Genomic DNA, 72089 nt, shown 5'->3' with positions numbered 1-72089 from the left:
ACAAAATTTCACTAAGATCGGTTTGGCTTGGAAGAATAAAAATGGTTTTACTCTGTGGTTTCAGATGTCTGTTTGGTCATGCAAAAACGAAACAATAGCTAAGTTTCAAATGGTGGGAAATCGCTGGCTGTAGGTCCTTGTCAGTTGGCACCAACAAATATTCACGTTGAAAAATGACCTATTGCACACTTCCCAGGGCATTTTCTTTTTTTCTCCATTACATTGCCTATAACCCTAATCCAGTTCTCTTTATGGCATTAAGGCTATGCCTCGGCCTTGTGTATACCCTCTTGGTCTGTTCCGACGTCTGAAAAACTCAGCCTAGATTAGAATGAATTAAGGATGCTTCCTAGACCCGGATGAATATTTCTGGCCATTTGGCAACTTAAGTCAAAACACAAGTGAAGATAGCAAAAGTAGTGCCCATTTTCTGATGTTTTTGAACATCTCAAATGAACACCATTAGCGTTATTTATACTTTGTTTTCTTTCGATTCTGTTGTGCTATAGGTTTGTAATTTGTAATAAGAGTGTAAGAAAGCAGATGGTGGATTTCCTGAGTGCGTAGTGTTGTACTACTTTTTTGAAGGGCTGTCATTCTCAGAAATGAAAGACTTACCCTAGACCGTACCTTTTCAAACAAATCATTTTCAAGTATATAAATAGCATAATTAATCACAATGGAAGTATAAAATGTTTAATCAGTAGCAGATGGACTGAAACAAAGAGATCTTACGTACAAGACTATTTGAAATTTTCAATGTTGCAGACTTTTAATATGTTTGTAAAGATGGATTTGGGGAACCACATTTTTATTTCAACTCTATTGTTAAAACTTTGTTCCTTTATTTTTTTCCCCAAAAAAGATTAATCAGTCTATCCAGCTGTTGTTTTAGGAAAGCAACTGAGTCACTACCTGGCATGAGGGAAAAGCTGGCTAAAATATACGTTTATAGAAAAGCAGTTGAAATTCTCCAAATTCTTCCTTTTATAGTAACTGATGATAGAATTTCTTCATGTCTTCAAAAAGAAGGAACCTGGGTGAAGCCCTCTGTGGGAAAATGTAGTTGGTATACGAAAGGCACAGATCTTTGATCTTGATTATCATTTTAAATCCCTTAAGTGAGTGCATTTTAAAAAAGAGAAAATTCTGACAGGAAAGGAGTAGGGTCCTCCATTTGGAAATTGGGTCTGGTTTGGACTAAATTCTGCACTAATAAAAGCTGAAACTAATTTCCAGATGGAATAAATTGGTTCCAGGGTTTCTGAAATTTTGGTCAACATGTTGCACAGCTGAAGTTTGATCCTTGCTCAGAACTGTTACCAAAGAGGATGGCGAGGGAGGGGGCAAGTATTCTACGGGGATCAGTTTCCCAAGCGATCACAGGGTTGGGCAGTTAGTGTGGTCCTGCTTACTTCCTCCGTTTGCTTCTTTGTGTCTCAAAGGGCAGTGGTTCAGATCAAGCCTCTGAGATAGATACAGTTTGTCAGGGTTATTCTCCCAGTAAGGGAAAGTCTAACATTTTACATATATGCACCCGCCATGCACTGGGTCACTTTCCGACTCTCCTGAGGTGGGACAATGATGTATGAGGGCTTGAGAATGGACAGGTCCCTGCTTCCTAGATAAAAGATAGAAGATACATTGCTAGACACCTCAGAAAATAGTTTTGAAATATCCTCGAGTAGATGCAGGCAGGACTTCCCTAGAGCTGTGGTCTTCTCCACCCCGTGCCATCATGGTGTGAAGGCTTAGAAGAGCATTTGATGCTCCCTGTCACAACCAGGCCATTAGGGAGAGGGCGCCATAACGTCCTATGGTCAGTATCATGCCTTTTACCTCCCACACAAATAAGCCCCCTAAAGTGAAACCCTGATTAGCAAAATTTAAGTATATTCCTGTTTGGAAAATTCTCAAGATCTAGGTGACCTGAGGATTTTTTAAAAAACATTCTAAATGTTCTTTATAGTCCTCAGTGGTTTTATTTCTGTACTTTTTCTATCAACCTTCTTCTATGGTTTTGGATGGTCAAATCTCTGCCTCTGTTTTCCTTTCCACTCACTGTGAAAAATCCTGAAATCTGAATTTCTTTTCCACAGTTCTACAGAATCCCCTCACCTGGAATATTGCAACATTTTCTCTTTATTTATTATGATGCTTAATAGTTCTGCTCTGGAGGCAGTTTTGGGCATAGGTGGGGGTATGATGGGAAAGATTATATAAAGACCTCTCCCCGGGACTGATGCCACCAGGCACTCCCTGGCACAAATCAGACACCTGAAACTCATCCTGTCTCTCAGCTCTGATGTCACGCTGGCACCCAGGTTCAGAATATTGCCCTCCAGAGTATCACACGGATCTGCTCCTTCTTTTTTTTTTCTTTTTAACATTGCCTTGACCTTATTTCAGGCTTTTATCCTTTCTCATCTGGAGTATCACACTTGTCTCTTGACTGGTCTCCTTGCCTCCATGCTTTCTTTTCTTCATATATCATCCACAAGATGGCCAAATTAATTTTTGGAAAGCACACATCGAAAACCGTTGTGCTTATCATCTACAGCGTCAAGCTCAAATTCCTAGCTAGTAAAGCAAATAAATCATTTCCAATCTCAGTTTCAACCATGTCCCATCCTAGTATATGATCCCCCCTAAAAATTCCTTAGAGTCTCCACCTATAATCACTCTTCACTCTCACACCTCCTCAAGTATTATTTCATCTCACTGCCTTTTGGCCAATCAAGTAGTCCTTCTGTAACAAATCAGATGGATCGTGCTCATTCGTGCCACAGTGACATTTGAGCCACCTAGCAAAATTGTTGCAAATGTGAGTTTGCAGCCCTCTAAACTTTCATTTCTTTATCTAGAAGTTGGGAGGAACTGTGAGGACTAATTGAGGTAGGATAGGTAGGCTTTTTAACACCGTGCCTGAAATAAAATAAACACCCAGAACATTTGTTGCTTTTACCTTGTGTGTAGTTTCATTGATAGGGTTGATTGTACCTTTTGTTTGTTTTATTTTGTTTTTGTTTTGTTAGCGGGTGGGGAGGGTTGGGGATTGCTTGCCTCACCTGTCTCCCCTACAATAGGAGCCCTGCTGTCCGCCGCACGATGAACGCTAAATACGCGTTGTGTGACTATAGAAATTCTCTCTAGGACATACACCACCTCTGAGCAGTCCGTCCTCCAGTGGCTTGCTTGATTCTGCATTCTCCTGATAGACCTGTCATCCATCAAACATGTTTCACTTTAATTTAGTAGATTATGTCCTGCCTTCTGTCTTCTAAATGTGGGCATTTCCAAAATCTTCACTTTTAGCTCTCTCTTTCCTCCAGAGTTGACCTCTTATTTGTCCTTTCTACCTGGTATCTTACCTCTAAGCCCCAAACCATTCCTCAATCACCCAAAGGTTAATATCCTTAAAATACTGGTTCATTTTGTTGATTACTTCATCAAAGGCCATTAATTGACTCCGTGCCTTCCCCATTGCCTACTGAAAAAGTTCCATTTTTTTTTTTTTTTTACACAAGCATTCAGGGTCCTGTCTCCCAGGGTCCCCGCATCCAATTGCTCACAAGGTTTTGCTGATTTAACTGTCATTCAGGTCCCCATCATTTCTTCTGTCCTTCTGTCCACTTTTGACTCCCTCAATCCACTCTCTGTTAGTAGAGTTGTGTTTCTGATCACATGAACACTTAACCTACTGTTCACAGAATGTAAAATCAAACACCATAGCATGACCCTCAAGGTTTGTTACGATCTTAGGACTGTTCATTGCTCCAGCTTCATCTCCAACTACTTCACCCTATTGGAAACAACTGCAGAGACTGTCACTCAGCCAACCTTCTTCTCACTGTTTCTGGGCCTTTGTATTAAGCTGGAGTCTTGTCCTCCTCTCTTTTACCACCTATTTGGCTGGCAAACTCCCTCATATCCTTCTGGTCTTAACTTCCAACAAGAAGCTTTCCTAACCCACCAAACATGAGTTAGCTACCCTCTAGTACTTTCATATTACTATGACTTCAATATCATGTTAGCCAAACACCGTACTTTTCTTGTCTCCTTCATCCTGAAAAGATGGGAAGTTTTGTGAAGTTGGGGATGGTGTGTCTTTGTGTCTTTCTCTTTCTTTCTTTCTTTCGTTTGATTTGTTTTGTTTTAGGAGTTGTGTTCATAGTTCCTAGCTCAGTGCCTAGTGGCAGTCAAGTAAATATTTATTGAATGGATAAATTCCAATCCCTTCAGAATTTGTCTTCATCCATATTTCTTACTATGAGCTATGGTTATATTAGTCTTTTTCTATTCCCCAAGTACGCCTTGCTTCTTCTTGTCTCTATGACTTTGCTTGTTTTAGTCTAAATGTGGAGTCCTTATCTCTTCTCTCATCCTGTCTGGCAACACACTTATGTGTGTTCTAACCAGTAAACCAGGAAATCCTCAAGTTTTTCTTTACCATGGAGTTTTCTCTGAGACTCTTGTGACTATATCCTCCACAAACTTTCCATTTTATTATAATTCACTATCACTTAATCAAATCATGCCTTGCTATGGGTTTTAACATTGCTTTGGATGGGGAAAAGACTTCAGATACAGAATGTTGAATTGATCATACTCTGTATGAATTTCCAATTTACCTCTCAGTGAAATAACAAGGTTCTTAAAGGCAAGAATCAGTTGTTTATTGCTAGCAATCACAGCCCCAAGCACCATATTAGGCACATAGGACACAAGAAATATTTTTATATGCATAAAATTATTCAATTTTGAATCTATCATTAAAATGTACTACATAATAGGGAAAAATAGATAAAATAAACAGATATGATTGAAACCTTGCCAGTTGATAACAAAATACTTGATTTAGGTTTGAACTAATGGCCAAGTTGTGGTTGAGACCAAATGACATATGAGTCTAGATCCTAAAGTGAAAAATTTGCACTTTAAAGAGGGCATTAACCTCTTTGAAACCACTGGCACCAGGGCCAAGAATTTGCTACACAGGGTTATAACATACTGAGTTGTATACAAGAAATCTTAAATAATTGATATTCCTCAATGCGGTTTATTTAAACCAAACAAGTAAATTATTCACCTGAAGGATATAGAATGATTCACTTCTTTCTTGCTCCCTCCTCCCTCCATCTTCCACAAACACTGATGAATGATTACGTTGGACAAAGAGGTAAGTGCATGTCTATATTTATGCCCAGTGGCTTCTTGCAGACAGAGTTGTATTTCTGTGCCATGAATAAAAATAGTAAGAGTAATTTGGAGAAATGAATTATTTGCCATTGGTGATGTTTTCCAATGTATGTATGACTTCTTCCATTTGCAATTGTCATTAATAAAGGAACGTGTTCTAAGTTTAGTAAGAGTGATTCTGTAGAAAAGACAATAGTCTAAAGGAGAGTGTGAGTTCTTCACTCAGCACCTCCCAATTGTGCTCAAATAAGATGGTAAATTTTTATCTTGAAATGAAATTTTATATACATATCCATATTATTTGATGTCTACATACAGATACATACAAACATGGTACAACTTGCCTCTCATGTTTAACAAATATGATGTACTGCCTATGTTCTCCCTTCATTACAGAACCTTATGTCTCTCTCTGCTCAGAGATTACTGCTTAGTATATACATCTCGAGTGGTCTCTATATAAACAGTCAAATTAGTGAGAGCACTCACCCCAACTCATTAACTTTAGCTGCATTACTGGACAAAGCCATACTATGAACTGGAGACTGTCATGTTAGCGTTCTAAATAATGATGATAAACTTGTCATGTTGTTTGTTATAACGGGTAATGATATCACTGTACATGAGGCTGAGTTAGTGGAATTACATCTATTAATTCTATTTACATGAGTATTTTGATTTTTGACAGTGAAGGTAAGAGTGACAATATTAATACAAACATGTTGTTTTATTATTTGTTATTCTGCTTGGAAGTAAATTTTATTTGTATTTCTCTTTACCCACTGATGAAGCTCTTACACTCAGTATCTTCTCTGATTTAAAGACAGAAAAACAAACACACAAACTGACATAAGACAAAAATATTCTGAAGTCACCTAAGTTATTAAATGTACTGGAGCAATAAGCCTTATGACTTCAGTTACTCCCACGAATGTATCTCTCTTCATCGCAATTGTCCTCAATTTTGTGATTAAAACTCACATCATGGGTCCAATTTGTGAAATCAATATATAATGACAATAGATTGTGTCATGGCACTAAATCAGCAGCAATGCTAGACTTCTTCAGGATCTGAAACCAAGTTTTGAAGAAAAGAAATGAACACACTGAGAAGGCAGCATATAGGGTTTCCATCGCAGATACAGAGGTCAGAAATCACGTGATTTCTTCTTTCAGCCAACTCTGGAGTAGGACAAGAAAGAGCAGAGGGGTGTATTTGTAAAAGTCTCTGTAACAGCACACACACCATGCAAGCAGGAAAAAAGACCCAGCCAGGAAAACTTCATCCTGGGAGAGGTAGTAGAGCACTGAGGTTAAGGGCGCAAGCCCTAGAACCACTTTGCCTGGCCTTCTAATCTTACCTCTATAACCTAGTAACTGCTGATCTTGAGTGAGTTCTTTAATATCATTTACATCTCAGTTGCATTTATAAAATGGGTAAGAGTAGATGACATAGAATTCTAGTGACGTTTGAATGAGTAAATACTTTATCTCATAGAACATAACTCATTCTGTTAACCAGATAAACTATACCCAATAAGCTGTGACTTCCTAGAGATTGTTAGACATATCCCAGGTTTAGAGATATTAAATGTAATAGACAATGAGAAATGATAAAAAAATTATGGCCCATATGAACTTCTGGAGCAGTGTCTGCCATATTGCATATTGTTTATTAGATGGTAGCTGTTATTATTTGTAACGCTCAAGTAATAAGCATACTGAGAATCATCATCAAGATGCATCTATATTGCTTCCCTTTTTCAGCTTCTGGAGAAGGAGCAGTTGTGTTCTTCCATAAACCAGGTCACTGGAAAGGTAAATGTTTCATCTTGCAATATTCGCTGACAGTGTGATTTATGGAGAACTCAAAGGAATGCTGGTTGAATAGGGTCACACCTCCCAAAGCCATGAAAACTGAGGATAGAGACTTCCCTGGTGGACAAAGGAACTCTCAGTCAAAGTTAAGATGAAGCCCTACACTTCTTCCTAGGAACTCCAAAATATTCTCAGGGCTTTTATCTAAAAAATCCATGATAGATAATACAAAGATCGTTAACATCTCCACAAGAATAATAGTTTAGAAATAAACGGTAAAAATAGCCAAGCAGTTATGAGTCTATATCTATATCTATATCTATATCTATACCTATATCTATCTATCTTTTTCCTCAGCCATATAGTCTCAGACTAAAACTTGGATGACTAACAAAAAATAAATAAGCACCTGATACAATAGGTTCCTAAGTCCTTTTCATAAGTAGGATGCAATCAATGTTGTCTAGTGAATGAATGAATGAAAAATAAATGAATGAGGCAGTAAGCTCCAGTGGAATGGCCGAAAGAGAGATGTCACATTTCAGCCCAAGTGCTGGCTTTGTCATCTCACCCAGAGCTAAGGCCATAAGACTTTTTGGACAGGAAAGCATCATGTCTACCAGAGTAAGTCAGGAAAAAAGGGCTCAGCTAAGTCACCGAAAGGTAAAGTGAAGAGCGTCTACTAAAATGGAGAGGTTTGTTTCCCTGACTCATGGCAGCAAGGTCAGGCATTTCCTTTGCTAATAGCCAGTGAACCAATGGACGGCACGCCATTAATGGGTGTCTTAAGTTATAGGAAGGAATCAGGTTTCCCAAATGAATGTTCTTTCAATGCGCTAAAAGGAAATGATAGGCAACCCAGAACTGGAAGAGCTTTTCCATTAAATAGCTTCCTTTACATCTTGCAATGGACATCAAGGGTTTAGTTAAAAAGAAAATAAAGGATGACTAAACTAAAGGAAAAGAAAGCAGCATCTTCTTGGTGACTGGCAGCCTGTTCCCAACTCTGGAAACAAGAAAAGTCCAAAGTCCAAAAAATTGAAACCAAGTGTACTACAGTAAGATAGGAAATGGCAAGTGAGAAATGATAGGATCTACTTGTATAAGGTCAGTTATATAAGCTCTTGTATCTGTGGCTAAAAATTTACCAAGATTTGTCTACAGGAAAAAGGCAAGAATTTGGTTTCTTGGGCTTCTACATGCTTAGTATTGTCCTAATGCAGCTAGACAAGAAGGGTAAAGCTGTAGAAACTCCCCGGGGTTAGAAAGGGATTTCTGACCTTCACGTAGGATTTCTCGGTTGACTAGATATGTGATACTATTGTGGGATTTTCTCTCAACCCTTAAGTACCTGTCCCTACAGTAGGCACAATGAAACTCATGAGAGCTGTAACTGGGACACAAAGTCCAATTTGTCATCCTATTTAATCACAACAGGGTTCTCATTGTGGAGAATCAAGTCATGATCCCTTTGTCAATTCCCTTCACCGACAGAAAGTGAAAAATATCTTTGAGGAAGCTATTTATTGCACTATAGGCTAATGGTACTTGTCCTTCTTTGATAAAGAAACTACTTGCTTTCTGGGGTCATTGTTTCATCTTTCTCCATGTCCTGTACGACTGATGCAAGTATAGTGATACTGACTTCAAAGGGAGCTTAATAGTGCATGGAGAAAGGCAGGAAACATGGTGGGAATATTTAAGAGAGGACTTCACAAGGTCAAGTTTCCTTTCTGCAATTTCCTTATGCATATCGCTAACCGGTCTGTCTTTCTATTTTGGGAACCAACGGATGTTTGGTCCCTTTCTTATCCACATCCCTCATTAAATTCATTAAAACGTTTCGTTTGAATTCTACATACAACACAATTAATACACGGGCTCTGCTAGCCTGTGAATGCAATTCTATTTCCTTGCTTGAAAGCTCTTTCACCAGTGCTCTGTGGATGAAATCAGAATTTTGATACAGACTTATAGCATCTTCCTCAGATGTAAATACATTTACTAAGATAATGAAAGCCAGAAACTAAAATGTTGCTTTTCTTGATAGAGCATCAATTCAGTGCCACTTACATGTGTCTTTGAGTCCTCTCCTCTCCCCCTTGATTTACTAATACGATCTTGTCGATGATGGTGGAGTGAATGGATTTAAGCCCTTCTTTTCCCTTGTGCCTTAGTGTAAAGTGCTTCTCCCAAAACATGTTCCATTTATATAAAATGAGTATGCATGCATCCACAATCTCTACCTATGCCAAAGGGTTTTCTTTATTATAATGAGATGCATCTTTCTGGATTTTCTGCACAATCAGACTATAATTAAGCCCAGGAAGATACAGGTAAGTGCATGAGATGCATGTTTAATTAAAAGAGAGAATGCTGGTTAAGTATCAATTTGTATGACATTCGGTTTACAAGGAGCATTCCGAAAGCTACTCTTTCTCATATATTTCCTTTGATATGTATGTATGTGTTTACACACATGTATGTTTTCACACTGAAATCATATTCTCATTTCATATGCGGGAGTTGCTGCCACATGTACTGCCCCCATCCAAGAAAATGTTGATTTATATTAAAAATCCCTATGAAAAGGAAAATGCTTGCCTAAATTCATGTAGGGCAAATAAAAAAGCAGCCAGGACCCAGCAGGCTCAGTCAACGTATAGCTTGCATATGGAAACAATGACATGATTGTTTACTCACTGCTTTAATGATATTCACTTTCTCCTAATGGCAACGTGGAAAATGTGAGTGCCAGATGCTGCGCCCAGAGCGGAGAAGAGAGAACAGGGGAAGGTCTAGAGTAAGGAATTTATCCTGACACCAGAATGTAGTGTAACTCTTCAGTTTATTAAACGCTATGTGTTGTGTGTGTGTTTTTTTTTAAGAAAAAAATACTTTGATGTCTGCAGCTTAAATTTCCATATTTTTATAACAGTTCAGCAACAAATTTACATATTTCCTGGAATCTGCAGATATAAAAGCGGTAAAACACTCTAGGCATTATTAGACAGTAGATTATAACCCATTACTATTGTTTCAATTAGCAATGTAAAAGTGACCTGCAGTGTTCGGATGACCCACTAATGGATTTAAACGCTTTCAAATATTAATGCAGGTTTTCTAAAGATGAATCCCAAACCCATTATTCCTGGAACAACTATGAGCTGAAAAGCTGGCAATGATCGTGCATTATGTGGAAAGGCTCATGGTTAATTAAATGAATACCTAGCATTACACTATTCACTTTAGTGCTACAAAATTATTTCTCATTGATTTTTACATTCTGAGTCTGTGATTCAATTTACTTCTGCAATTTGTGTTGCCGTGTCAATAAAAGGGAACTGCTTGAAGATAGGAGCATTAGAGACTGATAAATACATTAAGATCCAATGAAAACGGCAGTTTTCCTATTGTTTTCCTCCACTGAAATATCATTTGTAGCAGCACTCTGTTATGTATTATTAATACAATTTTTGTTTGCTTCCATCTGCTCTCTTCCCCCCTTTTCTATTCAGGAACTGGAATATTAGTGATTGCTTGAGGGTGAGTAGCTAATTTCTCAGTAACAAGTTCTCTCACTATCGAGAACAAAAGCACCATCAACACAAATCTGTTATTTCATGTTAAATGAACTAGAAGGCCAGATTCTTCATCAAAGACAGTGTGGGGAGTTGCTGTGTGTGCATTTTCATTTCAAGGAGTAAATGACACTTCTGTTTGTTAAACCACGCAAGCTAAAAACTAACAAGTAGTTCGAACCCCGTCACCCAATTTATGTGGGATGAATACAATGTAATGTATTTATGAAGTGTGCTTTTTTTTCCCCCAAAAAACTTTATTGCCTGTTTTGTGATAGAATCTACATGTCTTTTTGTGAATCGCCTGGACTCAGTTCTGTTAAAGTCTAAAGTTGTAAGCTGAACTTTGCTTTAACACTCTTCGGTACTCCAAGATGTTGCAAACTTCAGTTTCATTGTTCTTGGTGTCTAAAAAATCTTAGAGGTGAAATCTTTGATCTCTTTCCACCAGTTTAGACTCCTAACCTAGAGGTGTTCTCTATGTACTGTAAATTTAACCTTGCATGGGAAAAGTAGGTTGACCAGTCAGATGTAATCGTTAATAGTATCTACCCAGGATCATCTCACTGAAGTTTATTGTGCCTAAAATGTCTCCATGAGAATGATCAGTACACCTCGTCCCATTGTATGTGTGAATTTATCTGCCCACTACATTAGACTCAGTGGAAAATCAAATCTCCACACAAGTGGTATGCCCAGCCCTGAAGCAGTCACCTTCCACTGTCTATGCTGCTTACAAAACCTATCCTCAAGCCATTACTTTTCATTTTGAGCTGAGTTGCTAACTTGAGTTTGAGTATTGATTTAATATAAAATGTACAACATAGAAAATCTTATATTGGAAATCATTCTGCAAAGAGTTTTAAAAAAAGATCACTTATAGACATAAGAAAGTTAACAAAGGGAGAACACAAATGACCAGTAAATACATCAAAATTTCAACTTCCCTAATAATCGATGAGTGTGGATTTAAAATAACTAGCTCTTTTTGCCTATCATTGTCAAAGAAGAAAGAATAATATTGTATATTATTGGCGAGGGAAAATGAAGCTCTGCATACACCTTGTGACATGTATAATGATACATTTTTTCTAAAGGTGTTTTAAGCATATGTATTTTTACATTTGGAGAGTATTGCATACCCTTTCACTCTGGAACTCTCTCTTTTGGAATTTAATCTCAGGAAATAATTACGAATGTGTGCGAAGATTTAACTATATACTATTCATCTAGACCTTATGGTGTCATTTATGAGAGAAAAAAATTGAATGCATCCTAAATGTCTAAAATGAGGAATTAGCTAATAAATTATGGTGCATTAGTTCAATTGAATATTATTCAATAATTTAAAATGATATACAACAATATTTAATGATATGGAAAGATATTTACAATATACTGTTGACTGAATAAAACACAACACACAAACACACATACACTCGTAAGTGACCAAACTGTGTATAACGGATATGGTATTTAAAAAGTTATGTTATATACTTTCTTTAATAAGTTCAAAGATATTCCAAAGGATTCAAATTATTGGTTAAAATAATTTTTTTCTTATAAAAAAGTAACTCATGTTCATTGTAGAGTAACTTAAACAAAACAAAAATAACACACTATTCATCTATATATCCACATTAGCTACATAGAGGAAAAGGTACACAGGTTAAGACAGACAACAAAATGTCAACTGAGATTCTTTTTTAGCTATATTGTGAGTTATTTTTTTCTTGCATTTTAAAAATATTTCTACAAATAATGTGGATATTGTTTTTATTAGTTAAAAATATGATTGAGGATTCTCTTTCAGTTATTCTGCACCGAAACCAAGTGGAAAGAAGCCCTTGTAACTTTTATGGAAAGAAAGAGAAAGTCATTAGAAACAGCTATGACTGAGGAAAAATAAGATCCAGATTAGAATCCTAGGTCTCTGAATTAATAACCCTGGGACCCTGGCAACTCACTGAACTTCTCCAAGCTTCGGTTTCCTCTAAATATACTCATATGCCCCAAAGCAGCAATGGTCAAACAAGAAAAGAAAATGCTTGCCTCGTTGCCTCTGAATATTGAGATGTAGTGATTTCTGAGAGGGTTGCCAATGAGCTAAAATACCACGGATCCCTGACTCCCATTCTAGTTCACTGCTCCATTCACTCTGCAGTCTCGTGCACACTCAAGGCCAATCCGAATTTTACGTTGTGACATTTGCTCCAAAGGATCTTCTGTTGTTAAAATGATATACATCTTTTCAGAAGAGAACAGAACAGTAAGTGTTAAAGCAATATCTGTAACACTCTGCCCTCAGTAATAAGTAAAAGTCATCCTTACTGTTGGGGCCTTTGTGGGAGCTCCAACAGCATACCTCCTGTGCTGGGTTTTCCTTATTCTCTGGACGTAGTAGCCTCTGGGTCTGGACGTAGTAGCCTCTTGTCAAATGAATACCCACAACGCACCCAGAGGAGAGTTTCAAAATCTGAGTACTGCATTTTTACTGAAGACTTACCTCCATGGCAGCCGAATTGAAATAAAGTAATTAGAAAAGGATTATATAACCCTTTGATAATTACATAGCTGCTAAATAAAAATCATGTGATATTAGAAAGGATCAGTTCCTACTCTTAGAAGCTGGGGTTATCACATTTGGTAACCAGGGAACTAGCTCCGTCCTTTGTCCAAGGCCCTAACTTCCTCCTTGCCGCCCAAAGCAGAACTGCATGACTGGTTCCTGGATAGTGTTGCTTAGGTAATCTGTGGATGTTTTGCTGATTGGCAAAGAGGGCCAAGCACAGGCTATGCACAAGACGTTTTTTCTTTGGTAACTGAGCAAGGGGATTAAGAAGGAAAAAAAAAGATTTCTTTATAATAGAACTTTTCAGGATCCAGGCCACTATGTAATCACCGTCAGTGATTGTGGGCTCTAAGGATACATATATTCTTAAAAGCTGGTTTGAATTTATGCTAACTCTCAGCTCGACATATTTGTAGGAGCAGAAAATCTAGAGTCTCCCCTCAGTTTGCTTGTCTTCAAAATGGGACTATTCACAATATATTAATCATAAGGTTGTTATGAAGGTGACATGTGTTAGTATATGGGGAATGCTTGAAACAGTGAAGGCAGGGGCGCCTGGGTGGCTCAGTGGTTAAAGCCTCTGCCTTCGGCTCAGGTCATGATCTCAGGGTCCTGGGATCGAGTCCCGCATCGGGCTCTCTGCTCAGCAGGGAGCCTGCCTCCTCCTCCTGTCTCTCTCTGCCTGCCTTTCTGTCTACTTGTGATCTGTCAAATAAAAAAAAAAAAAAAAAGAAAGAAACAGTGAAGGCAGAGTAAGTTTTAAAGTACTAGTTCCTAGACTATTCCTGCTACTCTCCTACACCTCTAGAGATTGGAGTAATGTTTCAAGAGATCTTGTCTGAAGTAAGACAAAGCAAGTGGGAGTCTCTGCAAACTCCATGATGAAGTAGGAACATGGCTCAGACGACAAAAACCAGGAAGATATTTGACTGAAACTCCTTTGTAAGTTCCTTCCTTCCTTCCTCCCTCAATGGGCACACACATAGTTATAAATATTAAGAAGGCATTGTTTTATAGGGGAAAGATACCTTACAGGGTCGCTGGTTTGGTTACCTTAGTTGACTCTTCCCTCAGAGATGTAGAATGCATGGCCAAGTGTTGCTCAGCCACATGGCAGGTTGTCTCTCTTCCTCATGCTGCGTGGCCCGGACTCACCGCCCATATTTATTTTTTTCTTAATGGCCTAAAATCAACTATCTTTAAGTTAAAACCATCACACACACACACACACACACACACACACAAAACCAACAAAAAAATTGTTACACTCTTAAGTCTTGAGGCATTGGAAGAGACACATTTCTTACAATACTGTATTTTACAAATTACCTTATGTATTATACTACACACACACACACACACACACACACATGCACACTCTCCCCCTCCTAATTATTAGCCAATATGCTGCCAGATCTGGGGCTTCCAGATATATTTTTATAGAAAATTCAAGATTCCCATGCGTAACTGCTTTTTCAGTCATGTGCTGCAGAGGAATGGCTGGAATAATAATGGAGCCTGCTGGGCTGATATTCCGGGCATGGCTGCCTGCATGGTGGTTGTGTTATCCCCAGGTTCTAGGAAGTGCTGATGTATGATCTTATTGTCTGCTGTAATATAAAGGGAACACTTGATTACAGCGTGTCACTCCCCTTCCTCTTGAAGCTAAAAAGCATATAGAGTTAAATGGACCTGGGGCTAAGGTATGTAGTTTCTGAAGCTAGAGAAAGGAGCGTTGCTGTCAGTAGGTAGCATGTTACTCTATCCTGACAGTTCACGACTGTGTCACCAATTGCCACCTTCGACAAGTTAACTCAGCAGGGAATGTGGTGCTTTTTGCATCTGGCCAAAATTCACATGACATTAATTTTGTTTTGTTTTTGCCAAGACTATCTTTACTTGCACCATTACCTTGATTAATGCACAAGCAGATAATAACATATAAACATTGAAATAACTGCAGCATAACTATCTAGGGGAAACTAGCTAAACAAAAATAGAGTGGGAAGAAAAAAGAGCATTTTGTGATGAAATAGACAAGAGCACATTTTAAACATGCATTTCCTTCTAAATGTTTTCACAAATTTGATAATTATATTCATTTTATTTAAAGTTAGCTAAGATTAACTTATACCAAGAGAAAGAATGTATCCTCTGTACCATACTATACAAGCTATAAAATCTAATTAGATAGTGGGAATTCAATAGAAATTATTATAGCCATAACGAATTAGGACACAATAAATAGTATAGATTTTAGAAATTTATTGTCTAAGGTAGATAGTGCATCCATTATTAAGCTATGCAGAAGTCGTCTGGAGAAATATTTATTCAGAAGTGAACTAAATGAGGATGCCAAAGATTATTAAGGTCACCATAAAGACATTAAACCACCAGAGGAGAGGAGAAGGATTCTGGGAGCAGACTCTATGGAACGCTTAGTGTCAGAAATCCTCAAAGAACAGAATACACTGCATCACAAAATATTTTTTGAATAGTTATAGAAATAGATTTATTTTTCAAAAGCAACAGGAAACACATTTTACATAACATAATCAGAACAGAAAAACTGCATTTTGTGCAAAGCTTAACATGAATTCATTTTCTTTGTTATGGCTTAACTCGCCCCAGCCTCTTACCTCTAATCATAACAGACTCCTTCTGGTTTAATTATGTTTCCAGTTCTAAAGATGAGTTAACCACTTACACAGGGAATTTGACTCTCATTGATCAGGGGAGAAACAAAAAGTCTATGTCTTGATTAACCATTTAAATGACCATCACTTTAGCTTCCTACAATGGTTCTCTTTGGGACAGGGGAGTAAACACCCACCTTATAGTCAGGAAGCCAGAGGACCTCTCAGATTCTGTAAAACAACTGCAATTGCAAAGAGTGTTGTAAATTAGTTTTTCATTAAATGCACAGTACAGAGCCTGAGATCTGAAACAGGAGAGGACTTGCCCTCCACTGAAGGAAACTGTACCTTTACAGACCAAATGGTAAAGAACATTTCTAGAATGAGCAGGAGAGTTTAACCTGAAACTTGACTGTGTATTCGTATTCATCCCTCTAAAAAATATCAATTCCTCAGCTTACCCTTGCATTTTTAATTGCAAAGCCAATGAAATCACAGAAAAACAAACATGAGATTAGATCTGAAAGTATGTAACTTCCTTTGGCAATCAAATAACCTAACTATTGAAAATATAGCATCTTTTTTATGTATAGACCAAGCATATGTTTTAGCGTTCTGAAATACCTGTTCACTATGGACACACATTTTATCATTTTTATGGAAAATAACTGAAAGGCTAAACTTCCATTTAGTCCAAATAGGGTTCTGGGCAGGAGCTACTGAATCTCACATTGTGTTTTGTGACACTTTCCCGCTATTCTGAAGCTATGGGAAAACAGATTTGGTACTCAATATGTTTGTCTTTCTTAGATTCTCAAGATATTAAACTAAGAGCCAGGATATTTAGGTATGAAAGAGCTAGCCATTGAACAATCATTCTTCAGAACTGTAAATTTTGGTGTGAGCTTGAATGAACTGTACAGATTTAACAAATGTCTGTTCTCCACTGTAAGATTTTCTGGACGCTATGTTAAGTTTTCAAGTTCCTAATGTTCAGTGAGAAAAATTTAACTTCCTATAATCCATAATATGGCATCCTCTTAATATATCCAAAATAATTTGTCTATCTTTCAAATGAAAAAGGCAGGGAAATAGCTTAAAAACAGGGAAGGAAAACTGAAGAATAGCAGAGTGTTCTTAAAGGAATCATTTGATATTTAAAAATAAAATTGTGCAAAGGCTATGGAAATCTTAAGTCCACAGTCATATATATATATATATATATATATATATATATATATATAGATTACACGAAGATTCTGTGAGCTGAAATTCACTGTTGATAAGAAAAACAAAAAGTGTTTGACTCTCCTGGACCTTAACTTCCTTGGAGCTTAGTATATCCATCTGATGTAATAAATTCATACTTTTCTATGTTAAATTCGTTCATACAATAGGAGCTTATAAGAAAGAATATAGACTAAAGAGTAAGTTGCATAATGAGATTTAATCTATGTAAAATATGTCCCAGAAGAAATGTCCTTTACTTTGATCATATCCCTTGAAACAAGATTCCCTGCTGGAAACCACAATAAAATGAGAGCTTGGGAAAAAAACTCCTCTGGCAAGCTAGCTTGCTTTTTAAAACAAAAGTTCACCAAGCCCACCAAGCCCATGATCCTGGGGTGGGCTTAATTAATGTCAATGAAATCTCAAAGGTTCCCTGAGGCTTAAAGGGGAAATAAATCTCAATGGGTTCTCCATGCCTTCCTCTCCGAGATACTCAGATTGAACACACACACACACACACACACACACACACACACACACACACACGTGCACATGTGTACATATGCATACACATCACAGGCACAAACACACGCAGTAGGCATCTGATTCATTAGGAAATGCTCTTTTCAAAATTGTATTTATTCCAGAGTAGATTCACATATCATTTTATCGTCATTTTCAACATGGCTCCAGAATGTCAACAGCTGTATTGTTACCTTATGATCAGAATGATTTAGCATATTTCTCTAAATGGACTCGGCAACATTTCTGTCTTGCTTTGGATTCTATTATTGACTCATGTTTATATTGAATCCACACGGCTGCCCTGTCAACCTTATCTGAAAAGACATATCCGAGTTGAATCTCTAGTTATTTTTCATTAAAATTTTACTCCATGTTAAATAGCCCCTCACTGAATTGAAAAAGTTTGGTTTTCTCCAAACGTGCACACTTCATTTCCTCTTACTCAGAGCTAATGACGTTCTGAGCCTCATTGCAAATCCTTCTAGAAGAAAGAAAGAAATACAAAGGCGAACAAAATGTTTAATTTTCTCTTATATTGGTTATGTATGCAAAGACTTCTCATGAGCCCATTCACAGATCACAGAAAACCAACTTGTCCTGAAAGAGGAATGAGAAGGTTAGAGACCCGTTTTCATTAGTACCTGAATGTATGGTTAATGCTGATTCACTGGCTTGGTAGTTACAATTCCACCTTATAAAGAGTATGTGTGATTTTTAGTGTGAAACACACACACACACACACACACACACACATACATGCCCACAAAAGTTCCAGAGCCACTAAGCTGCTGTAACACCCAGGGAAACAATCATACTCACTCCCGGTCCACACACTGAAAAGTGATTATTTTTATGAAAATTCTCTTCCAGTTGTTCTTCTCCTATCTTTCCAATTATGTCAGTCACATCATTTCGAGCCTCTGAGTCACTTGATAAGTTTTGTTATGCAGACTTCAATTTTCTGAAGATCTCAGAAGTATACAAGTGGTCTTAACAAATATGGTGTGACTGCCGTGTGGTTTTGTGTTGCCTTTGTAGTTTCTAAGACACTCTAACATTATTTAATTAGCTAAAATTTCTCCTCTCTTGAGAAATGGAAACTCAATGAAATGTCAACAATGCTGTCAGTCTGCTTCAGGCTAAACTCATTACACAAAAACTAAAGGTAAAAATAGTCCAAGGCAGAATTCTTTGTCATAATTTTGAGGCCCACACCTTATGCCAATGAAATCCATATGTGATTCTGTAAAAATGCTAAACTGGGAAGAGTAGCTAATAAATTATCTCAACAGAGGCAATAATTGATCACTCCTTGCATAGAAATTTATCTAATTAGCCAAATAACATATCAAGTTCTGTTGGGGAATATCTGAGTACCACATGTATTGTTCGATGAACCTCTGCTTTTCAGCTCTGAAGGCTGAAAAATGCTCTTAGCTGCTCTTTACTACTAAAATGAATTTTTTATCCCCGAAGGAAAAAAAAAATCGTCTTTTTAAGACAAGTACAGCCAAGACCTGAACAAAAGTGCCTCAATTTATCTGAATTATCATGGAGGGTTTGGGATCCATCGACACATGACTGAAGATAATAAAAATTTGGCATTTTCTATTGTTTGAAGGTTTTTAAAGGCTAGATTTCTTCATTTATTTAAATAGATGATAGGAAAGAGCAAAGTACAAAAACAAGTGCTATATACTGAAGGTATGTGAATTACCTCTGTCCCAAGGATAATGCAAATTAGAAGTACGTAAAGCTTTGTCTGCACCTGGGATCTTTAATGAGGATAAAGAAAAATCAGACAGAGATTCTCCTGGGGAAAGAGAGGATCGTTATTTGAATAACCTGCAGTGAATTCTAATCAATGCGACGTGACTTTGAAAATGAATGTGGTCTTTCAACCCGCTGTACTTGAGCTGTAATATTAATCATAACTTCATGGTACAGTAAAGCCTATGACAAATGCTTGTTCAGTAGACTCAGAAAAAGACTGGCTTGGATGTGCCTAGGAATATGGAACCATGGAAATACAAAGGCTCTTCTTTTTTCCTCCTTGTTAGCCCATTTATTGGCTGGTGTATTTTGTTATCTTTCTTTAATTATCTCAAAAGAGGTGGATGCAAATTGCATGGCATAACTGTAATTGTTTTCTTTCTTCTTCTTTTTTTTTTTTTTCCAAAGGTGACATTTTATGTGTACTTATTTCCTGAAACAGTTTTAGGAGTGTTATTTAACGTTACATTATACCAGGAGACTGGTTTCGCCAATCTGCTAAGGATGCATTAAACAGCACAGCAAACCTCTGCAACACAGGAGGGGATTTTAGCTCTGCCTCAACGGAGCCCTGTGTTCTTTACAAGTGTACCCTGGACCTGAAGAAGGCTAAGCATATACAGAGCAGATTCCCTGGGATGCTAGGTAGAAAAGTGATGCTGACTTAAATAATAATTAAAAAAAAAATCAGCTATCAAGTGTTTTCGACCTCAAAGAAAATGCAATTAGCTTTTGACAAGTTGACATTAAAAGGCTTATATCAGAGGAACATAATGTGTTAAAGCTAAATGTTCAAGAATCACATGAGGGAGGAAGGAGATGATAAAATAAACAACTTAAAATAATTTAAATCATCTCTTGTCAGAAAGTAATTCCAGGAAAGAAGAGGTCTGGCATATTTGTATTGGTCTCACGGAAATAATGTTTACTAATCAGAGCTGCCATTTTGGTTATTGTTTCAGCTAAAATGCTCTGACATGAATGGCAAAGGCTGTGACTCAGGCCCGCTGTCCAGCATATACCATTGCTGCGTGATGAGGCAAAACAGAAGTTAATTCTTCAAATGTGTATATTGCCAGGAGAGTGGTTTCTAGGTATCAGGTAAGAAGTGAAAGGGCATGTTAGGTGGTACTCACAAATCTGAGGGTGGCCAAAGTGGACAGATTCTCTCCAAACTTACTCTTGTTTTGCTCTTCCAGTGGGCTAAGAAATTAGATGCTGTATGAGATAGATACGATTTTTATTCCCATTCTAGAGATGAGAATCCAGGGTCTGAAGGATGTTGAATCATTTTCTCAACTTAATCAAAGTTTTATGTGGCAGAGCCAAAAATGAAATCTATACTCCTAATATTAACACTTTGTGCTTTTTAAAAGCAACATTATTGAGTTGTAATTTACGTGCCACAAAACCCATTCATTTTTAAGTGTACATACAATTCAGTGATTATTAGTAAATTTATTGAGTTTCTCAACCATCAGCATAATCTGGTTTTAGAATATATTCATCTCCCCAGTAAGATCCTATTTACAGTTAATCTCTGTTCCTTCCCTCAGCCTTAGGCTACCATTAATTTATTTCTGTCTCTATAGGTTTGTCTTTTCTGGACATTTCATATAAATGGAATCATACAATATGAGGTCTTTTGTGTCTGGCTTCTTTCACTTAGCATAATATTTTGAGGTTCATCTATGTTGTTACCTCATGTTTTTTATAATGCATTTGTCTACTCTTTACTCTGCTCACTGATCCTGCTCTATTTTGAGCTGTTTCTATTTTGATCTCACTCCGGAAGAGAAGCAAAGAGAAGCACTGCAGCATAGGGGAAAGAGCACTAGCACTGAGAGGAAGATCTGGATTGGGGGCCCATGACCAAGGCAATCTGTTCTCTCAATGACTCCACCTGTAAAATCGTGCTTATTTGGAAGATCAAAGGAGATAAAGTCCATAAGAGTGCTTATAAAACCATATAAAATGGAAATGTGTTGTTATTATTGTGTTTATTAGAGCATCACGTAGTAATGACTCAAGTTTTCAAGATGCTATAACCTCTCTATACTCCAAGAATTCTGGATCTGGGATGAGAAAGTTTGATTCATATAATCTCAACAGTGATAAGGAAATCTAAGATTTTTCAGTTCAACTCAAGTTTAAATGTTTATGCCTCTAATGGTAAGCCTTAGTTATGCAAAACTTATAAACCATTCCTAAATTCTGTTTAGCCTATTAAAGCGGCCACCACTCCCAAATTGTGGAAACTGCATAATAATCACCTGTGTTATCCTTTAAACATGGAGATTCCTGGATTTACTAGAATTGGAGCTTAAAATTTTTCATTAAAAACAAACAAACAAAAACCTCCTGAGGGGTACCTGGATAGCTCATTCAGTTAACTGTTTGATTCTTGGTTTCCGCTCAGGTCATCTCATGAGTAGTCATGAGTAGATCAAGTGCTGCATGACCTCCACACAGCAGGGAGTCTGCTTGAAGATTCTCTCCCTCTGCCCCTTCCTCACTCATTCACACTCTCTCTTTCTTGCTATCTCTCTCAAATAAATAAATAATCTTTAAAAAAAATCTCTTGAAGATGGTTAATTTATATCCTAACATTTCAGAACCAAACTTGAGTGAAAACTGTTCTTAGATATGTTACCCAGAGCATCATCAAAATAATATTAGACCATTCTAGAATCATGTCACAAATTTTCATTGTTTGGAGGTTGCCAATAACCATTTTCCCTTCTTTCTTCTAGTACTCTTGTCCCAGCATTTTAACTGTACATGGTTGCCTAGCCTTCCTTACAAGAAGGTGTGGGTGTGTAACTCATTTCTGGTCAATGAGATGGGAACAAAAGTGATGGATGCTATTTCTGGGTCAAGTCCTTAAAAGAAAGGGATTTTTTTGCCATTTCTCTCTTCCTCCTTCTCACTAACCAGTCTATGGACAGGGTAGTGGTGAGCCATCTGTGACCACGTGGCAAAGGGCAGCACTAGTGAATGGGAAAGCAGCAAATGAGAAGGAGTTCAGATATCAAATAATCTCACCAACTGCTTACCAGCTCAGATTCTTGTTAGAGATATCAACTATTATTTTGTTTGGATTATTGTTATTTTTGTTCTTTGCTAAATAACTAAACTAATATCTTAATACATCTGCTAAAAGACATTGATTATTCAGGAAAGTCAGGCTAATTGCTTTATAATTTCTCAATTCCTCAGGCTGTTTCTTTTCTTAACACATTCACTTCACATAGTTTAACATACGGGTCTCTCTGCTCTTCTGCACAATAAAGTGTTCCATTGGAGAGCCTGAAGATTTGGTCCGAGGAACACTCTAACATGAGAGCCTGTGGAGGAGATGTCCTAGAGAATCTAGTTTGTATGTTGGGGTTTACATATGGTCTTACATTTTTAGGCTGGGTAAGTTTGAGATCACTGGCGACCAGGTGACTAGGCTCAGTAATCTTTGGTTTCTCCTGAGAACCTGACACCTAGTAAGCACTCAAAACTATCTGCTGATTTACTCTCAGCAAAAGACTCCTGTGCAGCACAAGTGCTGATATACTGAAGTTTGTAGGCTTTTCCATGGGTAATGCACAGTGATGCTGTGGCTATTTCTTTGAAGGGAGACAAGAGAGTGTGCAATACTAGGCAAGTGGAGTTGGCAATTGCTGGGTTCCTTTCGGCTCTACACATCATGGCTCTCTCTCCCTTTCCTAAAACTCATTGCTGATTCTCCACTACCTTAAGGATAAACAACACAAAATTTTCAGATCCTCCCTAAATGCGACTCAGATCGCTCTCTTTTCAGCTTTCTTTCTCTGCACTTGCCCCAAATTCTCCCTGAATTCTCCTGACCTTACATTCTGCCCCACCTGTTCCTTCTGCTTGGGGACATATCTACCTATCAAATTCCCATCCACTCTGCATGAGTGAATGCCCTTCAGTGTTATGTGAATACACAAATCCCCTGATGGCAGGGGACGTAAACAGCCCTGACAGCTCCTGGCTGTCATTTTAATGGATTTTGAATGATGGTCTCTCACTGAAGAGACTTCATGCAGCACAGCTTCAAGTTAGGAGCCAGAGCATGGAAGATGCCTGCTGACCAAGAAAGGGTCATCCCTACATTCTGGCTTCCAATGTCTGCTCCATGTGGACTAGATCAGCTGATTCCATAGCATAGCCCTTTCCTGAAGGTTGCTTCCATTTGGGAAGTCCTATGCACACACCATCACCAAAACACCTAAATCAACTCATCACTACTGCCTCGTCTGGATACCACCTGTGCCTCCCCCATCACTACTCTCTTAATGTGAGCCTCCATCAGCTCCTATCTGAACTCATGTGAACTATGGCAGCAAGCTCCCCCACTATTTCTCTATTGCCATTCAAATCCTCTCCCCCCACCTCCATTAATTCTACACAAAGGAATCACAATGATTTAAAATCCACCAATGACACTGATCCCATGGCACTGATCATGAATCTAATAGCATCTCTAATAATCTAGCTTCTGCCAGTCGCTCGGACTTCATCGTGTTCTATCCTCCCTGCCCACTCTACTCTAGCCATACTGGCTTGTTCCCCAACATCCCAAGTTCTCCCTGTTTCATGGCCTTTGCATTTGCAGTATCTTCTGCTGGGAACATGTCACCCTGTCAGCTTTGCCTGGCTGATCCCTTCTCATAAAACAGGTCTCAACTCCAAAGTTTGCCCTTAGAGAGAACTTCCCTGGCCCCCACCAGCTAAAGCTCTTCTCTCTCCCCATATCAAACCACTGTCTTCAGAGAATTTCACATTATTTGATGTTGTTTTAACTGAGCACATCATTAGATATAATTAAATTGTTGTTACATGAATGAATTTAGCACAGGGATTAAGAACTCAACCAGAGGCCAGTTTTCCTAAGCAAGTCTTGGCCCTGACATTTGACATTCATAAGTCTGTAGGCAAATTACTTATCCTCCTTGTGACAGTTTCCTCAGTTTCCCTATCTATACAATGAGGATACTCAGTGGCACCTACTTTATAACGTTAAGATTAGATAAATGAATACGTGCACTAGAGAGGAACAGTGCTTTTGTGGAACATCATGTGCACTCAGAAAAGTCAGTTCCCCATTTAAAGAACTACATTTACATTTCTCACCATGATTAAAGCTGAAAAGCATTATAGAAACTACACAGGTTTAAGAAATGTTTAAGGTTTTAGGGGGAACCAGAACTCTCCGTAATCATTTGATGCCAAATTTCAGGTCCTTGAATTGTTAAGGCAAGTTGTTGTTTGGGGGTCTAATTTTTTTCATTATTAATTCACTTATTCACCAATGAAATTTCACAGAATTATTATATGTAATGTCCTGTGTTAGGTTCTAAACTGAATGCTTTGCCCATAACCTTGAGAACATATGTAAACAAGCATTAGCAGTACGAGGAACATCAAAACCTATGTATTCAGAATCCCGGGAGCCCTGAGGGGGCAACATAGAGAAAAAACCTACCCCAGGTCTTCTTGGGGAAGGGATGGGTGGCCAGAAGATGCCTGTGGTCCTTGCAAGGCAGGCTCTAGCCTTGTGCTATTTGATATTTTGTGAGCACCTGTGGACTCCCCATCATGGGTGAGAACACCATGCAGAAAACATGCAGTCCCTCCTTGAGAGCATAACTGGGAAAGAATGCAGAGTCATTTGCTCTACCCAGCAGCATGTGAATAAATATGCCACACATATGTATTTACACAAATGCAGAATTATAGGCTTGCTCCAGAGGGGGGAAAGAGAAGAGTGTTGAAACCTGATGGCATATCAAGCATTTCCTGAGGGATGTTGTCTGTCAGTCTGTTTGTGCTGGCTGATTGAAAATCACATGTGGCTCTCAGATGTAGAAAAGGAAAAGTATTTGCATATAAAAATGGGAACATTTTTAGTATAATGTTTGATATAAGCCATTTGAGCAATTATACAGTATTTCTGGACAAATCTTTGGGCATAAGTCTCTGGAAAAGCTTCAGAAAACCATCTTTTTGGTTTCCTCTTTTTTTCTCAGGCCCCCGTTCTTTTCAGGAAGGGGGTTTGTTCTAGCTGAGACCTTCAACCTACCCCCACCCCTGGCCCCATTTTTCTATTGCATGGAGATGATAAAGTGCAAAATTTGTTTTCACTCTGTTTTCCCTTTAATCAATACCAAATCTTACTACAGGAAAGGTGAATAGAAACCAAAATTCTGATAAGATACATGCCATGAATAAAAAGTTCTGAAGTTGAGTTCTTAAATGGAGAGGAGGAGAGGTCTATGAGAAGAAGTGGAAGGTGAGAAACAGATTAGGGGTTTATCCAAATCTGCCCTAAATAAAAAAAAAAATAAAATAAATAAAGTTTATTTATGCAGAAATGCTATAGCTCTTTAGCTAAGTATATTAGTTTTAGAGTTCACTAGGTCTGGATAGGAAGGCTGCCCGTGCTTCTTACTCATTGTTTTACCTTGCTGGCAGAGCCTGCAAGTGCTTCTCAATATCCATCTTCTCCTCTTCTTGGCCACATTGTCAGACTGCATTTCCCAGCCTCCTTTGCATGATGTGCAGTCACATGATTAGATTTTGGCCAATGATCACCTCCACCTAGTCCATTGCCAAACTAAACTGGAATGTTACATGAGATGAAAAGGAAGTTTTCATGGATGAGGCAGCAGAGCCTTTGAGGTTGTTATAGCAGCCTGTCTACTCTTACACATTTTAATAAGATTCCTAAGCTCTGCTTTATTTCATCAGTAAAGTGGGGTTAACATACTTACCTTATGAGGTTGTCATGAGGTCTCTCAGGGGGTACATTTTTTCTTCTTCCATTTATTTTCCTCTCCTTTCATGTTATATTTTTCCTTCTCACAGCCAAAAATACTTCTAGTTCTCTTTCTCTGATGTACACTCTGCTTGCTAGTTGGGCAAAAATTGTAGGAAAACTAAAACAGTTCAGTAAATGAGCCATTCCTAAGAAGGAGTGACAAACTGCTATCTGTTCTTCAGTCCATGTAAGAAATAGTCTGGGGATCCGTAGGGCTGGTCTCTGAGCAGAGTCACATTAAACAAAAACACAAAGAGGACTCTAAAAGCTTTGAAGGTTCATAAAGATTATGACAAATTTGCTCAAAGGGCATAACACAGGAATCTTACACAAAAATGTTGCACAGTTTCTGAGAAATACTTTTTAGACATCAGACTCTCCAATATCACAGTCATGATAACCACTAAAAATATCTCCCCTGCTCTCATATGCTTGTTTTCCTTGTCACCTGAGTCATTAATGCCTTTGCTCTTTCCTCCCCTTCATTGTTGCCTCCTGGCTGGAGGAAAGGATGACATGTCTGGCCCTACCCAGTGGCCAGACTCCTTTCCATGAATGAGCCTTAGGTCCTGTGTCTTACTTCACGTAGGAAGGTACACCTGGGAGGTGTGGATTTGATTTCCTCCAACAGCTTATCTTGTTAATCTGTCTTATGGAACATTTTCAGTAAATAAAATTCTCCATCTTGTTTTATGATTTGATCTAATGACTCATATGGTGTGAGAAGGGAAAAATCAGAATGGGAGTTTTTCGTACATTTATTCTGACAATAAGCTCACATGAACAGGTCTCCGCAGTCCAAGTAAAGCCAAGAATTCATTCCAGAGGAAGGAAGCATGAATGAAGCTGGCCTGAGAGCCCCAGATGAAGTATGCTAATCCTTGGCCTCTCAGAAGGGGTGGGCAGGGCTGGCCAGATGGATAGGCAGAGTACAGTCCAGATATGCTCTGATTTATTCACCCAGGGAGAGGCCCCTCTTCTTACTAACGACTCTTACTTCTGGTTTCCCATTACCTGAAAACAGCTACATTTCTAATATATAGGGTTAAGATACTGTGAAATGTTATTCTTATCTCTGAGATGCAAATATAGTAATCATTGATACTATTTCAGACTAACCTTCAACCATATTTATTCAGCCATTGAGGGATTGGGACCCAAGGTGATTAACCTTAGTTGAAAACAGGATGATCCAAAAACATGGGGTCCCATGGAGCAGACAGTCAGAAACAACACAACTGCCTGTGATTTTTCATTCAACTGAACTTGTGGGGTTTAAGAATTGTGAAGGGTCTGAGATTCTGCCATATTTGCAAACTATCACGAGACTCATGACTCCTGAGTCAGGGACAAAGGACTTTATGACTGATGCACAGCAGGCAGCCTAAGCATCACGCTTGCATGGGATCCCCTTGCCCCCTAGGTCCCATGGGGAAATGTGCATGCCATGGGTTTGAGTTCTATCTGAGGAACCCTGACCTTAGGAAATTCTAATCTTCTCTCATGGTTTGTAAGCAAACTTGTCCAAACTTGGCCCCAGAGGGAGATACTATCTTTATTATACTGGACAGTAAACAAACATGTCCTCTTATCTGCTGAGAGTTACTAGATCATCTTTAAGAGTGTTCACTCTCTAGACATTCTTGAAAAAGACTGTTTAGAACAAAAGGTGGTCAGTGTCTCTGCTCTCCAGATGTGTGGAATTGTGAGTTCCATGGAGAATTCTTTCCCAACAATGGTAGGAGTGTGTACAGGAAGCAAGGCGTATTGAGAGCAGGTGAATCTACCTGGATCCAATTGAGGTCCACCATTATTATTTAGTAGCTTTCAGGAAGCTGCTTAAACTCTCTGGAGTTCTGTTTCCTCATCTGTGAAATAGATTTGACATATCTCTATCACATAGAGATACTATTAGAGTGTAATAAGATAGTAAATGATAACTATGATTATATAAGTATATTGTACAGGTAATGTATAATAGTATATTAATTTTACAATATAATGCTATATACTATGTTATTTTGAACTTCTTATTAACGCAGATTGTATTTTTCTTTTGGCTGACAAATCTAGTTAACTTTGAATTGATAATTACCTTGTTTATACTGAGCAACATAAATAGCCCTGGACAAGAAGACAGGGTATCTGGGCTCCACGTATACCACGTATACCATAAACCAGCTGTGTAGCTTTAGTAAGTCATTGAAACTAATTAGTCAAAGGAGGATATTGGACATGAACTCAAGGATAGCAAAAAGACTGTCTCAGAGCCAGGCCTGAGCATTGGGTAGTGAATTCTTGGTGTAGCATTAAGAATAATTTTGAGCCCATATGTAGGCTGAGCAGGGAAGTATGCCCACAATGAGGTAGCCATATTTTCAAGGTGCAGAGTTGAGTGGGGCTGGGGTGCAATGAGCTGAAGGGGGTAGAAATGTGATAGCACCCTTGCCATTGCTTTGCATTTAACAGTTGGTAAGTTAATACCTGTTCATTCATTAATTGATGAATTGAGTAATAAGATTTCTGGAATTCTAGGGCAAGGATGAAAAATGTGGAGGATATGAATTGATGGTCAGGGAGGGGGCTGGCAAAGAACCACTTTATGATTTCACTTTGGAATGAGGAGAGACCTACTTTTAGTTAGGCCACAACCTCTAAGCCAGGTTAAGTACTTCTGGAAATCCCCATCTGTTATCGCGCTGTATGTGGAGCCCAGGCAGCCTTTTTTCAAATGACCTGGTGTGTTGTTGCTGCCTCTGGTTTCTCCTGGGCTCCAAATTACTGCTCTGAAGCAGCTGCTCAAACACTTTAATGGCCACAATTAAACCGTCCCAGAGGCTGACCTTTAGACATGGCAGTGGTTAATTGAGCCGAGTGCCCTGGGGTCTGCCATCTTTGGCAAAGCCTTGCAAGTCCGGTGTGGCTTGATCTTTTGTTTGGTTGCCCCACACATGTTCTAAGGGAAAATCTTCCTTTTAGTCGCACTAGTAGAAATGGCAAAAACCTGGGGATGAGACAAGACTGCAGAAGGAATTCCCATGTCTTTGTAAGAAAAAGATCTTGTGAATGGCAAGTTTGAAGGTCTCTAAAATTGTCTGGATTTATTAAACCCTTTAACAGAGCCAAGCTTTGCTGGGGAAAGGGAAACAATTAATGATTAAAATATAATGTTTTTATCTGTTTCTCAATTAGCATTAAATGGATGACCAATACATAGCAGGGATTGCCTCAGACAAGGGGAGACGGCCTTGGAAAATGGGCTAAAACATAGGCTCATAAGATCAGAGACTGGGACAACTGGCTGGCTCAGTTGGTAGAACATGTGACTCTTGACCTCAGGGTCATGAGTTCTAGCCCCATGTTGAGTGTAGAGCCTATTAAAAAGGAAGGCAGGGCATGGACACCTGGGTGGCTCAGTCAGTTAAGTGTCTGACTTGATCTTGATCTCAGCTCAGGTCTTGATCTCAGGGCTGTGAGATTTTAAAAAGAAAGAAAGAAAGAAAGAAAGAAAGAAAGAAAGAAAGAAAGAAAGAAAGAAAGAAAGAAAGAAAGAAAGAAAGAGTAAAAGAGTGGAGATTGCTTTTGTTTGGTTCAAAACATCCCCCCAATGCCTGGAATGCTGCCTAGTACATAACAGATGTTCATGTAATGATTTTTGAGCAAATGAAAGGACAAAAACTCTGCTTTCATTGAGTTTACAACCTAGTAAGTACACAAACAAGATGTTTATCATTTGTGATGAGTTTATACAGGAAAGAAATGTTGTGATATGGAAAGAAGGAAAGAAAATGGGCCAGGGAGATGATGAGTACTTTGGTTGGAGAGATTTAGAAGGGTGTCTCACAGGACAAGGAGACATCTGTGAGAAGACTGTGGGGGTGGGGACGAAACTTCCAAGCAGACAAGCAGCAACAGGCAAAGGCCCCAGGGAGAGAAATTCCTGGGTGTTGAAGAAACAGAAGGGAGACTGTGAGGAGAGGCTGCTGGTGAGGTGGGAGGAATAAAAAGTTAAATCTGAGTGGTATAAGGGAGCCCAGGTATACAGTTTCCCAGTCATGTTAGGAGAATATTGGTTATATTCAATGTTTTATTTTCCTAGGGCTGTGAACAAATTACACCAAACTGGATAACAAACAAACAAACAAAAATCAGAAATCTATTCTGTCATCGTTCTAGAGGCTAAAAGTCTGAGATCAAGGTGTTGGCAGAGTTGGTTCCTACTGGAAGCTCTGAAGGAAAAATCCATCTCATGCTTCTCTTCTGGTTTCTGGTGGCTGTTGGCAGTCCTCCATGTTTCTCGGTTTGTACGTACATACATCATTCTCATCTTTGCCTCTGTCTTCACAAAATATTCTCTGTGTTTCTTCTCTTCTCCCTATGTCTTCTCTTCTTATAGGACACTCATCAGTGGATTTGTGGCCCATTCAGATAATCTAGGGTGATCTCATCTCAAGATCTTTAACATAGTTACATTTGCAAAGGAACTCCCTCCAAATAAGTTCACAGGCACAGTTTCCCAGTGGATGTATTTGGTAGAGGGGCACCATTCAATTCATGATACTTTATTTGCAAAGAAAATCCAGTGGGAGGTACTACGCAGAGGAGTGATAAAAGATTTGTACTTTTCTGGATGGGGAGTGGACTAGAAAAGAGCAACGCTGGAAGATCTCAGCAGTGAAAGATGGGTATCTGGAGATGATCTCATCCATGTAGAAGCAGGAGTACATAGAAAGTCTGAGTTAGGAGCAGGGCCAAGGTATTAGTGTAGTGTCAAGGAAATGTGAAAGCAGTTTCTGGACTAAAATAAGGGCAGTGGCACCTAGGTAGCGTTTCAATCCCAGGCCCAAGCTCACACAGATTTCAGGTCTTTGGCTGGAAGTCAGCCAGGCATTTTCCTTTCTGTACTCTTCATTGCCCCACTCTTGGCCCCTACAGGCCTCCTTTTCCTCTGAGCAAGGTTGCACCAGGCACTCAGAGTTGCTGCTTTTATGCTCTAAACTTCTTACTGCTTTGCTCCTTCCTACATAGAACTTACATAAATCTCAATGCTCAACTCCAAAAGGCCTCAAAACTCTAGCTTATTTGCGCTGTGTTGCTATTTAGGGTCTCTAGAATGCATTGCCTGTCTGTGATGATCTGAGGTTGTAATAGGCGGGAGAAAAGACCCCTCTTCTCTTTTTTTTCTAACTAAAAGGTAAATCTTGGCCAGGACTTCTTCCTTTGCTTCTATGGAAGCATTTCTAATAGCATGCATAGATAACTTCCTTTAGAAGAGGGGGGAGGGGCAAACTCAATAAGTAGATAGTATGCACCGACATTTGCCCTCCACAATTTGCAAGCCTTTTGCAAAGGCATGGAAGCAAAGGTAAGATTTATAACTGGGAACTAGATGTGAAGTTGAAATATTTTCTTTTGGAAGTGTAAAGTGCAAAAGTGATAGCGTAAGGCTATTGAGAATTCTATTTGTTATTCTACCTGTCTCACTAATGAAAGAAAAAGCAACTTTTCATGGAGAAGTTAGAGTTTGAGTGCTCTGGAGAATTATGGACCTTTCCTAAAATTACAAGTTTCCCTGTTTGCAGATTCCCTGTATTGCACAGGGGATCCTCAGATGATGGGTGTTTCTGCTTTAAGCCTTTTCAGTTGCAAGTGACAAAAATAAGCCAACTCAAATTCGACCATCCAAATAGGAAATTTAACAAGTGATGTAATTGTAAAGCTGAAGTAGAACAAGACCCCAGGCGCTTAAATGTCTTGTCTGGAATCCAATTTCTTTCTGTTAGTTTCACTCTCTGCTGACATCAGACTTAGAGACCTCTCACTTCACAGTGGCAACAAGAACACCAGACCTCCAGCTTCACAGTCAGCAATATTATTGCTTCTGATTAGTTCATTCTCAAACCATTACTTCTGTCTAGAGGAAGGCAGAATTGATTGGCTAGGCTTGAGTCACATGGCCTCCCCTGGAACTGTGAGTGAAGTCAGCACCATAGAAACCAAATAGTCTGAGTGGGGAAGGAGTGAATTCTCAGAAGGAAATCAGGGCAATGTTACCAAAAAAAAAAGGAAATGTACCTGGTGAAACAAAATAGCAACAACAGCAGCAAGCAAATGTCCCTTCACAAACCATGTCACCTTGGGCAAATTGTTCAGTCCTTGTTCCCGTTTCCTTATTTTCAAAGTGGGGATAATGATATGAGTACTTTCTTCATAGAATGATTGAGAAGATTGAGTTGGTCCATGTGATGCACATAAAACAGTGCCTTGTCACATCTGTCCTAGCCTTATTATTTATTTATTTCCTTGTAGTGGGAACATTATCCCTGCTGAGCTTTATAAAGACAGAAGTCAAGCTGTTTTACTGAGTAGGTCTGAGCCAGAAAGACACAGTGAAATCATACCCAAGCACACAGAACTAGAGAACAAGTAGAAATCTCAGAAGGGAGATAAAACATATCCTAAGTCCTACCACTTATCCCTATCTCCATAGCTGCCTCTTTGTCCAAACCACATAATCACGCAATGGACTTCTGAAGCCTCCCCTTTTCTGATTTCCTGGCCCTGCTCTTGACCTCTCATGGCCCAATCCTCACACTACTGCCCAAATAATCTTTCTAGGGCATAAATCTCTAGCTTAGTATCTTTATTTCCCCAATAGAAATTAGAGTAAATGAACCTCAACTCTTAATTGGCTTGGTTTTGTCCTTTTCTACCTCTACAATACTGTTTCCCATGGTCCTTGACTTTACAGCCTCTTGGTCTTCTGTGTCTCACACATGGAAAGCTCATTCTCATCTCTTTTGAGAACATTCTTCCCTTAGATTGCTTCCTTATCACCATCCAGATCTCAATTTGAAGACCAACTCCACCAAGATGCCTTTCTTGATTAAACCAGACAAAGTACTTTTCCTCCTCTACCTCAGTAATTTTTTATATTGTTTTACCTACACTATATCTCTTAATAATTAAACTAGTCTTATTTATTTTTTGATTCCTTCTAGGTTTTTTTTTTTTTTTTTTTTAGTAATGAGATAGTGAAGAATTATCTAAGACAGAGATGTAGAGAATGAGCTTAGTATTTGGGGCTACTTTTCTCCTGAGGACATTTTCTCATCCTGAGATGTCAGCTGAGAGTTTGAGAAGGTGAACAAAAGCTCTGCCAGTCTGTGAGACATAGGAACAGAGTGAAGCTTCTTGTCTTGTGTCAGGCCCTAAAAACTGCACAGTGGGAATAAGTGTGAAGTGGAAGAGACAGCAGTTCAGCTTTAAGTCACCTCTGTTACTAAGATTGAATTGAGGAAATTGCATGTGCCTGCAAGTGCTCTGTAGACAAAATGTAATTCCAATCATGAAAGATGATATCATCCTAGGCCTCAAATTATTCCTACAGATAGTTATTTGAATGTAATTTCTATCATCAGTAAAAAGTAACCAGGGACATTAAGTGACATGATAACAGGAATGAAAACCAATAAAGAAAAACAGACAACAGGAAAAGATTCATAAGAGCTCTAGATACCCAAGTATCAGACACAAACTTTAAAATAACTTTTACTATGTTCAAAAAAATAAGAAAAGTTTAAAATTTTCAACAGAGAATGGGAAACTTGTTTTCTTTTTTTAATAAAAAGAAACATATGGACATTCTAGAACTCAAAAGTAAAGAATTCAAGAGATGGATTTAACAGCAGATTCCACAAGAGGGAGAATTAGTGGACTAGAAGACATGGCAGAAGGAAATGGAGGAAAAAATGAATGGAAACTATAGTAACAAAGGTAAGAGTCACAGAGAATTCATTGAGTAGATGTAACATATTGCAGTTGAAGCCCCTGAAAGACAGGAAAGATAATGGGCCCTCATGTCTCATCTCAATTACTGGGTTTCTCTGCTTTCAGGTTGGTTTCTCCTTGCATCTATAACACTGCTGGTGTATAGTTTTTAAAACAATACTCTAGTACTTAAGAAAATGGCATTGGTTTTATAGTTTGTCTTCACCACTAATTAATTCAATGGCTTTGGTCAGGTTGTTTAATTTCTTTATGCTTCAATTTATCTTCTGTAAGTAGTTATAATTACTCTAACTCCCTCGATTACTTTAAAAATTATATGACTATATTTATCTATTTGTATAGCTATCCACATATCTATTTAGATAGAAAAATACAGATATATTATATTTGGCTTAATATAACTGTTCAAGAAATTACAATTGTTGGCTGTTATTCGTATTTAAACAACTGCTTTTATTCAATTTATAGACCATAACAAGATCTTATATGCCCAGATTCTTCATATATATTTTATATTTTCCTGGAAAATGTTTTATTGCTTCATCTTCACTCAAATTTTACATTAATCAGGGTTCTTTTCTCTAAACTTTTCCTTATATCAGTGATTCACAATCTTGTCTATAATCAAGCTCACCTATGGAGTTTCATAAAAATACAAGTGTCAGGGTTCTGCCTAGAAATTCTGATTTAGAATGCCTAGATATTCACCTTTTAGACACAAAAGATTTCCCAGATGTGTCTGGATAAGTAACCAGAATTAATAAGCTCTATTATGTTCTACACAGTTTCTTTGTGTGGTCTCATCTATGTTTGTTTACCTCCAATACTAACAGACACCCTTGTGTTTATAGCCTTGGTTTTTCTCCATGCTCTTTCCCCTGAGTTCCATATTCACACACACAGCAGCCTCTACTTGGATGCCCAAAGAATGCTTTCACTTTATGTGTCATTGTCCCTCTGTCTAATCTCCTTTTCCTAAATTTCCAGTGTTGGTGAAGGACACCATAATCCACCCAATAAGTTAAAAGCTTAGACTTGAATGTTGTTCACAAGGTAATGACATTTATATATTACAATGACCTCAAAGGAGGAAATGGAAAAATTCACCTATAATCCCATCTGTTTTATGTTTTGTTCACATTGCTATATCCTTTTTTTTCAATTGAGGAATTAGAGTGTGTCTATGCTCTCTTTCTAAAATAAGTCAATTCATTGCTTTTGAAAATGCCAGATTGCTAGGGCAAGTACATATAAAATGTATATGTGATAAATGAGCCACTAAAATTAATTTGAAAGTGATGGATTATTCAATAACTGATGTTGGAGTGAATGGCTAAGCGTTTGGAAAAAAAAATCAGATTTCCCTGTTATACTCTATACTGTAATATATTTCAGAAAAATTAAATATATAAAGTAGACAAAAATTCTAAAAGTTAAATACAATTGTTCTGGGCTGGAAAAATATTTAAAATGATATTAAACTTAGGAATATTAAGGTAAAGAACTGGTAGATTTGACCACATAAGAATTAAAATACAAAGCTTTTGCTTGACAAAAATCACTCAACAATAAATGACAAACTGGTAAACACTCAAGATATATTACTATGCCCATAAAGGTAAAAAAAGCTCATATAAGAAAAACATATATATCATATAGAAAAATATAAATAAAATATAAATATAAAATATAATATCATAGAGAAAAATATAAGGAGCTGAATATGCAGATACATAAAACTAATCAAATAAATTAAATGTTAAAAACAAAATGTTTACTAATCAAATTAGCACAGAGAAAAAAACAGGACAATATCCTGTATATGAGCAAATGTTCACTGTAATCTGATGTATATGCAAACTTGCACAATCTCTCTCAAAGATAAGTTGGTGTTATACATCAAAATTTTAAACACACTAATATTTGATTATGCAATTCTATTTATACAAATTCAACTAGAAGTAACTGGCTAAGTGAACAAGAATACAGGCACAAGAATATTTATAAAATTTCATTTTAATATCAAAAATAGGAATAAATGTACTTTGATAAAGGATTGGTGAAATACTAAACAATATGTAAGCAGTAATAACAATTTCATAGGCATGGAAAAATATTTATCATAGAAGAAAGAAGCAAATAGTGGTGGCTTAATTCCTGTTCAGAAAATAACTATGATGCAGTTCATAATGTTCCCACTGATTTCCTTTGCATAGTGGTGTTATGTGAGGGTTTTACTGAATTGCATTACTTGCCTAAGTTTTTTTGTGTTTAGTCCAATGAACATATATTACCTTATTATTAGGAGATACAAGAAATCTGAAACACCTCAGTGGCTCAGTGGTTTAGGAATCTGCCTTTGGCTGAGGTCATGATCTCAGAGTCTTGGGATCGAGCCCCACATCAGGCTCCTGCTCAGCAAGGAGCCAGCTTCTTCCTCTGCTTGTACTCAATCTCTTTCTTTCAAATAAATAAACAAAGTCTAAAAATAAAAAAGAAAATACAATAAATCTATTTATTAGGAAAAAATAATAAAAAAGGGGAGAGTTGGTGACTCCTGGAATCTGGATCTTTTTGTTCTTGTTATAATGTTGGTAATAGTAGCTAAAAGTTTAGAACATGTTCTATCATTGTTCTATCAGATTGCCCTAACCACATGAAGTTAGATAGGATGTAAAAATGAAAGCATAGTTAAGTTTGAAAGATCCACTTAATTTTTATGCTTGCTTTCTAGAACAAAAGCAAGGTAAATGGAAGGTGAGTTGATATATATTGATTATATAATAAGTGATAGGCATTGGACATGCCTAAATAATCATTCAGTGTTTGGATTATGGTCACATTTAGGAAATGTGCATAACCTGTTACCCAAACAAAAGGAATGAACTCTTTGGGCATTTTCTCCTGAAATCCAGAAATGATTTTCAGTAACTACCAACTGGAGTCAAAAAAGAATCTCTGCAATTGATTTTTTTCAAGGCTTATTATCACACTTATCTAAAGATGGCATGTGTTTAAATTGGTAATTAAGGCATACCTAATGCACTGTGGGGCAGGAGGATGACATCTGGGAACATGGGCAGGTGGAATGCCTGAGAAAACCATTGTTCTTCCAATCCAGGCCGAGGACTTACACAAGGTGTGTGTCAATTTCCTTAGGAGAACCCGAGTCCTTTAGTTGTGTTTTAATCTAACCTGTTCACTTGACACATTTATTTTAATTGGTATTACTTTGCAAATTGCTAAAAAAAAATATGAAAATACTAGTGATTGTCTCATTAATATTCAAGGGCCTCCTGTGAGGGAAGTAAAACTCAACAGCTGGCTTCTTCCCACCTAGGCTCACAAGAGAAATGTCTAAGTATGCCTCACAAGTTATTCATAGTTATACGGAAGACTCAAATACAAAATTAGTATAATGCTTTTTTACTTGAGTTGTATCATTCACAGCAGATTGTGTAGAGCCAAGTAAAAAGTTGACAGAAATATTTCTTGACCACAACTTGCCTCTTCTTTGGAACCAGCCCATCAGTTGTGGATTTATTTGGGGGCAGTGGTTACCTGATCCTTTGAACACTGGGAGCCATCAAATCAAGACATTTTGACCTAAAACCAAAGTAAAAACTTCTTTGAGTCTTTTTTCTGTGTCTGTAAGTTGAGGATGATGATCATACATACCTCACACTGCTCTAATGAGGACTAAGTGAAAGAAATGATTGGGAAATGTAAATCACACCAAAAATGTAATTTCATTTTCTTCAGGAATCCTGACAGAGTTGTAAAAGAGGAGGCAAACACAAGCCTGGCAACAGGGACTCTCAAACAGCATTGCTGGGACTAGAAGTTGGTATAAAATGTCAAAAGGTGTTTTGGCAGGGCATTTCCAAGCCACACTTCCTTCCTTCCAACAGTTCACTTCTTGGAATCTATGCCACAGAAATCTGACCTGATTAGGTAAGGAAAGATGTACAGCATGTTTATTGCAGCATTTTTTTAAAGTAAAAAAATCTGAGACCATTTAAACACCCATCATGAAGAAAATGGTTAAATATACTAGAGTAAAACCAAGATATAGCATTCTGTACAGACCTGAGGGAAAACCCTGTGCATATCTAGACACTGATGTACTGACTTGGTAGGTTGTTCAGGATGTATCATTAAAAGAAAAAGGCTGGTTACAAAATAAAGCCTAGAGGATGACACCATTTCTGTGGAGAGAGAGAAAGAGAGAGGAAGGACGGGAAGAAGGAAGGAAGCATCTGTGTATGTGGCCTGTGGCTAACAAGCCACAATATTACCAATAGCACCTGGTGAGCTGGTGTTGGAAGACAGCTTTCTACAATCATTATACATAATCCTAGAAGTGATTGTGTATGTGTTTTTTTTTTTAAGATGTTATTTATTTATTTGGGAGAGAGAGAGCATGAGTGGGTGGAAGGGCAGAGGGAAAGGGAGAAGCAGGCTCCCCCCTGAACAGGTAGCCCCATGTGTGGCTTGATCCCAGGACCCTGAGATCAGGATCTGAGCTGAAGGCAGACACTTAACTAACTAAGGCAATCAGGCGCTCCAGGTTTTGTTTTTGTTCTTTAAGGAACATTTACTATCTTGGTAATAAAGGCATAAAAAATAGTAAGGGAAAAATAAGATAATTATATGAAAACCCTGGTCATTCGGTAATCATTTCTGTTTCACTTTTCCCCCTCTTACCACCTATTTTGAAAACTTTTTTTCCTCCTCCTCTCTCTCTCTCTCTCTTTCCTTCTCATGTTTATTTTTTCACACGAATTCAGAGCCAGGTTTTGTTTTGACCCTTTTTCAATTCTTCCCTTTTGGCCTGCTGAGAAGAACCAAGGTCCTCAATAAGGCATTCAAGGCCATCCCCACTTTAGATGATTAAGGTATAAATGATGGTATAGGAATGATTTCAGAGAAATCATGAACAAGGACAGGAAAATGATACCATTGTTTGTAGGTATTCTGTTAACTGTACAGTGCATGCTCTTTTTATATTCCTGGTATCTTACCATTGGTATAATTTGGTAAAACTCCATGCGATCTGTGATAGTGCCTGACTAAATGTCACATCCCCCCTACACAAGGCACTTTCTCTTATGCTATAAGCTATAGAAGGAATTGCCATCCATATCACTCTTTCTTGTTCATTCCACTATTTTAGCCCATGTAGTAAATTATCATTAGGAGATTACATAGCTGCCTCATCAAAATCAAGGCATTTGATAATTGTGAACCAATGTTAAGCTCTGTTTGATTCACATGCCATTGTGATACATGACAACCTAGAATGGCGGCAACACATTAGGATCATGAACCTGGGCCACACTATGCTGGAGAGTCTGGATAAACAGTAGGGAATAAGATGTCTGCTCTTTTGTAGTATTGCAATCCAATATGCTCATTTTCTTTCTTTTGGAGAACATATCCTGGTTTTTCCTTTGGAGGACATAAACCTACTTTCAGACTACATGTTTAGACAAATCTTTCTCCATAGTTGAATCTGGAAGGGAGTAGGCATTGAAGTACTCTTGGCCGACTGGGGCTTTGTCTTGCTCTAAATGTAGTGACAGTCAAAGATGGGCATGGATTCAAACCAAGAAAATCAGTGCTAAACCTGGGATTGTAATGGACAGACAGGAAAGCTCTTTTTGTCTTTTCACTGGATTTGAAATTGGGGGTATTGAAGTCTGAAGCTGCCAGTGGGCCACTAGGTGAAATCTGAACACGAAGCCAATATGAAGGAAAGAAGAGTGGCCAGAAAGAGACAGCCTGCCCTCTGGGAGGGGTGTGAGCCCCTGGAGCAGCATCACACCTGAAGCTAATAATGCGTCGGGGTTTTCCATTAGGCATTCAATAATGTTCTTATTGCTTAAGCAAGTTTGATATTTTTGTGAATGTATGATTTGAATCACATTAGATTGTTATAAGTAGTAGATTGTGCCATTACTTTAAGTATCTGGCAAGGAATTAAAATTAGGTATAATTTTCAGAAATTCACAAAAACCTGGGGAAGTTGCCACAAATAATTAAAGACATCTTGAAAGAGTTTTAATTCTTAACTAAAAAGCATTTTAAAAAAATCCTTTATTTAAATTCAACTTAGTTAACACATACTGTATTATTAGTTTCGAGGGTAGAATCTAGTGATTCATCAGTTGCATGTGGTACCCAGTGCTCATAACATCAAGTCCTCCCCTTAATGCCCATCACCCAGTTACCCCATCCCCCCACCTGCCTCCTCTCCAGCAACTCTCAGTTTATTTCCTAGAGTTTAGTGTCCCTGATGGTTTGCCTCTCTATTTTCATCTTAATTTATTTGAAAAGCATTTAAAAATATGTGTAAATATGTATTGTCTCCTGTATGCAGAAGATGTGTCAAATGTCTTCCAATGGAGAAAGGCTCAGACATCCCCTTATGATCCAGTCAAAGAAACATCCCTTTGCTTTTTACTGTGACCGTAATAACCTTCGGTATAAGTAGGTAATGATTGTATATTTCCTGATAATCTTTACTCCAGTGTCACAAGAAAGTGGTCCCACAAACAAGACTAACAATTAGGGATCTGTCCAGTTTGCAGAGTTGGGGTGCTGGCTTTTTCTGGCCACAGAAAGAATGTATCACTCACTCATGCTGGAGATTTATTTCTGCTTTACACATGGTGAATGTTTAATACTTTCATCAAAGTAATCACCATCATTACAATCAATATGAGATGATGCTCAGTCAAGGTGTTGAATGCCATCATTGCCTTTTTAGAACTTATACTCTGTGCTTAAAAAGCTATAATAAATATTGAGGATAATTTCAGTAAGCTCCAGTAATGTAGATGGGCTAATTTCTGTAGAAGGGTGTAGTTAAAACATACATCATATTAATAAAGAAATATTTAACTGTGTTCCACCTTTGTGATTATGATTTATGAGGCGATTTTCAGAATATAAGAGAGAAGACAATTTCAGAGGGAGGACAATTACAATATCACAGTCCTCTAAGGAGAGATGATTTTGAAAAGGATTTGAAAAAAGGGATGGAAGCTAATAAGAATAGAATTTTAGTAATCTAGGCATAAGATGGCTGGAGGTCAATTCAGTATATCCACCAAATATTTAGGTAGTGCCCAAAGCCACAGTTTGTTTAAATTATTTGACAAAATGTGTGCCCACTTAGAAGTCTCTAGTGAATAATTTAATACCATGGTCATTTCTGTGTATCTTACAAAATATTGCTTTCTTAAAAAATCATTTTCTCTTGTTGTTGTTTCTCTAATTTCAAATTTGGAAGAACTAAGCTGGCAACATTGTATTAACATACTTACAGGATGAAATATGTAGATGTAGTGTAATTTTTGCAGATTGTAGAATCGGAGAATATTGATTGAACAGGAGGAAAGCCTGATATTTGAAGCCTTCGTCATGAAACTATTTAAAAAATGTATTTCCTGATTGTTTTTTCATTAAAATATTAAAGTTATTTCATTAAAAGTATTTTAGTAGGGGTGTCTGGGTGGCTCAGTCGGTTAACCATCAACGGTGATTTTGGCTCAGGGCATGATCTCGGGGTTATGAGATCAAGCTCCGCATGGGGGTTAAGATTCGCTCTCTCCCTCTGCTCCTCCCCCACTCCCGCTCACACTCACTCTCTCAAAAATAAATAAATAAATAAATAAAATATTTTAATATTTTATGTAAAGTACAGATGTATGTAGAGTTTTGAAAACAGATCTTAAAAAGGAGGTGAAATCAAAGACGATTGAAGGGATAGGAGTGAACGTGTGTGTGCATATTGCTGGTTGTCAGGCACATTACTAGCCATTTTAACTTTTAGGTCTTACAGTTAAGTAGGTATAAACACCCCCATCCTAACACTCTGTTGCTGCAGATGATAAACTGTTTACCCAATGGCCTTTAATAGTAAAAGAATCAGGAATCAACCGATAGTCTCTCTAAAGCAAAGCTCACTTTCTAATTCTTTTTCCTAATATTTCTAATATCCTAGTCTTTCTATTTTCCTATCTTCTGTTGTGTTACAATGTGCACTTCCAGGTCCTTGTTGCTAATATGACCATTTCCAATTCTGCTGGTTCCTTCTCGTGTTCTTCAAGGAACACCCCACAGAGCCGAGCCCTACTTCTTCATAATCCCCCATTGCAGTAGTCCTTTGAGACAGTGCCCATTGCAATGTCTTATCTTACATCTTGGTCACTCTGATACGAAAAATGAAGCATATTTCAGAAATAGTGATAGTGGTAATACTAACCAAACTAGAGAAATCTTTAGAGTCCTTACCATGTGTCAGTCACTGGGCTATGTGCTTTACCTTAGTTATCTCATTTAATACTCAAAAAAAATCACACAAGTTCATTGCTACTTTGACCCACTTTTAATGATGAGGAAAGAGAATTTAAGTCAATTCCTTAGACTGACCCCCTAAATGGTTGCAGAGTAAGGCGATGTCTGGTGATGTTGGGACACAAAGGCCAACGATTGTTCCCACGTATTTTGTCTCATTGGAGGACCCGTCTCTCTCTGTAATAATAGAGTTGCCTTTGCCATGTGGACATTTAGGAGGTTTTATTTAGTTTCACTTGTTTCCTGACTCACAAGAAACAAAACTTGAACCAAAGATTCCACACCGTTCAGTTCTTAGCATTTTTCAGTCTGAAAAGCACAATTAAATCATTGTGCTTCTAGTCTCTGAAATATTGGGTATTTGAAAGATGTCCAGTTCTTGAAGGTTACTTTCCAGTTATCATTGTGAAACAGTTGTGTCACCTTAGCAATTATTATTAAAAAGATACGCACTTTGATGATATTTCAGTTTGATTTGTGAACGATTGGCATTTGAAAATGTAATAGATATTCCAAAGAATGACTTGATTTTAAAATACCTCATTGAAAAGAAAACACATTTGAACTACCAAGGGAAATTTGGCACGTGTGAGTTGTTAGCTGGTAAAAATAGGTGTCTAATTCTGGAGGAATCCATTATTAAGTGTTTCATAGTGAGAAGATAGAAATACAACATCCCACCCCCCTTTGTGTCTGATACTTTCAGGGGCTCATAATGCTAATTTCGATGTAGAAAGTTAGTATTCAACAATAAGCAACAGAAGCTACTTTTTCTTCTCGTCTTACTCTCAGGATTTAATTCTCCACACTGCCATCCACAAAAATATGCGCGCGCGCGCGCGCGCGCGCGCGCACACACACACACACACACACACACAGTAATAAAGAGCGGTTGGAAGAAATGCAGTGTGCGTTTGCAGGTCTAGATGGACCCGCCTAACGGAAGACAACGTTCCCGAAGCAAATGGTCTTGCATGCATATATATTCTTTTTAAGATACAGGCAATTAAAAGTTTTAGAACTTTACATATGCTGTGTAAAATTTTAAACCCCCTCCTTCCACAGGAGAACACTGGAAAAGTCCCAAGATTTTCTTTCAAGAAACATCATATTAATATTCTCGTGTATTTGAGATTTAACATTTCATATTCTTTCCTCTGCACCTTTTATTGTTCCTATTTACAGTGCACCTGAAACACATTGTGTAATTGGCAGAGAGCCCAGCTTTTCCATTTAGGAACAGTTTGATGATTTCACTTTTTCTTCTTCTTCTTTTTTTTTTTTTCAAACAGCAGGTGCTCTACATTGTAAACAATGCCAGTCGCCATAATATTATTAGCTTTTGAATTTTTATTACGTTCTTGCCTCCCCACATATTTTAAACTTCAGTGCAAGGAATTTTTGGCACCAACTCAGAAAGCTTCTTATTTCATGAGGAAGATAGATTCCAGCGAATAGAGTGCTTCATTGTCATTTATAATTAGAAAGTGTAAGATTTACCTAATCATAAAATCACCCAATATTTTCAGGTTTGTTTCTAATTTTCTAGGCAATACATTCACATCTGTCCCATGCAGAATGCTAATTCCCTTTCCGTTGCATTTAGTTTCTCAAATGTTTAACCCTTTCTTTACCCGTTATTTAACTATAATTCTTGTTTGGCTTCTCTTTCCTGGGAAGGCTGTGCCGAAAAGCCTTTTTTTTTTCTTAAACACTTCTAAAATGGCCACACCTCATCAGAATCAATGCATTCAATTGAGTTGTTTTAACAATCAATGTGTATCACTGCGTGATCGATTTAGCTTTCAGCAGTCAGCATGAAACAAGGAGATGGCTGAAGTGATACAATTGACCATGTTCGTTGCCAAGTGTAATTTATCATATTCCCAGCAACGTGACCAAACATCCAGCAGGGAAACAGTACTTTTGCACATAGCAAGTGCTCAGTAAGTATTTGCTAAACAAACAAACAAATAACCCATTGTCCTCAGAAGTTAAAATGTTATTACCTACAATACACATATTTATGAACAGTTTATGAAAAAACTGGGTTTAAAAATCAGTTCAAAGCACTCTTGGAAATACTGAATTAAGCAGTTAAAAATGAATTAGCTGGTTAGTTGACACATTGCAAAAACTGCTGTGTGTAGACTGATAGGAAAAAAAAAAAGAGAGATTATTTCCAGCTCCAAATCTGGATATTTGTTTCATTTTCTGAGATGAATTTTAAGATAACACTTAGCATAAATAATATTTAGAATTTTTCTTCACAGGTTGTGAGGAACTTTCCATTAGCGAACCAAGAGGGAAAAAAAAATCAAGTGATTTTATTTCTACAGCTATGCTCTTTCCTGCTAAACCGCATTTAGAGCAACATTTTTTCCAGATCACTTCAATAAGTGAAAGCCCAACAGAGAACAGATGCAATATAAGAGCAATAAAGGAAGAAAAAAATTAAAAATCCTTTGTTCTCCCTGCAGTACATCCGTAAATCTATTAGCATTATTTTCCTTTCTTCTCTCTCTCTTTCTCCCTTTTTTTTTTTTTTTGTTTTTGCATCCCAAGCCAGATCTCAAGTTCTCTGAAGCAACCCTTAATCAAGCTCCCCAAAGGCCTACGACTGCATGCAGCAATTTCTCCCCTGCTCTCAGCACAGATGTTTCAAGCACATTCCATTACACCTACATGCCATTACAGCTAATGGCTTATTCTGATGAAGAAAGCTGCTTTCTGCTCAGTGCAGCAAAGGGGAAAATTTCCTCCTGTACAGTTCAATCCCTGCAACAATGAAATGTGGGGGCAGGTGGTACAACAGAACTCTCTAATGTTAATTACATACTGTATTACCCCCAAATTTGGCTGGTCATTAATTATGCTAATTTACCTTCCTGAAAATTAGCACCATCAATGTGAACATTTGAGCAGATTATAGCAAAATGTAGTCTATCATAGTTGCTTGTAAACCTGAACCTTCTGAGCCATCCAAAGAAAAGATGACTGGTCTTGGAGATAGCTAACTTAGAAGAAATGGTTTATGGCTACACTGGGTAGACCTCCTACTTAATTTCCTGATTTTTCAGGGATAGAACATGAAAACAAAGCCATTTCTGGAAGTCCTGACTAGAAATGCATTTTATTAATTTTTTAAAATTGTAAGTCTCTAAATACAGAAAAAATAAGAATAAAACCTAAAATAACAAAGAAGATAAGCTAGTGTACTTTGCCCTGAAAAAAAAAAAATCGTAGTTATTATTTTGGACCAGAAAGAGTGGAGAGAAAGGGGAAAATAAAACTTCACTGGCAGTGTCTGAAGTTTTCATTCTATGAAGCGTAGGGATTTTCTTCTATATGTTTTTCATAGTCTTGATAAAAAGAGATGAACATTGTCTTCAACAGCTACTGCAGTTATGGTTGTATTTTTTTTAAATTTATTACTCTATAAAAAATTAAAATGTCTCCCCTTCCAGCTAAAGCTCAGATTTTACCATATTGATCATAGTTTAATAAAGTGTATGAATAAGGTTAAGCTCGTTTTCCCATATGAATTAAATAAGTACAATTTCATTTTGGCCTGTGGAAATTGATTGGATTTCAGAAGTAAATAGAATATCTTCTGTATGGAGTGAACAGTCTCCTTTTCCTCTTCAAGGCTGCTGTTTCCTTCTATCCATCTCCAAGAAGCCATCATCATATTAACATAGATGACAATCTGGCAAGGAGGTGCTGATCAAAGATAAATTTCACACTCGCACTTCGCATTTTCTAATTACACCATCTGTGTCAGACTCTTCCGTGGCAGTTCTGCCCAATCTGTCAAATGCTGCGTGCCTATGGGAATGCAGAGGAGCTGAGAAAATCTTCTCGTCTCCCCCCACCCTCCCAGCCGATCCATCACCCCCAATCGGAGCCGGGCAGATATATTAGTCTAATTGGGGACTGGGATGAAGGTTCCAGGTTGAATGGGAGATGAGGTGTTTGGGGGAATGCAAGACATGAGATTGCAATTTGAATCATATTATAGGGCCTGCCCTAGCTTGTCTTGGAGCAGGCTGAGAAGAAACCATGCATGCGATATCAGGATGGGAGGGTGAAGACAAGGGAACAGTTTTTAAAAGAATCATGAATGAGAAAGTGTCTCCTTTCATTTCTCTCTGTTTCTTTCAGACACATTATGGATAAATGATTGTGAACAGACACGGAGGCGAAGCTCTCAGCCTTTTATTATAATGTTATAAAACACAAGTATAAGGAGTTAAACACAATGACCCAGTCGATATGGCCAGATCTAATCTAATCAAGGCCAAGCAAATAAATCCAACAGCTTTTCCTCAATAACACAAATTAGTTCTTGTGGAATGTATACGATAGTCACAAATGGACACAATCTTCTAAAACCAGGAGACACTGACGGCTGTTAGCAACTTTAATATAAAGGGTTCTCACCCAAATATGTATTCAATGTTAAGAGCCACTTTAATTCCTTTTTTTTTTAATTTAGGGTGACAAAGTCCATGAAATACCAAAGAAAAATGAAATGATTGCCCTTTCCAAAGAAAGCCATGGCATAGCTAACTATTTCTAGTTATTGATTTCTCTCTGCCACATGTCACTGCCTTGAAGTCATGTTGGAAGCTATGCCAAGGTAAGTGAATTAATGGAAGAACTCATTTTTAATTCTTCAAGGGTGTCCTCTGCTGTGTGTTTATCCAAAAATGGTACTGCTAGAAACCACAGAGGATCCATACTTTTTTTTTTAAGGTAAAAAATTCCTGTGTTAACTTCCATTGCCCCTAAAGATTTGGATTCAATTTTTATCCTATCCATTCTCCAATGAGAAAGTATACAGTGAAATGGAAACAGGAAAATGATGAGCTAGAAAATTTGCCTGTAGACCCAGTTCTGTTCATTACTTCCCTGGTTCTCTGTTTTCCATAAACTTTATCCTTCTCGTTTCATGTTTGTAGGGTATGCATGTGAAAGCGCTCAAAAGATCATAAAACATCCCCCAAACAATGTCCTATTGTTTACTCATTTATATATTTAATGACTTGTTTCAAATCCAGTGATAGTTCAAGTCTCTCTTCAATTACAGTTGATTGGAGAGATCTTTTCCCAAATTTACTATCCCAATGTCCAGATGTAGAAGTGGGACTTGTGTGCTCATTTTGTCCTAGAAGAAATCAATGCTTGCAGGAAAAAGACCATGTCTTATCATTCTCTGTCTTGCACGATCACAAGTTGTTTATTAAATAGCACTGGTATTTAATATTCATCAAGAGAGGAAAAGTGCGATTTCAGTCATTGAGTAAACGGGGCTGACAGTGCTGACATGATTGCATTTGTAGGGAAGGAAACCTCCTCAACAACCTGTCACTTTTGCATTTCCTGGCTTCTGAAAATCATGATTTTGCCATCAAATATTTTTGCAAACTTTGAAGTTTTTTTAGATTCTAGAATTTATCCTTCTAAAATGATGAGCAAGGTGACCTTAACGTGGCTAATTCCTGAATGATTTCATTGTGAAGGCGTAAGTAGATGAAGTTTAAGCTTCTGCTTACAGAGACTATCTTCTCCAACCATGGTAATAAATCTGTGAGAATACTCATCTTATGAGTGTTTATAGTTTTCTGATTTATTAAGATGTGTTATCATTAGCTGCTTCTTTAGATAGATAGATATCAGTAATATACCTTGAGAATTCAGAGAAAATCTAAGAGCATTACAAATGATCAAGTTAAAGCCCAGAGACTGCACATGCTAAGGAAATATTAAAGAAATCTATGTTTTTTTTTTTTTATTGAAAAGTAGAAAGATGAGGAGAAAATTAGAAACAGTATTTATTTCATGAGGAGTTAATGTCCATGGTTAATAGGAAAGTTTCCTTCATTTCAAACATTTGATTGCCCTAAAGATTGGGCATATAAGAGGGATCCACTTAGTAAATGTTGTCATCGAATTACTTAATCAATCCACTTGCTAATTCAGTTATGAAGGATTCTGGATGTTAGCAAAGGCAGATGAATTTTTGTTTTCAATTATTGCCAGGCAACAGTGTTCAATGCCTAAAACCTGCCTCAAGTTTTCTTATTCTCATGAATTCCTAGACAACTAGAAATTAAATGTTTGCATTACCTGTGCATTCTTTGGGAAAGTAAATGACCACTCCCAGTATTATTTGCAGAATTGTACATTTCTGGAGTATTAACTTTTCTCTGTTCTGCTTGAAGGATATTGGTAAATACACATGGTCTGTCTTATGATAATTTTCAAATTTAAAACTGAATTATTGTACCTGATGCTTTTCTTTCCTAAACTTATACAACAATTTTCTCTCCTGATATATATTTGCTAAATCTTCAACAGCTCTAAGAAATCTACAATATAGTTTCACATTCGGAAATACTCATGTATTAAATAACGATCTTTGGAGAACTCACTATGGCATTTTATCTTCCAAACATGCAATGATTTACATCTTTTCTATGTAAAATTAAGAAAATAGTTGATATTTCAAAAGAGGTAAAATTAATGTAAAATTAAGAAAGAAGTGAGTATTTCAAAAGAGCAAAAGGATGTAGAGACGTGGGGAAGTCTAGAACAGCTTTTTAACCATTTACAGTCACTTCCAGAACTTGGTTTGTACCCCAACCCCCACTTCTATGTCATGTTTCCATTAAGCACTGAGAACTAAAAATAAAGTAATTATGTCACAGCAATGTAATCCAATCCCAGGAATCATGCATTCTTATTTCAGTAATGCTTCTATGTATAAATATTTCAAGAATAAAGATTATTTTTGTGCTCTCTGGCTCACTAAAACTCAACAACTCAAAGTATAATATTTACAAAAAAAAAAGTAACATTTTGGGCCAGTATTCACAGAGCTGTCTCCTAGATAAGGCATTAGGATGGGAAACCTCAAGCTTCACCTCCATTATCCTGGAAACTAAATGGAGAAAAGCTCTACTGCCAATTCTGTCTCATCTTGATCACTGTCCAATCCCACCCCAGGAAGCTCTGTTTCACACCCCTTTTAGAGCACGCTTGGAGGGGCACCCAAAGATTTGGAAGTAGACTCAAAGCTTATCTCAACTCTCCAGACATCGGCAGTGTGAAAAATGGGACTTTTTAAAATAACGTTTCCTGTTCTTCCTGCTTCTGGTCAAGCCAAAAATTCCATGGGGACCGTTGTTCTCATGGAATTTTGGCACCTCTTCTTCAAGGCACAGCCAGAATCTGGACGTGCAGAGGGATGTAGAAATTGAAACCGATTGAAAAGTCTCAAATCAGGACCACAAAAAACGTTAGGGGAAGCACATCTAAGAGGGCTGGAGTCCACAAGAACACTGAATATATGAGTGTAGTTTCCCTAATGACATAGTTGAAGGCCATCCAAACTCCCATGATTCATTCTCAACATGGGTCTTAAAGTCAGCGTATATGAGATGTCCACATAGACTCACAACTAGTGACTTCTCATTCAGTCCAATCTCTAGTGGGATGATGGGGGGAGGAATTTAAGATACTCTCCACAATTAAATATTTTGCTTATTTACAGGGAACAAATTGATTGGAAGACAGAAAGAATAGTAAATGTGTGTGGGGGGGGAAGGGCCTATTTTTTTTTTAAGAAATGATACTGGGATTGGAAAAAAATAAAATTTTTCTATAGAGACAGCATTTTTTGGAGCTGCTCACTAGTAAGCTGATTTAAGCATGCAAATATAATCTTAGACATTGAGAAAATAAAGTAAGTGAAATGTACACCTACCATACTAATAGTTACCTGAAGGATGCAAGGGCAGATTAATAAAACTTTTCCTTTTTATTTTTTGAGGTACTTCACACATTTCCCTCATTACAGAAATTTTTGTTTAAAAATTCTATTGTATTAACAGCCATTGGCTTATAAACCAATCAGTTTATGAAAGCATTGGTTAAGAGTATTACAGGAAACATATTTTTTTAATAGCCCTTTTTATAAAGACTGCGTTTGGTTTTGAGTCAGGTTAAGTTTCCTTCGTTGAGGTGAATATGCCGCTGGAGTATTTGGCTCCAGGGCATGGTGCTTCAGCAAACCAAAGTGTGAGCGAATATTCCCAATGCCAACATGAACACGGTGTGGGCTGCCGAAGGTTGAAGCCACCTTCCAGGCATTCAACCCAAATAAAAACTGTGTCATCCTGTCATAAAATAATAATAATAATAATTTCAAAGTCTTGGTTTTGATGGGAAAAGGGACTTAAAGGGACTCGAATTATTGTGAAAAAAATTTCAAAGCTTTAATTCACATAAATATGTATACTTCTTATCAGATGCAATTTTTACATGGACAATAAACTCTCTACATTAAAAAAAATTGGGTTGCAAGTGTTTGGAATGAAACTATTATCTGAATGCTAGGTCTTCTATAATTGTGCTTAGAATATTTTAAAAATATTTTATTTATTTATTTATTTTACAGAGAAAGAGAGAGACACTGAGAGATCACAAGTAGGCGGAGAGGCAGGCAGAGAGAGAAGAGGAAGCAGGCTCCCCACTGAGCAGAGAGCCCGATGCGGAGCTCGATCCCAGGACCCTGAGATCATGACCCGAGCCGAAGGCAGAGGCTTTAACCCACTGAGCCACTCAGGTGTCCCATGCTTAGAATATTTTTAAAGTTCATTAATAAATAGGTGTTTTTCCCCTCTGAATATTCAAAACCCAGAATGTCCACACTGGACTTTATGCATGTCAAGATAAGAGTTCCACATGACAGTGTAGAGAGAAGGTAAAGAACAGAGCAGCTACTGCACAACCTTTTAGGACGAGATCACGACCAGCTTGTCTGAGACCGAGCAGGAAGGATGCTCTTTGTATTATGTAGCTAACATGTTTCTCACACTCGGGTGTCAGACCCACAAATAAGTCCTCTAAAAGTTCAAGAAGCAAATTTCGAATCATTCCTTTACCACTTACTGGTAACACAAGGCATCAAGAAGAAGAGAGAAAGGCACGGTTTTGGAGTGAGCCACCATGGGTATAAATCATGTTTCTTCCCTCATTAGCTGTGTAACCCTCAGAGAAGTTACTAAGCATCTCTCTGAGCTTAAGATCTTCATCAGTGAAGTAGATGTAATAGGTCTATGCCCTAGATTTGCAAGAAATTAAGTCAGAGATTATATCCCCCCACACACATACATCCGTGTGTGTAAAAGCATACAGGCATACTTAATTCTCTCCTGGATGTGCTAATTCATCAATAAATGCTGGTTAAGATGCTTCTCTCTTCCCTTCTGCTGGGATATGAGCCACACTGTCCTATCCCAGCCAGCATTAATGTAAAACAGAAAGGACTTTACAGTAGGAATGAAGTGTATTCACTGGGACTCAATCGTGAGAAAAGCAGCTTTCTCACTTGTAAGGGTGAGGTCCTCTTAGGTCCTCATTCTTGTTGGTTGTGGTGGAAATGGGTGGTAAGTGTAGGGAATGCTTGTTCTTGTTTGATGTGGGACAATGATGAAATGGGCAGTTAAGAGTACAGCCATTTTGGGTAAGTTTTGGTAAATTTTTAGTCAAATTATTTATAGTGTATTCCCTGTTAGGGCTGTTTTCCTCTTAAATGGTCTCTCTTTCCCAATTTAAGAATGACGCCTGGTTATGATCAGGTTTTGTAACTTACCATGACTAGGGACATGGTCCCTGTTCCACTCCTGTCTCCTGCATACTTTATGGTGTCTATTCTTTCCTGATAAACCCAGAGCACCCTTGACCTGGTGGTGGGAGACACCACACACAATGTGATTCACAGAAAATGGGTAAAACTTCAGTTTACTATTGAATAATTATATTCCCAGTTTAGTGCTCTCATTCTGATATTCACCAGCAGTGAAAGACAAATCCAGGAGAATGGGGCAGCTGTTCCTCTGTATACAAGAGCATTACAACCACAGATGTCAGAGTATCTGAAGAGTTTCTCCCTGAGTTCTCTGTGCACAGATCTATCTTCTCTTGAAAAATCCTGAGAGCTATAGGCTTTCTCAAAAAACTGCCGTTGTGGGCAGTAGATTTGGAAGTATGTATCATGTGCCAAGGTAGAAGTCTTCTTTTCTTAGACTGCTTCTCTATCATGGCATTTGTGTAGGTCCCTGGATTGTCAAGAGGTGTGAGAGACATCAAGCATAATTCTCTTCACTGAAGGACAATTTTTAAAAAGATTTAAAAAAAATTTTTATTTTATAGACAGAGATCACAAGTAGGCAGAGAGGCAGGCAGAGAGAGAGAGAGAGGAGGAAGCAGGCTCCCTGCTAAGCAGAGAGCCCGATGCAGGGCTCGATCTCAGTACCCCGGGATCATGACCTGAGCCGAAGGCAGAGGCTCTAACCCACTGAGCCACCCACGTGACCCTGAAGGACTTCTTTAACCAGCATAGTAAACAGGGCATCAGTCTACCATCTGGGAGAACCATGGAGCTGTCTTCTGACTAGGTAGTCACATGCATTCTGGCTCAGAGTTCACGATCAGGATTTTTTGCCTCAACGCTTTGTCTTAAGACAGCCTCATACCTTCCCATAGTAGCCAAGAGCTAACAGAGTAACCCGAGGTCAAGCCACACGCCAGCTTGCTCATCAGAACCATTCATGAGTCTCCTTGCTTGTCTTGGATGGTTGCTCGTTTCCATCCCGTCACTATGTATACCAATATATTCACATCTATCTCTCATATCCTAGACTATGTTTTTGTTTTCCATTGCCTTAACTGTTTGACCTTATTTATAAACTTTTGTTAAGACTCCTCTCTGTGGCTCTTTTTATAGCAGGTTAGAGTACCTTGGCCAGTTCATCTGCTTCAGCGGGACCTTGGGTCTCTCCTCCCAGCTCTGTCTGCTGCCTGACCCCCAGGGTAAGGGAGGGTGTGTGTCTCAACCCCAGGAATTTAGGGGATAAAATGGTATCGGTTAACTTCTGATCTTTTTTGAAATATGTTGCAAAATAGGAGAAACAGTAATGTTCTCCCAAACTTGGTGATTTTTGTCTATTGCACATTGTATTAGTTTGTGTTGTTTTGAATTACATTTAGGTTATATCTTCAGGGAGCAATTGGTATAGCCAAGTATGGAAAGGAAAGTGAAATTAAAATAAAAACTGAAAAAAAAAAAAAACACCGAAGGCAAAAGGAAGTTAGTTGAGATATAAGTACAACAGGTGCTCAGAATTAGAGAAGGAGCAAGGAATTGGACTTCGCTCTCTCGCGGGCATGGCTGGACAGGACTAACATTTCTGGAGCAGCTTCTGTGTGGCGGGTGCTTCTCTATGGTGCCTCAGTTAATCCTCTGGCAACCCTGAGCAGGCTGACTTTATCCCAAAGGAAACTGAGGCTCAGAGAGATTAAGTCATTCATCACATAGCAAGGGAATGCCAGAGCAGGGTTTCAAATCTACCAGTTAGAACATAGCTACTCCTGCCCCTGGGCTACCCCTTTCCCAGGCTTGTACCCTGGGAAGGAGAGAATCAGAGAGAGAATCCTTGATCGTCCACATCAAGGTCCGTTGCTGTTCAAGTAACTTTCCCATCCTTTCAGATGGATGATTAAGCCCACTTGCTTTATTTTCACCTGGAATATGTTTCCTTTCATGAAGGGGCAAAAAAGTCTGCCCTGGAGTATTTATTAAGTGTCCACATCTGCATAACACGTTGCTACCAAAAGGAACAATAAAAGGCAAGTGAAAATGACAAAGGCGCTGCCCTCCGGAACTCTACAATCAAGAACAGATGGGTGACAGGTCTGAAAAGGGGGACCCAGCCCTCAAAGTCAGTGCTCAGCCAGCAGGGCATGCATGGAGGCCCAGCACCAAGGTGATCCCGCTGTGGGATGGGCCTCAGCTGAATCCCAGGGTCTCCCTCAGGAACCAACTGGCTGAACTTGTGTCAGTGGGAGGGAGTGAGGGTGGGGGATGGGGTGGGCTCATTCCAACAGGAACCACATTCCAACAGAGGATCTTCCCAGCCTTCAGGCTGACCCGTCTCCTGACTCATCCACTATCACGAGTTACCTTCAATCAGTTTGAAGCAAGGCCTTTCCTGAGCTGTCATAGTAGTGAGGCCCTCGGCTCCTCTGAGTATTTTGTTCAGCTCTTAACACCACTCACTGCATGTGTGTGCCTTTGAGGGGGTCGGGAGGAAGGCTTCCAGCTGTACAGCCCATCTCAGTGCATGCAGCAAGGGAAAAGTGACTCAGACATTTATTTCAAAATGACGGTCATTTTTACAGTTTCACAGTAAAATGAAATCGAGAGCGGAGGAGTGTTCAGATGCTTTTCCGCCATCCTGAAGAAAAAGACGTTTCTTCATATTCCAAAGCCTGGGCGGTCTGTAAACTAGTATAAATTGTTGACTTGGCTTCTTTCTGTTCAGTTTATTAAATAATAACATTCTATATAAGGAAAGAAAGTTGTGTAATATGTAAGGCTATGCATGGAGTGGATAAAATATGTTTATACTATGTCTGAAGGTCAAGAAAGTAAAGGGAGAGGGAGGGAACTTGATGGAAAGACTTCTATTGTAAATGCATTAAAATCTGAATTAATGGTGGTATTATCCTAGCAATGACATCACACAATGACTGTAAAACTAAAGAACGAGAATGGTTATTTTCAGAAAATTTGAATGCTTTTCTTACGCACAAGCTTGCAGACTCGTATGGCATACGTCTATATGGTATTCTTTTTTTTTTTTTAAAGATTTTATTTATTTATTTGACAGGCAAAGATCACAAGTAGGCAAAGATCACAAGCAGGCACAGAGAGAGAGAGGAGGAAGCAGGCTCCCTGCTGAGCAGAGAGCCCGATGTGGGGCTCGATCCCAGGACCCTGGGACCATGACCTGAGCCAAAGGCAGAGGCTTTAACCCACTGAGCCACCCAGGCGCCCCTCTATATGATATTCTTATACAATTGCCACTCTAATGGAAATTTCAGTTCCATGTAGACCTAGGAATTTAAAGTATTATTTTCTGTCTTCTCAGAAGATTTTCCTTTTCAGAGATGCATTATTCATTTATAGTTTATTACTCATAGAGAAAAGTATTAATAGGGAAACTGTACCTACCCTGCTTCGATATCAAACTCTACTAAGAAAATCTACTCAGAGCCCAGCTGGTCTAAAAAAATCTATCACATTTTTTTTTCTTTCTTTCTTTCCTTTTTTTTTTTTTTTTTTGGTGGATATCATCCTGGGTATTGTAAATCGTGTATGTGTACTATATAATTATATTGTCCATGGATTTATGCAACTCTGTTGCATATTTCATTACTTTTTCTTGGTCTACTTATTAAAACTACATTTTACATGTCTAATAATGCAATTCAAATTGTACCAAATATGAAACATTGACATGAAGCATAGGGAAATGATGCCTGAGCAATTTAACCTGATTCGCTGAAGGACAGGAGAATTACCTTTATTGTAATGAGCTATGGAGGGTGGTTCAGGCTGCTTTTTCGCATTCGTGATTCTGCTACCCACCTTTCTCTCGAAATCTAAAGCCCCTGTCAGCTCACACGGAAAACTTGGATGCGTTTCATACCATCATGCTCTCATCCAAGGGGAGGCGGTGGTGAAAGGAAGGAGGGGGGAGGCTTGTTGGTTTACAGGAAATCCGAACACCCATGGGATGCTTTTCAGAATCCAAACAGAGTCCAACACATAAACATTCCACGTAATTTGTTGTTTCCATACATCATTTGCCTCTTAAAAAAAAAAAAAGACTGAAAAAGAATTTTTTAATGTGTGACTACAGTGACAGAGAGTGGGTGCCAACAGCTCTCTGGATGGCTTTTTATCTCATTCCCTTAGTGAAAACAGTTAACTAGGCACTGGTGAGAGATTCTGTAACTGCACAACACAAAGCTGGTGCCAACGCCAAGTGTGGCATGCCAGATGTGTGAGTACATTCTGGAGCGCAGCATCAGCAGCTCCAATGGCTCGCCATAGCCATTAATCTAGAGACCTCTGGGAGTTCCGGGTAGCGCTGTAAAACCCGGCCCTGCCAAGGCTGCATCAGATAAAGCCATCAATGCATTGTAAAAAAGACACAAAACCTATTTCATGGGCCGCACTGATCAAGCAATTACAATCATTGACTACATTAAGCAAAGAAACAGCGGGGTACCCTATAAAATTGACTGCCAACTTGAATAATCAATAGACTCCATGTAGAGTAAATTAAATAACTGAAAAACTATTTGGAAAAGCTGAAGTTAAAAAGCCAATCAGTAATCCCTCATCCATGGCAAAACAATCCTGCTTCTGAAGATCCTTTAGTTTTGCTTTAATTCGTATCTCTGGGCACTCCTGAGATGGAGAGCTTCGGTGGGGGGTGTGGCGGGGGATGGGATGGGGATTCTTCCACTTCTTTTATCCTTCTCTTTCATAACTGTACATTTAATTTGAATGTTATTTATAATCAATCGATGGACTCTTCCTGTCATCTGTAGCTGAATGCACAACCAGAGCAGGAAGGGTTTTGATTGAAAGTCAACTTTCTGATGAGAGGCGTTAAGGTTTGACACGGTTCATGGTTTAACCCGGGGCTTACAATAACAAGAAGGGGTTTTTTGATGTTGCTCTTCCATATTTGAATAATTTGGAATTTGGGGGTGTCCGATTACTAAATTTCGTAGAAAATAAAGCCATAAATGCAAGAGACAGAGCTACGTAAAAGCTTCTTGAAGGTCTTTGCAAGGACACCTGGACACCACATCAGAGTTTTTTAAAACATAGAGCAGTCCTGATGTAATTCCACGTTTCCCTCTCCATGAGCTATTTTTATTCTTTTTTGCTCCACCGAGAAGTGACAAAACATGTTCAGAAAAATTAACATTAGTTTATATTTTATGTTACCTATGCCTTAAAAAGTTTGCATTCTCTTGCAAAAAAAAATTATGTATTCATTCACGCACACACGTTTGTTTGTTTTGTTTCACGTTAGGAAAAAAACATATCATCTATGAACAATTTCTCTATTGTCTTCATAGAAAATGTAGGAGAAAAAACTGATGGGAATGTGAAGACGATTTTTTCCTCATAAACAAACAAACAAACAAACAAAACAAACCATTTTTTGTGAGTTTCCTTTATTAAAATATAATGCTAATAATTCCTGACCTCAGAAGCCTGGTTAGCTGGTAACAGTGTATATCTGGGTGTGAAAATGATAGCATTGAAAAGATTACCAATACCTATGCATGCTTGACAAAGATATTTTTCCACCAAAAGAGAAAAAAGAAATGTGAAAACATTACTGCAGAGACAATACAATTTTCTTTGTAGTCAAGCCTGTCTGTGAAAACAATATGTAACAGTAAGAGTATGAAGACACTTACGGCACTGATGAACACGTCATTAAGCAGGCATTATTGCTGCTCCCACTGAATATAAGATCACCCTGATATTATGAATGATTTGCATATTAACGAAAATAATACTGAGGTGTATTTAATGTGGCATTTGAATTAACTCTTAATAGCATGCAAGTTCTTTGGGGCCAGGCTAGCGAATGCGCTGTAGGATGAATTTAGAAATAATTGTCACTAGCTAGGCTTTGTGAACCTAGGTATCTAGAAAATATCTTAGTGGTATTATTTTTAACACACTGATGTGTTTTATAGAGCCTCCTACCGTGGGACACAATAAATTCGTTGTCAATAAACAGCTTGCTTTAACAACACCCTGCTTCCTCCCCTATTAAGTCTATCAGGGACGAAAAAATCCTCTGAAATAGTGTATTTCATGACCAAACTTTATTTTTGAAAAAGCTGCACAAGGAGGAGGAGAAATATGATGAACTAAAAATGATTATGTGTCACAATAAAATTCTCCAACTTGTCTGCTGATGAGATGATAATGTTGCTCATAAAAGCAGGAGGAGAGAAAGTACTGCTGAGCTCTTGATAAAATGTCTTATTGAAACCTATTGTATTTACTTCTTATTAGATTCTGAACTCAAATAGATCTTGATTGTTGAGAGCTTGGGTATTTAAAAGCTTTAAGATCATCAATTACATTACTCATAATTTCCACATCTGCCTTTCCCACTGCAATTCAGGGAGAGAGAAAGACTATTATAACAGCCTTCCTGCAACTTGATTACTGGGAGTCTCTGTTACAATGTGCACTTGAAATGCTGTTAAGATGTGAACTTAACTGCAATTTTCAGTTTTATGAAACTACTCCTACATGGATAGTTTTTGGTAATAATTGAAATAAAATGGCAAAAGACCTGCCAAACGAGCAGGGAGAAACAGAGGGCCACCTGAAAACCCAGACCCCTGGCAGGCCAGCCAAGAAAGCTTTGCCTTCTGGAGCGCCTCTGTTTTACCTTCCCTATACAAATGAGCTTCGTGGGAATGAATACGCATTTGACTTAAAACAATAATTAAAATGGCCGTTATGTAATTGAACAACAGTTTGGTTATGTTTATGCTGGGTAAAAGCGGGCTGTGGGGAGTAAGATCCTAGAGAAGTCTCCCTGTCAAAACTTTGCCAAAACAGCACAATTCCATTTTTTTCCCCAGAAATACTTTGTTTCTTAACTCCTGATGGGGTGGACATCTTGGGGGAGCTCTTCACAATCTCCTGAACATTTGCTGTCTATTTGGGGCCCAGGTATCCTAACAAGAATAGCTTAAAATAACCAATTATCTTTCAATAAAGCGGATCCAAATCCAGCACTGTCCACGTACGAAGGTTTACTTTGTCTCATTGGATCTCACCAGACCCAGGTGTCAGACAAGGGAGGGTCACATTCATGAAGTGGGAATTCCAGGTCTAATTTGTGATCAAAATTCTGTATTTGGTTTGGTTGTGGAGAAGGTTTTTTAAGGCACAGGTTTACACACCACACACACAGACACAGACACAGACACACACACAGAGAGAAAGCAAAAAGCTTCTCAGAAGCAAAAAGACAGCATATTTGAAAGTACATTGTAAATCTTGGGAAAGGGGGAGGGAAGAACACTGAGAAGATATTTCTCTAGAAATGACTCCTCCTGGGGAAAAATGTAGTCTCTGCAATTTTACCTTCTCAGTATTATTTTTCCATATATAAATCTGTCCCTCTCTCTCTCTGATGAATCTAAGAAAATCTAAGGTCTGAGCGAATCTAAGGTCTCATAACCTAGCTCTGATACACAAAGGAAGGATGCATTGGTTCTTGACAATTCCTATAAAATCTAGAATTTTTTTTGTTCTTTGGCTAAAAGTTTTATTCAGCATTTAATCTGCATGTATCTTAAAGCAATTAAGCAAAACAGAAATTGGGTCAAAATATTTTGAGATTTTTCCATTAAACTCATTTACTATCAAGGAAGAAAATTGGGAGAGCTCTATTTCCTCCTCCCTCCGAGAAAAACATAATAAGAAAAAATAATTGATGTTGCTTCACCTAGAAGAACAACAGTTTACGGGTCCCATGACAGTATTTACATGTTCAGAAGTATATGGAGCGTGTGTTAGAACTGATCCAGGTAGAGTGTAAAGTGTTTTCAATAGCTTCTCCATAAAAATAGACTTTAAAGCGTGTTTCTGCACACACTTTCTGTTACTGGATTATTCACAATGATCACAAACAAAAATAAGAACTGCCTTGGCAGGAACTGGTTTAAAAAAGTTTTCAGTCACAGAAAAGAAATATATTCTTGCGTAAGAAGAATTTAAGTACTGATGTTGATATCTACCAATGAATTATACACACACACACACACACACACACACACACACACACATGCTGCAGCAGTTTCACTATGATGCTAAGTTAGAAGTATCTAGTTTAGGTAAAACCTAGAACTCTCCCCCCACCGTTGGGGGAAAAAAAATCCCAAGCACCTGCAGAATTTCTTCATTCTTCTGAAACGTCAGGTCTACCCAGCTCATGATGATCATCAACTTGACCCTCAAGAATGAGACCAGTTCCTGTGTGTACAATTTCCCTACTCTTAGGAATTCTGTGCATTCTCTGATGTTTTGCCCTTCTTCCCTCAAGGATACAAAAAAGGAACCTAACACTCTGACGTGCATTTTGAACTCTATGATGTACTCAGAGTCGGCTTCTTTTTTACAAGAGCTGGCAGTCACACATGAAGGAAATAAGGCAATGCCTGTGGCCAACAAACATTTAGCACACCACACTCTGGCTGAGGGCCGTGTGTGGCAAAACACAAATGTGCACAAAGAAGGTAAAACGGAGTCCTGAACAGAAGGCCCAAGGGTGTGTCCCGACCAGCCCTGGACCAGGTGTAGGGCTCACATCCTGCCTGATCTTTAATAACCTGTCTTGATTTTTCTATGTGGTCTGTCACTTTCTTCATCACTGACACAAATTTAGTATTAACTAAGCAACACAGTGGCTGTGCTGATGGAGGATGAATTTCCCATTTTGGCCTAAAACCTGTGGCAGGACACGTACCTCCGGGGACACATGCAAAAGAAAAGGGAAAGGGCTGCCCAGCATGTTAATAAGGCCATCCATTTTATTATTAAGAAACTTGCCCACACCCGTTGACTTGGATCTGGAAGTGTTTGTGGTACATATCTGGCAAGCAGCATTGGGGCTGCGAGTCAGGATTGCAAGTAAACCTTAAAGGAAATCTGTTTCAATCACTATTCTGATTCTTGAATTTCTTGTATTTCATTGCCTTCAGTGGTAGGCCTTTCCCCTCCCCACCTCTAACACAAGACAGCTTGCTACTCCTCTGCCTGCAACTTCATCTAAGAACTCGGATTCTCTGGGATTCCCTCCTCATAGCCGACCTAGACTTTCCCAGGGTCTCCATTGTCCTCTCCTTGGGTCACACACGCACTGGTCATCTCGTTCTTCTTATGTCCACTTTTCGGATATTGATGGGAATGATCAACTCTCCATCAAAAGAGACTCTTTCCCAAAAGAATACTCCTGATTTGTTCTCTGAACAACTGCTCTGATTTTAGGGCCACTCACACTGTTTTGGTTATTTCTCTGTTCGTTTCAGTTTGTCTACATTTTTGCATGTGTTTCTTACTTTTACTCGTTTTTTTTTCTTTTCCCTTTTTTCTTTCCTTCCTTCCTTCATCCTTCCTTCCTTCCCTCTTCCTTCCCTCTTTCTTTCCTTCCTTCCTTCCTCCCTCCTTTCCTTCCTCCCTGCCTCCCTCCTTTCCTTCCTTCCTTTCTCTCTCCCTCCCTCCCACTCTTTCTTTCTTTCTTCTTTTCTTTTTCCTCAGAAGTTAATTTTCTTTGAGGTCAGCTAGATTTGTATAAATATATTAACTCAAACTGTGGCAGGAGGCACCTGGGTATACATGGCTGCATGATCCCCAGTATCAAAATTGTGGTATTTTATGGAAATCATTATAGTGAGTTCCCAAGTTGAATTTAAAAAGAGTATATGTTAATGTAGTAGCAAAAGGCATAGGCTTCTGAGTCTAATGAACCTGATTTGAGATGTGCTTCTATCACTTATTGGTTATGTTGTTTAATCCTTTGGAACCTCAGTCTTCTCTTGGGTAAAATGGGAAGAATGTCCATTTTGCAGGATTATCTTAAGGATTAGAAACAACAGGAGTCAAGTGTCAAAAACAGATCATGGCACATCATAGGCAATCTGTAATTAAAAAATGGCTTTTTTTTTATTACTCAGGAGGTGAAAGAATTGCTCCTAGAAAATGTTGAATAAAGATGTAAAACTGGGGAAAACCCATAGAGGTGCTGTGATGGAGAACTACTAACACCAGTCACACGTGAGATGGGGCTCTTTCCCACTAACCATGTATTTAAACCCACCATAAATCATCTCAGAGATTCCTCAGCTGGCCTCACACAGCATCAGCAGTTTCTGACTTATCAACCTGCTCTGCATTTAGCATCAACAATACAAAGGTGAAAAGACCATAATCGACTTTCTGTCCCCAGAGCATCCCCATTCCTTTAATACTGTGAATTTTGCATCAGTTTTTCTCATCAGCTTAAAAACACTTGGTGAAACAAGGTCTTCAGCCAGGGCATTTATTTTTATTTTATTTTGTTGCTTTGAGGTTTCTTTTCCCTCCTCTTATTTCTGGGGGAGGGAATATGGTCAGATTAAAATACTTCAATATGAAACATATTGAATACTTGTTTTTCTTTACATAACACAGCTGAGAAATAATTATATGGCTATTCCAGGGCAGAAATACTTCTTACCCTATCAATATTCTTATTAAGAGTAATAATAAAGCAGCATGTCATGAGACTCGCTGTCACACACTTACTCTTGTGTATTTTTATCTTCTCCACCCTGCATTCCTTATACATGGCATACTGATTGTAACATTTCTGCTCTGCTAAAAGACAGTGTCAAATAAAATTAGTTCTCTCGACTCCATGCCACAACAATGTCTATAGAAGTATATTATAGTCTTTATTTAATATATTAACTATTTGTGCATATGTGTCTTTATAAATAATAATGAAAGCCCTAATGCATTTTAGAATCCAGAAGCATATTCACTAAAGATTAAAAAAACCAAAACAAAGCAAAACAAAAAAAACTCCATTCTGAATGAAGTCTCCCTTAAATGGAAGGGAAATAAGGACATATATAGCTTCACTCCGAAGAGATTTTACTTGAAAGAAATGGAAGAAATTTGTTTTCTATATTTAAATTAGGGCATCTTAGGAGGAAGCATTAGATTTATATCCATATTCTGTTATGTATATGAGTCTGTGTGTGCACACACAGGCTAGGGATAAGGTAAGAGGTGATACTGCAAAACACAGAAAAAGAGAAATGGACAAGAGAGGAGCCATACTTTCATAAGGATGAAGTTTATGTGGGCTTTTTCTCATAGGATCAATGAATGATCAAATCGAAGGAGAAAGTTCTACATGAATGGCTAAAATGGATGCTGCCCTTAACTCTGTATTCCTCAGGCACCTGGCACTAAAGATATTGGGAGAGGCCTAAGAGAGAAAAGCTCTCCTCTTCAGTGTGTGGCAAATAATGGAACCAGTGGGATAAACAGAGCTGAACAAGTGAACAAACACAAAACCCAGCACATTACACCCTTCCTGGCCTCAGGCAAAAGGCAGCTAATGAAGAATATGATCAGCGAGTGTGCCTCATTTTTCATTCTCAGCTCAATCCCCCCAGCTCTTCCAGCTCTGGAGGACATGTTCTCTGTAAGGGCCTGGTTAGCCAGAGGGAGCCATTTCCTTGTAAGCTTGGATTGACCCTGCCCCTCTGGGAGAACTTACTTGCAAACCCTGGATACAGAGGCGGGCCAGGCCGGATGGAGACATCCAATCAGTGGGGCACACATATATTTACTATGGTAAATTGAAATTCAACTGGTCACCCGTACTGCCGACCTAGCATGACTGTGCAGTTTTCCCTGTGTATTGCAATCTCATTGGCCACCTGTGTGTGGGCCGGGCTCAACACCACCTCTATAAAAGTTAGTCTGTTAGGCTGGGAGGAGTAGTCGTCGGGAGCATCGGGAGCGTCGGGAGCAGCATTGCAGTCGCCAGGAGCAGCGTCGCTGGGAAGGGTCATTGTCGGTAGCAGCATCGTCGGGGTTGGTGTCCTGGTCATTGTCACCTCTTTGTAAGAGACGGCCCCGACTGGTCGGTTTGATTTTCAATGCTTGGCACGAAATAAAGCTTTGCTCGACTTTTGCTTTGCATCAGTCTCGTTCCTTTGATCACGGACCCTAACATTCTCAACCCTCCCTTCGCCTCTAGCTTGAGACTGTGGTTTTCTGATTCTAAGATAAGGAAGTCAGTGTCCCATACGGATTGAGCTTTGTTTTTCTGAAACTTCGTCTTGGGTTTCTTGGACAGGCCTCTAGGGTTGGTGACATCTGGCTTCCTGAGAACGCTGCTGCATGATTATACAGCAACTCAACTGATATGAAGGAGTTAAAACAACACACCCAAACCTCAAGCCTGAAGACAAGGCACCAAAGTAGATTTCCCCCCATTCTGGTAATCAGTCAAGCAAATGTTACTTCTAAAGTATACTTTAGAAGTGTACTAAAGAATACTTTTAAAAGAATATCTTTGAGATAGCACTAAACATAAAAAAAATACTGAGGGGTACCTGGGTGGCTCATTTGGTTTAGTATATGACTCTTGGTTTCAGCTCAGGTCACGATCTCATGGATTGTGGGATAGGGCCCCACATTGGGCTCTGTGCTCATCATGGAGTCTGCTTGAGATTCTCTCTTTCTCCCTCTGCCCCTCCCCCTGATCACATGCATACTGTCTCTTTTTCTCTTTCCCAAATAAATAAATCAATACTTAAACAATTAGTGAAATATCAGGTGCTTATAATTCTGTGCAACAGTGGTGGTATAAGTTGGCATTCTAGACATTCCCTTGCATTTGAGAGAAATTACTTGATGAACAATCACAGATACACTGAGAAAAACATAGGCTTTGAATTGAGACATCCTGTCACTAGCTTTGTGATCTTGGCCATATTACTTAATTTTTATGAACTTTGATTCCCTACCTGTAAAATGGTCATTACAGAACAATACAGATTGTAAAATCCAATAAGATTTTATGTGCACAGCGCCTAGCATATAGCATATAGACATGATATGATGAATGTCCTCTCCTTTCCACTGCCCAACCTAGAGTTGCTTTGTTCTATGAGCTTGTTCAGTAACCATGAGCAACAAAATGTGAGCAGCAAAAGCAGTAGAAGTATAATTTGTTGGGACTTCTAGTTAAATGTGGTGGCATAATCATATGCATCCATATTTCTGAAACCCCTTTAAAAATACTGTAAAGGAATTTTCAAAGTATAATCTCATAGATACAAAGGGAACAGGAGGGAAGGTGAAAGTAGATAGGAGTTGTGCTTGCACATATGGAAGAAGGAAAATAAACAGATGAGAAGTAACTGATGCAGGAGGCCAAAGAAAGCTGAACCCCAAGTGCTATTAGAAAGGGGTACCAAGGAAAACCAAGTTTATTCATGTGAAAGAAAACCAGAAAGACCCAGGACCAAGGCAATGGCTTTTTCTCCTAGAAGATGAGGTTGAGAGGTGGGGTGAACTTAGGAAGGTTACTTGGAAGTCTGAATACCTATGTAAGAAGCAGTTAGACCCTCTGATCCTGCCAATCCCCCCACCCTCTGCTGCATCCCTGGTATGGTGATACTCTTCCTTCATCCTGCTAAGAAAGCACAGGTTTATTCTCTGACAAATACCATAAGATTTCACTTATATGTAGGATCTAAAAACCAAAACCAAAAATCAAACGACCAAACAAAAAACAGAAACAGACTCATATATACAGAGAACAAACTGGTGATTGCTAGAAAGTGGCAAAGGATCGGCAAATAGGTGAAGGCAAATGATAGGTATAAACTTCCAGTTATAAAATAAGTCATCAAAAAGTACAGCATAGGGAATATAGTCAAAAATATTGTAATAATTTTGAATGGTGACAGATGGTGAATACCTCTAATGTGATGAGCACTTTGTAATGTATATAATTGTTAAATCACTATCTTGGACATCTGAAACCAATAAACATTCTATGTCAACTACACTTCAATTAAAAATAAATAAATAAAGTGTACCTGGCTGGCTTAGCCAGTAGAGCAAGTGACTCTTGATCTTGGGGTGGTGAGTTTGAGCCCCCATTGGGTATTGAAAGTACTTAAATAAGTAAGTAAGTAAATAAATAAGTAAGTAAATAAATAAATAAATAAAATATACTCTGAAGAAACTAAACCACAGAGTCACCAGAGTCTGGATCTTAGGCACAGTAGAGAGTGGAGGTCAGGTGCCAATGTGAAAATGAAAAAAAATAAGAGAAAGTAAATACATTGCACAGTGAAACTTCAAGGTTCTTCCCTCTGTTTTGTTCCTAGCAAGTGGGCAGCCAAGCCTAAAGATAGAAGAGAATTCATCTCTGGAGAAATTGTTAGAAGTAAAAAAGAATTTGAGATTCCAATATCTCAAGTTCCCATCAAAATGGCCAGAATTCCTCCTAACCATCCTACAGTGAAGCTCACCAGGTGACGAATGCTGTTTTCACACACAGATCTTTCAAACTGGCTTTTCAATAATTTGGTATTATTAATTAGTGGATTGCCAAACATCAGTAGGCATTCATGTGATGCTTTTGACAAGAAAGATCCAATCTCAGAAAAACAGATAGGGGAAATTTGTATGAAAGAGACGCAGTGCAAGGAGCAGGAGAAAGCATCCAAAATATCAGTAATTATATCCTTAGAGAATTTATTTTTGTATAACAATTCAGGAAACATTAAAGAGTGAGCAACAACGGAAACACTATTAGCTTCAGGACAAGGTAGGATGAACAAGGGTAGGATACTAAAAACAAGTCAGCAAACAACAACAAAAACACACAAGAGACAAATCTGAAACTGAGAAAAAGTTTTAAGTTGAAGCAGAAATTTGAGTAAAAGAAAAGGAAATCATCCTAAAAATAAACCAGGGAGACAAAGCAATGATGAATTAGAAAAAAATAGGGAGAAAACCGAGGAGGATGTTATGAAAAAATAATAAAAGAAAATTTCTGAGAATAGAAGGACATGGATTTTCAGATTGAAATGCCTCATGAAATGCATAGCATGTTGTATAAAAATCTGCATGTAAATTATTGTAGGTAAGAAAAAAAAGTCAGAAAAAAATCAGCAGGATAAATTGAAAGAATTAGAAAACTGGATGACACCAGTGTACCACAGCAAGACTGAAAGCTAAAATGTAATAACATTCCTATTCTGAGCAATGAGAATTTTCAACTTAAAATTGTATACCCAGCCAAACTAGGTATCAGTGAGGGCAAGTAGAATAAAGATATTTTTACATAAGTAAGATCTCAAAAAATAAAAGCAACTCCAGTATGCTATTTCCCAGAGCAGGCACAAATAAGAGGAAAGCATAGGGTTAAGGAAATAAAAGATGGCTCAAGAGAAAATTACGTCAAGAAGAGAAAAAAGAAACTCAGGCTGATCATGAAAAAGTCCATGATGACCTAGGACAGCTTTTCCAGATTAGAAGAAAGAAATGAACAACTCCAACAGGACTGCTTCCAATTCAGAAAAATGAATTTGAAAGAATATATGGTGGAGGTTTTTACTTTGATAAAAAGTATAAAGTTAAATCCTTTATGGTGAAAAGCAACTGAAAAAAAAAATCCCCATAACTCCAGGAAAACAAAATTGGATAGGAAAGGAAATATAATTATAACACTGTGGTGTTCAGCTGTGAATAATATCTATATATTTATATTTAATGACATTTAGAACATTTATAACAATACCCCAAATCAAAATTTAAATATATTAGGAGGATGGGCAATGGTTTTTCTACATGTGGAGGCCATATGTTGCGAAGGGGCTAAATCTTTATTATTTATAACAGGAAGTCAATAGAAAAAGTCTAAAATTGATGAATCAATAGAAAGTAGAATAATCATATTATTAGAAATAAAATTATAAATAGTCAAATGAGTTGAAAATGATTTTCTGGGTAGGAAGAAATGAGGGACTAGAAAGTAAGAGGCAGGAGATTCTGTTGCTTTTCACTATAAACCATGTATATATCTTCAATTTACAATGGGGTTACCTCCTGATAAACTCATTGTAAGGTTAAAAATATCATTAAATCAAAAATGCTTTTAATACACATAACCTACTGGACCTCAGAGCTTAGCTCAACTGACCTTAAATGTGCTCAGAGCACATATATTAGCCTACAGCTAGGGAAAATCATCTTCCACAAAGCTTATTTTATAATAAAGAGTCAAATATCTCATGTAACTTATTGAATACTGTACTGAAAGTGAAAACAGAAGGGTTGATGGGTGCAAAATAGTTGCATGTGTATTGACTGTTGACCCTCATGATTGTGGACTGAAGAGAGGATCATACTACACGAGTATGGTTTCTACTGAGTGTGTATCACTTTGCATAAGTTGAAGTTGAAATATCTTAAAGTTGCAAACAAACTTCCATTTATACTTTCAAATGTATTTTCTCATTTTTGTAATTATTGAAATAGGCAGGGCAGGTGTTATTCCCATTTTACATAATGCCACTGAGAGCTGGAGAAGTAAGGTCACTTGCTCAAAGTAGCAAGTCTGGTGGATGGAAGAACCAGGAATGGAAGCTGCAATTTCCAGCTTATGGTCTATGCTCTGTCCACGATACTGGGCACAGGCTCCTCCCAGCTATGTATGTGTAATAAGTTGGCATCATTGCCTGACCTACCTTTGGAATTTGGCCTTGTGTCTTTAACTAGCTTAACACCAATACGATATTTGCTTATATAATCATTCACTCCTCTGCTTAGAATAACAAGATATTTTAAAAGTCAAATCTGGGGGCACCTGGGTGTCTCAGTGGGTTAAGCCTCTGCCTTTGGCTGCGGTCATGATCTCAGGGTCCTAAGATCAAGCCCTGCATCGGGCTCTCTGCTCAGCAGGGAGCCTGCTTCCCCCTCCCCTCTCTGCCTGCCACCTGCCTGCTTGTGATCCCTCTCTCTCTGTCAAATAAATAAATAAAATCTTTAAAAAAAAAAAAGTCAAATCTGAACTATCTAAATTATTTCATCTTTCAATAGGAAGTTAGCCTGTGCATATTGCCAGAAGACTGATTAAGAAGCTGAACAACCTACTTCATTCCTTTTTGACCCTGAGTTTTCATACTCTCCAAGTTCTTCTGCTCCTTTTTCAATACATCCTTCAGCCAGTGATCCCTTGAGAGTAAAGGAGTTAAAATACTCCTACAAGTGGTACTATATCACTGTAAAACAAACACCCATCTATACATCCATAATCACTACCAGCCAGGTTTTTTGAGAGTCACCAGTAAGGAGAGACAATCATATGATAACACCAAAGAGGGAGAAAAATTACTTTAGTGCCTAGGTCTGCAGAATAAAACCTTAGACAAGAGAGTTCATGAGGCTGGATTCATTTCTAATCCTTTTGACTGTTTTATAGGTCACAGATTTAGCACTCAACCTCATTCTGCTTTATTTTCTTCATCTTAGCTCCCTTGATACTATTTATGAAGGGAGATGTCAGGTATCTGCCTATATCCTTCAAAGAGAAGAAGCACATTTCATAAAGGACTACATGCACAGAAATATCCAAACAAAGTAAATGTCTCCTATCTGGAATAATCATGCAATTCATTAGCAATCATAATTGTACTTCCTACAAGTCAGACTATAAAATACCAGTGTCAGATGAGGTTTTTTAGCCGAGACTACAGGAAAGCATGTTAATTTTAGATGAGTGAGTTTGAGGTCACATCCCTTTCCAATTAGAAATAAGGTAGAGATAGTATCAAGTTTTGATGAGTTTTTAGCAGTGCAGATCATGACCTGATGCGATGTAAAGTCAATCTTCAAAATTCACTGTGGTCTGATTTTACTTGTCCTCAAGGATAGTCATTAGCCTGAGCTCACACTATTGGAATTTGGTTTTAAGGATAGGGCAAAGTTTTCCTGCCATAATTGCTTCCATCTGCTGCACTAACACATGTGTTCCTGCAATAAAATTTTCTAAAACTCTCCAAACTCCACATGCCCTTTTTTGCCCGGACTCTTGCTGTATTGATGTTTCACCTGCATTCCGTCTGGGTGGGAATCTGTCTTGCAGCTGGCTGTGGCTCCGAGGGTGGGGGTAGCTGAGGGAAGTATGATGCTTGCTCTAAGACTCCAGTGGCAAATTGAACACAGACATTTGCCTTGAAAACGAAAAATTGTGGTCATGTGAGTTACAGGATACGCATCGCTCATGTCTCATTTCATTCCAATGATTTCTTTTTTTTACTCCATTTTTATTTATTCATTTTAAGGACACAATTAATATACAGATATAACATTATTGTAAAAATCTTCTACTGTAGTAGGAAAAAAAAAGTTCTTGAGTTCACCCTCCTCTGTTTGGCCCAAATAATAAATGAGACATTTTCAAGGGAGTTGGAATTTCCTTTCTTTAAAAAACAAACTTGTTTTATGTTCTGCTTGTGAGCAGATATTTAAAGACCTCCAAGATTTTCCAAATGGAAGAAACTAAAGAAAAATAACTTCATGAAGTCATCCTAAATCACAAAATAAAAATACCTTGTGAGAAACAAAGCTGTATATTAATGTGTATAGTTCCAGAGTGGGGTGTAGGGAAGATTACTGAATTTGTCTGAGGAGCCTAAAAAGTTCAGTATGAAGATACTTGTATACCTGAACCCCAAATTATTTTGAAGTAGAAGCTTATTATCAAATGAAGTAGTGTATGTATTCCTGTGGTTGTGATCTAAGCGAGACGCCCTTGAATGGTTTTGGGTTCTGAAGTTCCTTCTTGTAGCTGGAGTGAAATGAGCCTAGGGTACATGCAGAAGCATCCTTGGGAGCTAAGGATGCTGAGCTGTTGGCTTCCTTGATCAAGATCAAGATCAAGATCAAGATCAAGATCAAAGATTGCCACCAAGGATTGGCAATATGAATGTTACCACTCTTAGTCTCTAAAACCATGGTTATTAGTTGTAGGGTCATCTTTACAAATTGCTTTCTCATGTATACCTGTATATATGTATAATATGCATTTATATACATTTAGTTATATACATATATTTGCTGAAATACATACCTATCTTAATATTTTGTTGGTAAGTACATCATGTAGACATTTAACATAGGAATGCATAGTACGAATGTGTTTGTGTTTACTCCCTTTAGTCCCTACAGACAATAACATTTGTTGAGGAAGGTGAAAAGTTCAAAGTCCAGTGTTGATAGTTGAGGCTGTTAGATTTATCTGCCCCTCTGATGAATGTTTTGTCCAAGAGATACCATTTATGGGAAAATAGAATGCCTTCATCCCGGGGCACACTGTTGAAGGTAGAGAGAGGCAGAGACTGAGGCTGTGCTGTTGTCAAGGCAGGACTGAAAGACCAAAGATCATGTGCTGAAGAGGATCAAAGAAGTCATCTAATCCATCCCTTGAACATCAATCCTTGCCTTAGACAAGACGACTCCCAAACCACAAAAGACATATGACTGTCAAACTCATGCTAAAGTGTCCCAAGAGATACACCTCCCTCTGTAACTCATTCAGAATCCAATAAACCTGCCAGAAAGTTCTTGCATGGCTCTCCTCTGCCCTCTATTATTTCATGGAAATTTAGAAGTGTGTGTTAGCATCTACCTCAATGACATCTCAGATTTCAAAACCTTGGACTCTTAGAGTGTTTTTTTTTTTTAGCTTTTTAAAAAAGATTTAATTATATAACATTGGATATATAGTAGTTGGGTAAATTGTAAGTAAAGTAATAAACAGAAATAACCCAACTCACTGACTTGAGAACTACTTCATTGCAGCCATATGCATACTTTTCTGAGTTCATTTCTGAGTTCATTTCTGAGTGGTAACTATTACTCTGAATTTTGGATTTAGCATCCCTTTGTTTTTTTCTGTTTAAAAGTTTAATGTGTGTATATAATCTAAAATTTAGATTATTTACTTTTTTCTGTATTAGGTTTCAAAAATCATATTTTAAGTATTATATTGTAATTAATATAATTATTTAATATTTGTTATTTATAATAATTAATATAATAATTATGTCATATTATATTATATTGTAAAAAATTATATTGTAAGTATTAATCCATGTCTTGTTTTCATTCTTCAAAGTAATATTTCTAAGATTCATTGACTTTTGCAGTAGTTCATTTTCATTGTTATGTGATATTCCTTTGTCTGAATATATTACAATTTCAA

Source organism: Enhydra lutris, unplaced genomic scaffold (genome assembly GCF_002288905.1).
Source record: "Enhydra lutris kenyoni isolate GAN:26980312 unplaced genomic scaffold, ASM228890v2 scaffoldscaffold14, whole genome shotgun sequence".
NCBI classification, from domain to species: Eukaryota; Metazoa; Chordata; class Mammalia; order Carnivora; family Mustelidae; genus Enhydra; species Enhydra lutris.
Note: the sequence above shows the minus strand (reverse complement) of the source record.